The 60948-nt window shown below is 44.3% G+C and overlaps 1 protein-coding gene and 1 long non-coding RNA gene across 5 annotated transcripts; one reads left to right on the forward strand and one right to left on the reverse strand.

Annotated features, from left to right (window-relative positions):
• Positions 1-10454: 10454 nt before the first annotated feature.
• On the reverse strand, positions 10455-59145 carry Rabgef1 (RAB guanine nucleotide exchange factor 1). Of its 4 annotated transcripts, none has more exons than XM_028870148.1 (9): positions 59070-59139; positions 38728-38913; positions 36356-36522; positions 27297-27463; positions 17942-18023; positions 16289-16421; positions 14263-14354; positions 12381-12637; positions 10455-11423 (listed from the first exon to the last, which is right to left on the reverse strand). In XM_028870148.1, the coding sequence occupies exons 2-9, from the start codon at positions 38904-38906 to the stop codon at positions 11025-11027; spliced, it is 1476 nt and encodes a 491-aa protein (XP_028725981.1). In that variant the 5' UTR covers positions 38907-38913; positions 59070-59139; the 3' UTR covers positions 10455-11024. The 4 variants fall into 4 exon arrangements, with proteins under 4 accessions (XP_028725981.1, XP_028725979.1, XP_028725980.1 ...); XM_028870146.1 differs by having other exon boundaries at positions 27297-27466; positions 59070-59138; XM_028870147.2 differs by lacking the exon at positions 59070-59139 and adding an exon at positions 58764-58848 and having other exon boundaries at positions 27297-27466.
• On the forward strand, positions 32927-54079 carry LOC119086517. Its single transcript, XR_005089814.1, has 3 exons — positions 32927-33145; positions 33808-33954; positions 54039-54079. It is a non-coding gene; the product is annotated as an uncharacterized LOC119086517 (long non-coding RNA).
• Positions 59146-60948: the final 1803 nt, after the last annotated feature.

Consider the following 60948-nt stretch of genomic DNA (forward strand, 5'->3'; position numbering starts at 1 on the left):
AAAGCCAAACTTGAGAATGATAGAAGGAGGGCAGAATCAGACAGTCAGCCAAACACCGAGAAAGCAAGATGAGAATGTTGTACTGAGAAAAGGTACCAAGCCACATGGCTAAACATAAATAAGAATTATGGGTTAATTTAAGTGTAAGAGTTAGTAATAATCCTGGACTAATGACTGAGCCTTTGTAATTGATATGAGCCTCTGTGTGGTAATTTGGGGAGCGGCTGCTGGGTATTTGGGAGTTTCTGGCAGGACAGAAACTTCTGCCTTCACACCAGGCCCGGTATCATCTCTCTCTACCTGCTGCCTGTAGATCAGGCTGTAAAGCTCTTAGCTACTGTTCCAGTGCCATGCCTGTCTGCTTCCCACCATGGTGATCATGGACTAACCCTCTGAAACTGGCCTGTAAGCAAGCTCCCAGTTAAAATTCTTCCTTTAATAAGAGTTGCCCCAGTCACGATGTCTCTTCACAGCAATAGAACAGTAACTTAGACAAATATAGAAAGCAAAAAACAGCTTTTAAAGAAATGGGATGAGATGACACCAGCCTGTTCTTTTTCTGTCGCCTGTCTATGTCACTGTAACTGGAAACTAGAAACAAAAGCAAGTGTACTCAGGGTACAGGGAAACCAGGAGTGGGGCACTGGGGCCAGATAACAAGCATAGAACAAAAGGAGTCTGAAGAGGAAAGAAGCCAGGGGTGGTGGCGCACGCCTTTAATCCCAGCACTTGGGAGGCAGAGCCAAGTGGATCTCTGTGAGTTCGAGACCAGCCTGGTCTACAGAGTGAGATCCAGGAAAGGCACCAAAACTACACAGAGAAATCCTGTCTCGAAAAACAAACAAAAAAAAGAAAGAAAAGAAAAGAAACAAGAAGAAGGAAGAAGAAGAAAGAAGGAATATTCTATCTAAAAGAAAAACTAGTTTGGAGACTGTGGGCTGAAGGAACAGAATTAGGACCCAGCCAAGCCAAGCATGGTGGCTCATGGGAGACTCTCTAGGGACCCACACTGTCTCCAGTGCTGTGCTTTTATTAGAGGCAATTGCATACAAAGACACTGTAGTCATTGAGCCATGTTTAGAAGGAAATCAAATGTTTTACTTGATTATTATCAGGAAGAACAAAGACGAGGAAGTACAGGAAGAAAAGCCTATGGGAACAGAACAAGCCGGTACATCTTAAGAAATAGATCTTCAAGTTGGTGCTATCTGTTGTAAAGATCATTTCCTTCTGTCCTTCGAGTGTCAAAGGTCAGCGCACTCTCGGACACTGGGTGAGTTTCCTTCACAGATGAGGCTACAAAACATAGAAACAAAGCCTTAAGATCTAGCACGCTCCATCTTCCTTGAGCTGGAAAGCCTGCTGCAGGGCTGTTTCCTCCTGTCCTGAGCATGCTCTTAAATGCAGAATGTGTTTCTATCTCAGCCAGGGCTGTCAGCCACACCTAAGGAAGGGGTTTCATGAATCTAATAGGTTCGACTCCCCCTTGGGGAGGTTCTTTACACTCTGCATTCAAATGCTTCATCCATTTCTGACTGATTCCCTCTCAGGGTAGTGTCCTATGTCAAGTACTTTTAGAAACAGGCAGGTTAGTACAATTCCCCAATCAGAACTGCCAGAAAGCTTATGACGTCACCAGGGACACCCGTGGAACTATGGGTCAATACCTTCCACCCTCATCCAACCTGCAGAAAAACCCAACCACCATAGAGTACTTTGCCATTCGGCATTTTTTTTTTTTAAAACCTGGATCTGTACATGGGATATTCTTGGATACCTTGGTATTTTCTGCTTTGTGGAAAAACTTCCTATCCTAGGTTCACTGCCAATTCAAAAGAGTGTCATTCCCCTGAGCCCCTGTGGGCCAATGCAACAGGGCCGTGGGACACATCTCTCCTAAGGGAGAGGATCTGAGCACTCCCCGGATGGACTTGAAATCTAAGATAAGCCCCCATCTTGTTGGAGGAACTGATCTCAGTGTCACACAAAGAACACAAAGTGAAAGTAACCCCGCAAGGAAACTTGTTTTTGTAAAAAGGGTATATCCCATGACCTTAAACCAGACTAGCAAGCACACCAGGGCGGAAGGTTCGCTTCCTTCTGATTCTATTGCAGGCCATGCTGTTATGTCCAGATTGTGACCCCCCAAAGAGACCACCGAAGACCTTGGATGTCCAGAATGCAACAGCAAGGTTTATTCTGCAGATACAAGTCTAGACAGGGACTCATTCCTACACCCAATACAGTGAGGCAGGGAGGAGTCCCTCTTTCTTGGGGAAGTTAGTTTTTATAGGCAAAACCCATAAAATTTCTTAGAGGGGAGGGGGTTAGTACGGGTCCATCCTTGATTGGTCCAGTTTTTCCCGGGCCTGGACTTTATCTTATTTTATCTTATCTGTTTGCCCTGTCAGGAGTTTTACAACTCATCTCCGGGGTCTGGTCATGTTATCTCTGGAGAGGGGCATCTCGCGGTTAATTGGTTACCATCAGACATCCTGACTCGGTTAATTGGTTACCATCAGACATCCTGACTCTGTTCTTTTGTTCCTGGGGCTGGCGCCATCATTTCTGGGGACTTGAAACTGGCCTGGGTCTATCTATATTGAGATATCTTTGTCTAAGGCCCCCTTTTTGAGACAATAGAGTGAGGGTCTTGTTGTGCCTAGATCCCAGTCCCCAAAGCCGCCACTGGAGACTTTAGGTACAGAATGCAAAAGTAAGGTGTTGTCTAAGTTTACAAGCCTCCAGGGAGGCTCTTCCAAATCTCTCACTCACAGCAGGGAGGTTGGAAGGAGCACTCCCCTTTCTTTGTGAGGCTAGTTCTTAAAGGCACAGACCATATAATTTATTTTAACCTGCCTCCCTTTTTAGTCTTTTGGTCGAATATCCTGACTGTGTTTTTCAAAGTCCCTGTAGCAGATACAGCCGCCTGGGGAAAAGGGGTCTAAGTTCTTATTTACACTTACGAATCCTGGTTTAAGCTTCTCTTTGTCTGTAGGGGATAGAGTGGGGGTTTTACTGAGGTATCACAATGCAGCTTCCTTGCACAGCTCCGTGGACTTATCTGACCTGGGGGCAGCTTAGAGGATAGTGATGTTTGCAACCCCGAGACATTCCTGAATGTTACTTTTGACAAACAGATAGACACAGGGACAGAAAGCTGGGCCACGTAGTGGAGAAACTGCGGTACTCAGGAAGTGCCATGTGTTTATGATATAGTCAAAGGGAGGCGGGGTTATTACATACAGCTGATGAGGGAGGCAGGGTTATTACATACAGCTGATGAGGGAGGCAGGGTTATTGCATACAGCTGATGGGGGAGGCGGGGTTATTGCATACAGCTGATGGGGGAGGCGGGGTTATTGCATACAGCTGATGGGGGAGGCGGGGTTATTGCATACAGCTGATGGGGGAGGCGGGGTTATTGCATACAGCTGATGGGGGAGGCGGGGTTATTGCATACAGCTGATGGGGGAGGCGGGGTTATTGCATACAGCTGATGGGGGAGGCGGGGTTATTACATACAGCTGATGGGGGAGGTGGGGTTATTGCATACAGCTGATGGGGGAGGTGGGGTTATTGCATACAGCTGATCGGGGAGGCGGGGTTATTGCATACAGCTGATCAGGGAGGCGGGGTTATTACACGCAGATAAACAAGGAGGTAGGATTTATGGGATGCAGCTGGACAGAGGAGACAGGTTTAGCTGATCTCAGTACGAAAAGCCTGTAGGCAGAGCAGTCTTCAGGCTGTAATATAGGGCAGGGCAGGTTATGATGAACATTTTCTGCATGTCTATCAACACATGTGGACAAGAAGGAAGGTTCCCCTGGGGTCTGGGGCTAGGGTTGTTGGCATGGTTGTGCCTGTATCAACAACACACATTCACTGAGGGTTTCCTCTGTTCCCCATAAGGCAGTTACTGTGTCTCATCTCATCAGTGGGAGCTTGCTTGACCTCACAGTCTGACATATTGGAAGGTGGGCATGAAGGAGGAGGGTGTGATAGTCAAGTCTCAGGATCGTCTAGGGGCAGGGCAAATAGGCCTGTCCCAAAATGGCTTATGAGTTGGGCATGATAGCACAAGTCTTTAAATCCCAGCAGTCAGGAGGCAAAGGCAGGTGGATCTCTGTGAGTTCAAGGCCAGGCTGGTCTCACTATATAGTGAGTGTCAGGACAGCCAAGGCTATGTAGAAAGACCCTGTCTCAAAAACACAAAACAAACCAACAAAACCCAGGAAGGTTTATGGAATATGGCCTTAAGCAAGCTAACTAACTTTTGATAGGGAAAAAACAAAACAACAAAAACCTCACAATTCCCCCATTATACATTTTTTCCTTTAACCTGGCCAGGATATGCAGTCTTTTTAAGGTTTATAAACAGTAAATTATTATTATGATAAGTGGTTGGGGTCATTTGGTGAGAGTGATTTTATTGAGCCTCTAGAAGAAGGCCCTAAGACAAGGAATTAATTATTCTCTCTCTCTCTGTCTCTCTCTGTCTCTCTCTGTCTCTCTCTGTCTCTTTCTCTCTCTCTCGTTTTGTTTTGAAAAAAAAAAAAAAAAAAAAAAAAAAAAAAAGGGTTTCTTTGTGTAGTCCTGGCTGTCCTGGAACTTACTCTGTAGACCAGGCTAGCTGCTTCTGCCTGCTGGGATTAAAGGCATGTGCCACCATCACCTGGCTCCCCCTCTCTCTTTAGCATGGTATAAGGTAAGCCTGCCTTCTGAGGGGTCCCTGGTCCCTTGGGGTCCCTGGTCCCTTGGCCAGGCAACTGACTGAGCCCAGCTGGAATGTTAGGGCTCCACACAGGCTGGAGACTCAGTTCCTTAGACCAGAAAGAGTTTTCTCTTAACAAGCCTTACCTACCTACGATTTTAACATCCTCCTTTGAAGAGCTCACCTGTTGTGAGTGACTAGCCTCTGAGCCAAGCAACTGTCATCTTTGAGAATTCAGCATGCCCCCTTGCAAAATAGCACCCCAGATGGCTTGTGAGAGTTTACAGCTCACTCCTAAGTATCCGACTGCTCCCTACCAACTGGCAACTCTGCATAGGCCTGGGGGAAGGGCTGGAGTGTACACGTGTACACACACACACACACACACACACACACACACACACACACAACCCGGGAAGAACAGAGTGCAGCATCCAGCTCAGCTAGGACTTGACCTGACTAGGAGCAACCAGGGAAGGGGAAGGCTAGACACATACACTGGGCACTCTGTGAAGTGGCACTAGCTACAGAAACAACCCAGAACCTCAGTGCATGTGTTACGACACACAGAACAGGAGGAGGCATTAGCGAATCTCCGGTATCTGTAGCGGAACAGTCTCAGGCTGTAAAACATCTGGGGCAGGAAGCTGCAGTTGCCATGAGCATTTTGCACACACTAATCAGTCCTTCCTCAGTATTCATATTTGCACACACTGTCCACAGTCACACTCCAGAGGAAGGCTTTGCCATCATCCCTCTGAGCCTCACCCCAGGGAAGGCTTTGCCAAATCCCCATGGGCCTGAGGCTCTGATCCTTGATACAGTCATGCCCACATACACATTCACTCAGGACTTTATCTGCTATTTATACATCCACTCAGGGCTTTCTCAGGTCCCCACTAGAGGCGCTGAGTGGAGTTGGGGAGGAGTCAGCATTATTTATTTGGTTATGGAAGCCCTTGTCCCTACTGGGTAAGGCTTTCCAGGTGTGGCTCATAAGATGAGGAGTGCCCACACCTTGTAAGTAACCCCTCACCAATGCTCTCTGTAAGGAAGCCCTATACATTCCATGACAATACTGAACTTGGGGGGAATCGTGCTTTGGTTAGTCAGAAACCTTGGCAGTTAGTCGGAGACCTTAGAGGTAGACACAGCTAACCTCATTCTCCCAAGGAATGTTAACAACATAACCCTAGAAACATTTAAGAGCCAGATCAGAGGGGCTGGCGAGATGGTTTGGCATTTAAGAGCACTGGCTAGTCTTCCAGAGGACCTGGGTTCAATCCCAGCACCCACATGGCAGCTTACAAACGGCCTGTAACTCTACCTCCAGGCATCAGACACCCTCACACAGACATACATGCAGGCAAAGCACCAATGCACCCAAAGTAAAACACAAATAAATCATTTTTAAAAAGAACCAGGCCGGGTGGTGGTGGTGCACACCTTTAATTCCAGCACTTGGGGAGGCAGAAGCAGCGGATCTCAGTGAGTTCCAGGCCAGCCTGGTCTACAGAGCGAGTACCAGGACAGCTAGTACTATTACACAGAGAAACTGTCTTGAAAAACCAAATAAATAATGAACCAGATAAGAAACCAGACTCTCCAAACCTTTGGCATTTCTGGCTCCTGGTAAGGATGCTGATGCCAAGGGCATCTGGCTTTTACTCAGAGAGAAACTGGTTGCTTTGGGATTTTTTTGCCATAAATTGTCTAGTCAAATCTTACCTCCTGTTTTCTTCACATCCCCCTTTCTGAAGAGGTAACCCTAATTGCTATTATGGAGTTGGTATACTGTTGTGGGATAGAATATTTGTTTAAGTAAAGATGTGTTACATTTGTTTGTGTTGCAGAGTAATTGTTTTAACTATGTAGATGTGTTGCTTTTGTTTATGCTGCATTTAACTATGTAAAGATGTGTTGCTGTTTCACCTTGCCTGCCTAAGGCACCTGATTGGTCTACTAAAAAGCTGAACAGCCAGTAGCTAGGCAGTAGAGGGATAGGCAGGGCTGGCAGGCAGAGAGAGTAAGTAGGAGCAGAAATCTAGGCTTCAGCGAGAATGAGGAAGAAAGAGACAGATGCCTGGGGCCAGCTAGCCAGTCAGCCAGCCACGGAGGAAGCAGAAAAGTAGGACAAACAGAATGAAAGGTAAAAAGCCCTGAGGCAAAATGTAGATGAAGAGAAACAGGTTAATATAAGTTGTAAGAGCTAGTGGGACAAGCCTAAACTAAGGCCAAGCATTCATAACTAATAAGAAGTCTCCATGTCATGATTTGGGGGCTGGTGGTCCAAGAAAGCCTGCTATGTGCGGTGTACCTCTCCAGGATGCCTATCTAGACCCCCCAAAGTGCTCTAGTAGTTCTAGTCGTATAGCAGCCGGGTGTAGAGAGGAAAGGAAGTCTTTGGTTCCTGCAGGTGTGAAGTGGAAATAAGAGCAGTGTGAAATGTCCGCACAGGCTGAGATATGGCCACTTGCTCCCCGGCTCATGCTGATGGTTTAAGAGACCGTGGAGCCTCTCGGTGATGGGGGTTCCCCTTGCAGAAGTGGGTCAGTAAGGGGCAGCTTTGGATGATCGGGCAGCACCGAGCATTCCAGCTGCTGCTTCCTGGTCTGCCAGCATGTAAGGAGTCTCACTGTGTGCTCCAGTTACCGCGATAGACTGAGACTGCCTGAAACCAGGATCAACTTCCTCTCCCCATGAGATGTCACAGTGCGTCTTCTGTCACAGCAACACAACACTAATACAGTCGTCAATCACTTTCTTTGAACTCTCCCAAACTTTATTACAGCAACAAAAAAATAGTAATTATGTGAATTCTTCTAGTAAGGACCCAAACATCAGTCTACTTGGAAGAAGGATGGATCATGAAACTTTTATTGATATGGACATCTTTCCCAACACTTGATTCAAATCACATTGACAATACATAAATACCACACTTTCACGTTCAGAAAACAGAATCTCTGGCCACGGTCGTGATGCTGACTAAAGAGAAATGTAAGCCTCTACCTGAGGCATGAGACCATTATCTCAAGCACTGGACCAACATGACATATCCACAGAAATTTAGTGAACAACCTGCAAGAAACACAGCAGTCAGCTTTTGTGAGAGGCTGAGGGGTACTTATTTTGGTTTTTTGATACAAGGTGTTATAGCCTAGGTTGGCCATGAACTCCTAATATAGCCAAGGCTAACTCTGAACTATTTTTCTGTTTGTTTATACAGTGCCGGGGATCAAATTGACCTTGAACTCTTGATCCTTCTGTTTCTACCCCACCAGCTTTGATATGATTATTCTATTTAATAATGTACACCTAAAAGAACTGGATGTTTCCAGGAAAATTTAGACTATGTGGGCCTGGATTAGCACCTAGAAAGTAGAGAAAAAGAAAAGGAAAGTGTGCTAGCCACTGAAATCACCTGGGCCCACGTTACTGTGAGTGAAGATCCCAACTGGTTATGTGTGTGTGTAAGTCAGAGATCAACCTTGAATTTAGTTCCTCTGAATGCTACCCACCTTGTTTTTTGAAGACAGACAGTATCTCTCATTGGCCTGGAACTCCCCCCAGGAGACTAGGTTGGCTGGCCCATGAGTTCAGGGATCTTCCTGTCTCCACTTCCTCAGAGCTGGGATTACAAGGATATGCCACTAAGCCAGGCTTTTAACACGGGTTCTCAGAATTAAACTCAGGGCCTCATGCTTGCATCAGGCCATCTCCTCAGTCCCTTCACTGCATCTAAGTGTAATTCACTGCCTTCTGGCTGAAATTGGGGACAGCTGATTCAGCTGTCTTATGACTTTAGTAAGAGTCAAATGTGTCAAATTTGGTATATTTAATACCAGCTTAAATAAAGCATTGAAGTTTTATATTTCACTCTGGTGAGATGGCTTAATGGTTAACAGCACATACTGTTCTTGCAGAGAACCTGAGTTTGATTCTCAGCAACTCTATTAGGTGGCTTACTACTAACTGCCTGTAACTCTAGGTCTAGGGGATCTGATGCCCTCTTCTGTCCCCCATAGGTACCTGTACTCACACACACATGCACACAGAGACATACACATAATTAAAAATAAACTAAATATTTTTTAAGTTATATATTTGCCCTAGTTTTATTCCAAAATTATTATACTACATTTTTGTAGTAAACATTTAGGAAAATATGTTGAGAAAGGAAGAAAGCCTTTCTCAGGTGCTCGAATGCCATGACACTGTTCAAGAATGGTGTCCTGAGGAATTCCTAATTTCACAAGGGTGCTGATAACCATGTAGAAGAGTCATCCATCCATGATATAATCATGGTATAAAAAGTTTCACAAGGATTAGAGAAGGGTCCCCACTGCAGGGCCTCTCTGAGGGAGACATCAAGAAGTAGCATTAGACTATATAATCAACGCAGTATTCTTTGGTTATAGCATATTAACTAGCAGGAACACAAACCCCTTGCTTGCAAGAGACCGGTGATTCTAAGCAAGAGCTAGCTAGCTCTGTCCCCCAGGAGACATTTAATAATGTCCAGAGACAAGTTTAATTTTTCTTTCTTTCTTTGAGACAGGATAGCCACAGCCCACCCAGGCTTGCCTCAAACTCACTATGTGTATAAGGATGACCTGAACTCCTGATCCTTCTGCCTCTACCTCCTGAGTACCAGGATTGTAAGTCTGTGTCACCCCAGGAATGGAGACCATTATCTCACAAACACAGGGGGCTGCTGGCATCTACTGGGTACAGAAAGCAGGAATGCTACTCAACTATCCCACAATATACACAGCAACAGGATTCTCAGGCCACTAATGTCAGTTCTGAAAGGTTTACTTAACCTGTTGACTGTTACCTGTTGATAAAGGAGACTGGAGGCTGCAAGGCACCCTCTTGCTTGAAGTTCCCTGTCAACCCCCGTAAGCCTCATTCACTCATTCCAACTTGCATCCAAAACCAAGTCTCTGCGTCACAGAACTCAGTGATGACATGTCTGAATGAGCTGAGTGTGGTGGTACATACCCATAAGTCCCACCATTGGGAGGCTGAGGTAGGAGGATCAGAAGTTTGAGGCCAGCCTGGGTTATATAGCAACAGCCTGTCTCAAAAACAAAACAAAACAAAAACCCCTAAAAAACAAAAACAACCCAAGGGGCAAAAACAAAACAGAAAAGCAACAAGCCCCGCGACAGGTGGGGCAGTTTGTTGGATGATTAAGGGGGAAGAAGCTAGAAGCACGGTTCAGAGTCAACCATACTAACCAGCAACTCTGTGACGTGTTCATGTGTGTGTGGTACACATGCGTACACAGGTATGCAGGCACATATGTAGGCATGTGGAGGCCAGAGGTCAGTCTTGGGTGCCATTTCTCAGGAGCCGTCTGTCCAGATTTAGGGTTTGGCCAGGGTCTCTCCCTGGTGAGGTGAGGCAAAGCTTGCTAGTCACGGACCAGGCCCCTGCCTGCCACTGCCTCCCAGCAGTGCCATTACAAGTGCGTGTCACCACGCTGAGCTTCTGACACAGTGCTGGACACCGAGTGCAGATCCTCACCCCAGTGTGGAAAGCACTTACAAACTGAGCCACCTTCCCAGGGGCCCAGAACACCACCTCATGTGACCTAGAAGTTGGTGTCACAACTTCATACCATGTACCTGAAAGGACCTCAGAGTTAGGGCAGTTAGTGCGAACGTAATGTTAAAGGTGAAAGCCCAAAATTTTTGATTATTTTTAGTGGGACAAAACAAAAAGGTGCTAAAGGCAAACATTCAATATATTTCATTTTCACCTAAAAAACCCCAAACAGCATGTGAAATGCCATGCACGGGGACACCATCCCTCCCCCAGCCCTATTTTTTTTTTTACATATTTACAATTTTACATATTTACTTATTAACATATCTTCTATCTTTACAATTACAAAATTACTTCACACTGGGAGAGTGTGGGAATATCGGATTCATTTCAACATAGACTTTGTAGTATCTGTTTTATCCTTTTAAAGGCATATTTGCCCCAAACCAACAACAGTGTCTACCACAGAGGAAGCCCATGGGAAAATCAGGGAGGACATAAAAGATTGAAACAGAATTCACACAACCCTACTTCACCAACTCAAATAAATAGTGCATTATTATTTACTAGCTTCCCTGCTAACAAAAAGGAAAAAAAAAAAAAAGAAAGAAAATAAACAAAACAATTCCTAAAACTGTACCTTAAAAATACTTTGATGACTTAAGCAGTTACTTCGTATTCCAGACCTGAACAGTGGAACGCAGCAGCTCCCTGAACTCAGCCCCAAGTAAATATGGCCATGAGCAAGACATCACCCTGCGTACACCTGCGGCTGCAGTGGCGGCGGGAGCTTGTCGTTCTCCACGTTTTCAGAGTCAATGGCTGCTAAGGGTTGGTTTGGGGGCTTAATCTCAAGTGGGTATTTCTCAACAATGTCTTGAACTTCCTTGGCAATTCCATCTGTCCAGTCTATTAAGTCTTTTTCAAGTTTCTTGGCTTCATTCATGATCCTTTCCTGCCGTTCATTCAACTGAGACAGGAGGTCCAAGTTCTTATACATTTGCTTCACACCTAAGCAGGCTTCGGGGGACCAACTCTCAGACTCCTGCTTCCTTGGGGAAGTCTGGCCGGACATGTATCGGTCAAAATCCTCCTGACTTAAATTCAACGACTGAGCATCCAATTTCTCAATGAAAGCCACAGCGCAGCACTACAGAAGAAAGAGAACAGTGTGGCAGTCAAGGCAGTTCAGCAGATTTTAAAATCGTTTCCCACCCCAAGTATTGGGGATTGAAGCCAGGGCCTCATGCAGGCTAGGTAAGTGCCCTGCCACAGCTCTTTCTTGATCTTTGAGACAGCTGCTAGCCCGGACTAGCCCTAAACTCACTATGTGGCCGTGAATGATCTTGAGTTCCTGATCTCCTGGATCCTCAGGATTACAGGCGTGGGCTACCAGGCCCGGGTTGTTCTCTTTTTAAGACAGGGTCTCACTATGTAACTAGAACTTATATCTATCCACCTCATCTTCTCAGCTGCTAGCATGTGCTAACATGCTCAGTTTTCTGGACACTTGATTTTTCCTCTGTTCAGGAATTTCTTTGGTCCAGTGGCTTCACAGTTCCACAGCTCAACAGATTCTGTTCTCTCTCTGTCCTCTCCCAGCTCTGTCTCCTTAGTCCCAGCTGTCCCCACCTACGAGCATTCACAGGTCTGTCTGTGCTGCCTGCCTTCAACTCACCCTGAGCTCGGGTTACTGATTACACGGAGAACATTTATTCAAAACCAAACAGCTTCCAGGTCTAGTGAGCTTTCCTTTCCCAGTCTCCCCTATTCATGTCAGTGGCAGTGCTGAACCTCCCCCAGGAAGTCAGCAGCACCAGAAGCAGGTGACTCCTTGCAGCAGATCGCACGGGGCCGCAGTGATGCGGATGCCACACAGGAGCCAGGCAGCATGCTCTCCTCAGATCTCAACTCCTCAGGAGAGGATCTGCTCTGAGTAATGGTGCACTTCTGGACAAGTGCAGGGAGAGAGAACGTGTGTAGACTGGTCACCTCCCCTCTGACAGACATGCATCCCCAGGAGCTCTAAGCTGTCACAGGACCGGGTCACATCCCTCAGGCAAATCCCCTCCTGGGTCTTCTCCCAGCTTCAGGAGTCACATCTTACCAGGTTGGTGAAGTAGTAGCCATCTTCGCCCGTCATAAGCCTGCTGGGGTTGCAGAAGCGAGTGATGTACTGGATGTTGGACTGCAGGCGAGGGGGGTTGCCCTTCAGGACGATGTAGATGAGGGTGGGCAAGAAGTCGTCGGCAGAGGCTGGCTCATTCTTGGTGATCTTGATGGCGTTGAAGATGTGTTTGCTGCACCTGGTGATGCAGGCTAGCTTGTCCCGAGGCACACGCTTTGAGTCCATCTCAATGATGTCTGTGAAGCAGAGGGACAGTGCCACCGTGAGGCAGTTACCACCCAAGAAGCAACCGACCAGGCAAGGTGGTGCACACCTGCCACCCGAGCACGAGATGCTTCAGCAGAGCTATACAGTGAGACCGTCTTTATCTTAGAGGGGAGGACAGCACTGGGATTCAGAGGTGCCTCACTGCCCAGCTCTCCAGCAGTTAACTTAGTAGAGGAGGAGCTTAGATCCCAGAGCTGTAAAGACAAACTCCTCTCCACAGAACACACAGCATGAACCAGGCACGCCACCCTTAGACCTCCATCTCAAACTGGGTCAGTGAGTGTCAGAGGAGCTGCTGGCTGTCCAAGATCATGCAGGGAGCAGAAGGCCCAGAGGGAATGACACAAGTGTGCCCAAGAAGCCCATGGGAAAGCACCCCTGAGCTCCATGGGGAAGGAAAACAAGGCTCTAAAAAAGTGTTCCGCTGTTTCTTTTTGTTTGTTTTTTTGCTTTTATTTTGCAACGGGGGCTTATATTTCCATCCCAGGCTGGCCTGGAGTTCTCTATGTAGCAAGGATAACCTCGACCTGATCCTTTTACCACTACCTCCCACATGCTGGGATGATGGGTGTGCACCACCACACCCAGTTAATGCAGTACTGGACAGAACAACGGGCTTCATCAACTGAGCCCCATCCCCAGCCTGTCCTAACATACTGAGCCCCATCCCCAGCCTCTCCTGGGTACCTTTAAACTCAGTCTAGAACGTCTTTGTTGCGCACATTGTTTTTCAGGGCTATGGCTACTAACAAGCTCTTTCTTAGACACAAAAGCCAGAAGAGTCGACTTGAGTGGAGAAGAGTAGCAGCCATTGTCACGTCTAGCTGTATTTGACTTCAGTTTAGCTCCATGATCAAATAGTGAGACTTTGGGCCAGCAGGATGGGATGGCATGTGGAAGTACTTGCTGCCACTCCTGACAGCCTGAGTTTGATCCCTGTGGTACACACTGTGGAAGGACAATTGACTCCCACAAGTTTTCCTTTGTCTTCACACTCAAGATGTAGTATGTTGCCCCCCAAAAACAAACAAACAAATAAATAAATAGATGTATGCTACTTAAAAAATATATATCAAAATCATGGGACTGAAGAGATGACTCAGAGTTAAGAGCACTGGCTGCTCTTCCAGAGGACCCAGGTTCAATTCCCAGCACCCACATGGCAGCTCACAACTGTCTGTAACTCCAGTCACACAGACATCCATGCAGGCAAAACACCAATGCATAGAAAGTAAAAATAAATAAATCATTTTTTAAAATATCAAAGCAGTTCCAGTAAAAAAGAGAATTTGGTCACAAAACAAGAAGGGGAAAGAAGGTTTCCTGCTATAGTGTGTAGTACCCCAGCACTCAGATGGCAGAGACAGGCAGATCTCTGAGTCTGAAGCCAGCCTGGTCTATCATAGTAAGTTCTGGGCTAGCCAGGGTTACATAATGAGATCCTGTCTTAAATGAATGAACAAAAGTAAGAAAGAGGGAGAGAAGGGAGGATGGAAGGGAGGATAGATTTTAAGGGCTTTTCTATGGGTTAATATTGCAGCACCGTGTTAACCTATGGAGAACATCCAGACGTACAGCTCTCAGCCCCACTGACCTGTGATCGCTTTCACCACCATGTCAGACACTTCCGGGATTTCTTCATTGACGGGGACACAGAGCATCTGAGGTGTCACCCAGTGCAGAGCCCTGCAGAGAGAGGAGTAGTCAGAAAGAGGCCCAAGAACAGAAGGTGGATTCTAACCTTGTTGTTTCCTTCAGTCAAAGGAAAATGGGTACCGCTGATGTATTAGGCAATCCCAAGTTCAAACATAATACGTTTTTTTGTTTGTTTGTTTTTTTGTTTGTTTGTTTTTTTGTTTTTTGTTTTTGTTTTTTTTCCGAGACAGGGTTTCTCTCTGTAGCTTTGGAGCCTGTTTTGGAACTCACTCTGTAGACCAGGCTGGCCTCGAACTCACAGAGATCCACTTGTCCCTGCCTCCTGAGTGCTGGGATTAAAGGCGTGCGCCACCACTGCCCAGCAAGCACACGACTCTTGACCATGTAAGAAGCTTAGCTGACATGACAAAGTAAGACCCTAAAATGCCATGCTGCTTCTGCACTGGACAGAGGACAGAGGGCAGTCTCCTGGCTCAAAGGAGATTCTGCCATGAAAGCTGAGGATCTACTGCTTACTGTCCTCACAGTCCACAGCTGGTCCTGCAGCGTTACACCCTATCTTTATGTCCAAGACACATGAGAGCCCCTGAAGAGGATGGCATATGTCTCCACAACCTGAGTCCTTTCCTGGCTCACTTGCCTTTACACTAGCATCTGCTGCTGAGTTCTCTATCAGCATGGTTAATGCTCTCAACCTACCCCTCATCTAACATCCATCTAACTTCTAGTCCCTGGCCTTGGACTCTATTTTGCATCTGCCCTGTGTCAACTCCTGGTTTCTGGTATAGCATCTCCACATACTTATCCAATTCCTGGCCATTTTATCTGAGACCTCATTTGAGGTTCCTTGGTCAAGGACACAGGGGCCTCTAGACACTCCATATGACTGAGCCTTGGAACTGTTCACACACTAGGTGCTGTGATGGTTAACCTTCCTGGTTAACTTGACTCCATTTAGAATCCTCTAGGGGACATCTCTGGACTCTCCAGTGAAGGCTTTTACAGAAGATGAACTAGGGAGAAAAGATCTACCCTAAATTTCAGTGGTGCCATCCATGGGCTGAAGAAAAGGGCATGGTGGGAATGCCTGTAATTCCTGGAACTTGGGAGGTAGCTACATGAGACTATGTCAAAAAAAAAAGGGGGGGGGGCTGAAGAGACAGCTTAGAGGTTAAGAGCACTGTCTGTTCTTGCAGAGGACCTGGGTTAGGTTCCCAGCATCCACATGGAGACTCTCAACCATCTGTAACTCCAGATCCAGGGATCCAATGCTTCTTCTGACCTCCATGGCTTCCATGGTACACATAACATATACTCAGGCACATACATGTATACATAAAGTAAGTTTTTAAAGGAGGAAGAGAGAAGAGGCATCCTGACCCATAGAGTCATAAGGAGCATCAGCTGTCTGTCCCTGTCACAGGCCTGCCTTCCCCACCATGATGGACTATACCCATCTAAACCACAAGCCAAATAATTCCTTCTCTTCAGCTGTTTCTGTCAGGTGTTACCACAACAATGGACAAGTAACTACTCCAGGTGGTGTGTTAGTAAGTGTTCCACTGCTGCTGCACTGCAGAGTCATGGGTTCCCTAAGAATGGGTCAGTAATCATCACCAGTTCAGACTGGCAAAGATGTGCCTGCAGGACTGCCTGGAGATTGCAACCCAACAGGGTAGGAAGGAGGACAGATGATATGCATTGCCTTGAGATAGTCACAGTCCCCCTCCTGATGAGAAAACAAAGAAACAAGAAAACAAGTCCTCATGGTCCTTGAAAATGTTAGAGATCTAGAACAAGCTCAAATATCCAACCCAGGTTCCACCTCCAGCCAACTGAGTCAGATGGAAAAGCAGGTTCATAGACGCCTGGCGGAGAAGCTCCCATGCTGCACCGTTCAAGGTTGGAAGCCCACATGCTATCACTCCATTCTAGATAGCAGAGAAGACAGGCAGGGCAATCACCTGATCCTCTTTTGAATGGCAAGATCTTTCTTCTCATCATCAGTAGTCTCAGGGCAGAACACAAATTTATAGAGACGGGTCATGATGTGCTTCTCAATCTGATCCATTATCTTCTCCACTTTCTCTGGAGGCACTGGAATACATAAGTGGGTATAACAGCTTAGGAGAAGGTTTCAAATCAAGACTATACTCTTATTTTCTACACAGAAAAAAATTAATTCACAGCTGGGCGGTGGTGCACTCGCCTTTAATTCCAGCACTCAGGAGGCAGAGGCAGGTGGATCTCTGTGAGTTTGAGGCCAGCCTGGTCTATAGAACAAGTTACAGGACAACCAGGACTGTTTCACAGAGAAACCCTGTCTCAAAAAAACAAAAACAACAAAAATTCCCCTTTGAAAATTGACAACTTTTGGGGCTGAGGATGTGGCCCAATTGGTGGAGTGCTTGACCAGCGAGTAGGAATCCTGAGTTCCACTCCCAGAACTGTCTACACCAGGCGTGGTGGTACATGCCTGTCTTCTCAACACGTGGGAGGCAGAGGCAGGAGGATCAAGAACACAAGGTCATCCTTGGCTACAATCTAGTTAGAGGCCAGCCTGAACTATGTGAGACTCTGTCTCAAAACAACAACAACAAAATTACAACTTAAAAAAAAGATTTATTGCCGGGCGTTGGTGGCGCACGCCTTTAATCCCAGCACTCGGGAGGCAGAGCCAGGCGGATCGCTGTGAGTTCGAGGCCAGCCTGGGCTACCAAGTGAGCTCCAGGAAAGGCGCAAAGCTACACAGAGAAACCCTGTCTCGAAAAACCAAAAAAAAAAAAAAAAAAAAGATTTATTTATTATGTATACAGTGTCCTGCCTGCATGCTGAAAGAGGGTGTCAGATCTCATTACAGATGGTTGTGAGCCACCATGTGGTTGCTGGGAATTGAACTCAGGACCTCTGCAAGAACAGCCATTACTCTTAACCTCTGAGCCATCTCTCCAGTCCCAAAATTACAACTTTTTAAACTGAGTCTTACAGAATTCCTACCTATTTGTTAAGATGTTTCACTGAGACCTAACAGGTATATGCCCTCCCAATTGGGAAGACTTTCTGTGGTCCCTCTCTATTGCTACACTTGTTAAACACTTGGAATTCTTTAGGCTGCCAAGTGCTGGCAAATCTCCGTTCTTCTGAGTTTTCCCATAAAGCTACCATGTTCTCTCTGAAGCACACACATGGACATCATGCATATGCGAAATGCATCCTAAAGTATAGTGTCAATGGAAGGTCAGTCCCAGACAATCTCTACAAACCCAAAGGTCTAAGTTGGTGAATTTCAATTTCTTTCTGCCTCAACTCCTTTAGGATTATGTCATCATAGTCAACAATGACTCACCAAAATGGCAATTCTAAGGTGGAAATTGATATAGAGAACTTCCTGAGCAGTTTTGGTCTTCCTCACTTTACCCATAATAAAGGTATTACATTACTCAAAATACTACCAACTGTCCTGGTCATACATAGGGAGGAAGACATTTAAAGGTGTCAGAGGTATGAGATGGCTGTCAATGTCTGGATGTGCACCAGCCAGGCTAATCAGAGGAGCAGAGAACAGCTAATTTAAGTTACAACCAGCTGCCCCTAATAGCTGGCTAACAACACATTACCTTTCCCACGAGTCTGCATTCTTTCGGCCACATTCTGGTAAAAGTCCTGAGTACATTCTGACTGCTCCTCAATGCTCAAATCCTGGAATCAACAGACAAAAGACTGGTGAGCAGCTGAAAAGTCTCAGAACACTAAATTTTAACAAGTTTCTAAAATACACTCCTTGCACAGACCAATCCTAAAAGGACTTACAAATTACACATATTCTGCCAGAAAAAAATCTACTACTCATGATTTTTACATTTCACTGTATGTACATATAATTTGTGCACATTCCATTTATTTCATTTCCATCCCCCTCATTATTATTATTGCTGTTGTTAATTTTTTCATGACAGGGTCTTGCTGTGTAGGCTAGACTTCTATCTAGAATTTGATAGTTGTAACATGTGAGGATTTTGTTCCTTTTGAGTTGATTTTTTAAAATATTTATTTTATGAGTATGTGTATGCGCCTGAGTGTATGTGTGTTCAGAGGTCAGAAGAGGGTGTTGGATGGATCTCCTCGAACTGGAGCCACTGTTAGTATCTCGAACTGGAGATAGTTGTGAGTCACCATGTGGGTGCTGGGAATCGAACCCAGGACTTCTGGGAGAGCAGCCATTGCTCCAGCCATTTCTTTTTAAACTGATACTGGAGATTGGTCCTAGGGTATCATGAATGCTGAGCAAGTGCTTTCCAACCTAACTATATCCCCACCTCATTTTAAGTTTTGTACATGCATAAAGAGTCCACATTTTAAAAATTGATTTTATTTTGGAGTGCTGAAGAGAGGGCTATGCTGCTCTTAAGAGGACTCAAGTTTGGTTCCCAATATCCATGGCAGGCAGTTTATCACTGCCTTCCTGTAATTCCAGCTCCAACTGATTCAATGCACTCCTCCAGACTCTGTGGGCAACACACGAATGTGCACATACCCAAACACAGACACACCTATTTACATAATTTATATATATATATATATTTGGTTTTTCAAGACAGGATTTCTCTGTGTAGTTTTGGTGCCTGTCCTGGAACTCACTCTGTAGACCAGGCTGGCCTCAAACTCACAGAGATCCACCTGTCTCTGCCTTCTGAATGCTGGGATTAAAGGCGTGCACCACCACCGCCTGGCAATAAAATCTTTTTAAGCAAAAGAACTTTTAAGTGTGTGTGTGTGTGTGTGTGTGTGTGTGTGTGTGTGTGTGTCTAGTGCCAGCAGAGGCCAGAGAGGATGTTTGACCTGTTGGACTCTATGGAGCTGGAGTTACAGATGAAGTTCCTAACCCTGACACAGGTGTTAGGAACTGAACTCAGTTCCTCCGGAAGAGCAGTACACTCTCTTAACCTCTGAGCCATCTCCCCAGTCCCACTGGAGTCTCACTTCTAATCAAATATTTTTTCTCCCTTTAAAAAACCTTCAATTGCTCTCTAGTAACTACATCTTTATGGGCACAGTGATACTTCTATCCAAGGTGCAATGAACAGAGACCAAGGCACCTAGCAAACGATCCTAGACTTGTCAGTGTGCTGTAGCAGGAACACCCCAGTTCCTTTCCACTCGTTATTTAGAGATAGACCATTAAGTATCAACAACCATAGTTTTCATACTGTGCTGAAGAACATCAGAGATGCTGGAGAAGGTGACTCAGAGGTTAAGAGCATCTGCTGCTCTTCCAGAGGACCAGAATTAAGTTCTAGCACCCCGTAAGGTGACTCACAACAGTCTGTAGCTACAGCTCCTGAATTCCCACACCCTCCGCTAACCTCTTTGGGCACCTGCATGCACGTACACATACTGACATGTGGAAACACACACACACACACACACACACACACACACACACACACACGGTTTAACCTGAGTGCATCCTTGTACCTGCCCTCCTTTCCTCACCCCTCGAGGCACTGTTCTGCACTCTACTTCTACAACGTTGACTTTTTCAGCTTCTGTGAATAAGTGAGAACACACTTTTTCTAATTTTAAAACTAAGTCTGTGCTACTTCCTCCCAACTTCAAGAATTAAAGCTTGTTTTGATGAGTCTCTTTCTTTAAACAGATCCTTCTGGGTTCTATCAGTGACCATACAGGGCAAACTACCATTTGGGTTAGAATATTGACGTGGGTCAGGCAATAGTAGCTACATAGTAGTTGCTCATATAGAAATTGGGTTTTGTTTTTAAAGGTTTATTTTTATGTGTCTTTGCCTACAAATATGTATGTGCACTACATGCATGCTTGGTGCCCTCAGAAGCCAGAAGAAGGTGTCAGATCCACTGACAGTGGTGAGCAGCCAAGCCCTGAGTGCTGAGAACTGAACCTGGGTCATCTACAAGAGCAGTAAGTGCTCCTAGGCACCAAGCCAGCTCTCCAGCCCCATGGAAATTGTGTTTTTAAAACCTGAATTAAGGGTCTAGAGAGATGGCTCAGTTGTCAAGAGCACTGGCTGCTCTTACAGAGGACCTGGGTTCAGTTCCCACTACCCGCACCTGCAATTCTAGTTCCAGGGGATCCAGCGCTCTCTTCTGACCTCCGTCAACACAGGGCAATCAAGTGATGCGTAGTCTTACGTGCAACCACAGCACCCACGCACATAAAATAAAACCTTTAAATTAAGAAAAAATAATAAAACCCGAATTGAGCAAGGAGGAGGTGAAAGCAGGATGAACACAAGTTCAAGATCGTCTCTGGCTGGAGAGCAAGTGGGAGGCTACAAGAGACCCTGCCTCGAAGAGCAGAGACAAAAACAAGCAAGCAGAGGAAAAACCTCAATCGAGAAAAAGAGTTCAACTTAAAAAGAAACTTCGGGTTTTACTGCACTATCCAACAGACTAAAGGCAATGTACCCTGGGGGTGATGAGGTTGTAGAGGATTAACCCTTTCAAAAAAAGGGCAGGCTGTTCTTCAGAAAAGGCAGAAAATGAGGACCTATTTTTTAACATTTTGTTTTGGTTTTGGTTTTCTGAGACAGGGTTTCTCTGTGTAGCCTTGGCTGTCAGGGAACTCGCTCTGTAGGACAGGCTGGCCTCGAACTCATTGAAATCCACCTGCTCTTGCCTCCCAAGCTGTTCTATACCTCACAGTACAGCTCAGGTCATCCTCTAACTCACTCCGTCTGTCTTATAAGTGCTGAGATTAGAGTCACATGACACCATACCCAGTTTATTTTTGGTTTTGAGACAGGCTCTCATTGTTTTGTCCAAACCAGTCTCAAATTTGTGGGCTCAAGTAATCCTCCCACCTCAGCCTCCCAAGTACTGAAAGTGTAGACTTACATCAAAGCACTCAACATGTTTTCATATAAACAGACTTGAAGAAAACAATTCTTTTTTTTTTTTTTCCTGTTTTTTTTCAAGATGGAGTTTCTCTGTGTAGCTTTGAAGTCTGTCCTAGATCTCACTCTGTAGCTCAGGCTGGCCTCAAACTCACAGAGTTCTGCCCACCTCTGCCTCCTGAGTGCTGGGATTAAAGGTGTGGACCACCACTGCCCATTGATTTTTTTCTTTCTTTTTGAGATGAAGTCTCACTATGTAGCTCTGGCTAGCTTGGAACTCATTATGTAGACCAGGCTGGCCTATAACTCAGAGATGCAATCCACCTGCCTCGGCCTCTTGAGTGCAGAGATTAAAGGTAATATGCCACAATGTCCAACTTTCCACCATGCTTTAAAATTACTCTTGAAGGACTGGAGAGACGACACAACAGTTACGAGCAGTTGCTGCTCTTCCAGAAGACCCAGGTTTGATTCCCAGCACCCACACGGTAGCTCACAACTGTCTCCAACCCCAGTTCCAGAGGATCCAATGCCCTCTTCTGACCTCAGTGGGCCCTGGATAAACTAGGTACACAGATATACATGCAGGCAAAATAGCCGTAAAGTAATAAAAATATGACAAAAGAAAGCTCTAGATACTGCACTACACAGGTGACCACATACACCCTTGAACCTACAGTCATTATTCTACCTAACTGAAGCTTGAGTCTTACAGTAAGATTATTTACTCAATATTTTATTTTTAATTATGTATACAAATGCGTGTGTGGAGGGTATGTGTGTGGAGGGTATGTACAGAGCTAGCAGAGGCCAGAAGAGGGCAATAGGTCCTCTGGAGCTAGAGTTACCAGAAGTTGTGAACACCCCAACAAGGGTGTTGTGACTGAACTTTCGGGTCCTTGGAAAGAGCAAGACCAGCTTACTCCTGATCAATGAGTTATCTCAAGATAGTCCTTTATAATAAGATTGTTTTATTCAAGTAATTTAAAATAAATTAATAAATTTATTAATTAAATATGAATTAATAAATTAATTAATTTATTAATTAATAATATTATTTAATTAATATTATAATATTAATTAATATTATATTATTATAATATTAATTATATATTATAGTGGGCAAGCTCTCTACCACTGAGCCATATTCCCAGACTATCTCCTTTGTTTTCTTAATTTTAAAACATTTTCATGGTTGGTTTTTGGAGACAGAGTTTCAGTCTGTGGCTCAGGCTGACTTGAAACTCACAATTTAATATTTTAATAAATTAAATTTTAATAATAATTTAAAATAAAAATAGGAAGGACAAAGAAGCCGGGCAGTGGTGGCGCAGGCAGGTGGATCTCTGAGTTCAGGACAGCCTGGTGTACAGAGTGAGTTCCAGAACAGCTAAAAAAAACCCAAGCACTGTTAAGTTCTAGCTAGTTTCTTTTGTAACTCTCCTCCATTGACTTCCCTTTTGCTTTTTTCCCTTTATTTAGGTGCTGGAGGCTGAACTTCGAACTTTGTCCACTAAGCCACACACATGGCCTCTTCTCTTCTTTCTTTCCTTCTTTTTTTCTTTTTTCTTTTTTGGTGGGGATGGGTTGGTTTTTTGCTTTGGGTTTTTTTTTTTTGTTTTTGTTTTTTTAAGACGGGGTTTCTCTGTGTAGCCCCAACTGTCCGGGAACTTACTATGCAGATCAGTGTAGCCCCAAACTCAGAGATCTGCCAGTGTCTACCTTCTGTGAGCTGGGATTAATGGCATGCACCACCATGCCTGGCATGTCTTATTCAACTTCTTTTCACAGTACTGGGATTGTGTGCTGGGCAAGCTCTCTACCACTGAGCCATATTCCCAGACTATCTCCTTTGTTTTCTTAATTTTAAAACATTTTCATGGTTGGTTTTTGGAGACAGAGTTTCAGTCTGTGGCTCAGGCTGACTTGAAACTCACAATGTATTTCAGGCTGGCTTTAAGCTTGGTGATCCTCTGCCCTAGATCTCCCAAGTGTTGAAGATTACAGAAATGATTCATGCAAGAATGCTGTGTTAATTATGGACCTGCTTTTCTCATTGCAATGGAAACATACCATTCTAAAGCTATGAAGAGGTTCAATAATATGTATTAAATCAAGTAGCTAATCACCTGAGTCAGATGTGGTGGGACACAGTTATAACCTCAGTATTTGGGGGATTACAAGTTCAAGGCCAGTGTGAACTACATAGCAAGACCCTGCCTCAAATGAAAGAGAACCCAGTAGGTAATAATACAGTTAAAAAGAAAGGGGGGGGGGGTTGCTAAAAAGATGGCTCTGAAGTTAAAAGTACTTGCTGCTCTTGCAGAGGATTTGAGTTCTGTTCCCAACACCTACACGGCAGCTCACAACTGCCTATAACTCATGCACCAGGAGATTTGATGTCCTCTTCTGGCCTTGTGCAAATATCCACATAAAGAAAAATCTTAAAGGAGAAAAAAGGAGTGATTCTCAGAAGAGCCCACACATATTCATACTCTAGGGTATGTCTTTCTTCTGGAGTGCCCCTCAACCTTTGAGCTTAAAATTTATTTCAAAATATCTTTAGTAAACTAACTCTGCTTTTAAAAATGAAGGTAAAATAAAAAAGCTTCAGAAAAATATCAAAAAAAATTTTGTTGGATGGTAAAGCATTACAATACAATCTTGTAGTGGGTCTAAAATATGTAGTTGATGAAATTTTAGTCAAAAGGAATACTATTTAGGGATTTTTTTTAAAAGCCTAAATGCAGACTAAGTATTTTGGGACCCAGATCAAATGTCTGGGAAAGATATTTAATGCAATTCTGAAAACAATTGTCTACTCTTGGCCCACATACAGAACAGGTTGTTCAACCCTGTCACAAACTAGTTCTGGAGAAAACAAAAATGATGCAGAATCAGGCATGAGCAAGAGTGGGTCATTGTTCTACACCAGCAATGTGGGGAAAGAATCTGTGCAATGCGATGGGAACACAGATCAGCGTATATCAAGGTCAGCGGGCTGTTTCTACAGATAAGGGTTAGTTTCATGCTGACTAGGCCCATGGAGCAGCATCAAGAAAGTTTAAATGGAGTAAAGGTTTGTAGGCACATCTGAAGAACTCAATACAGAATGCATCTTAATCTAGAGTATATTTCAAAATCTCCAGGAACTGTCCCTACATTGTACTTAATAAATCTATCTGATTAGTGTCTTAAAGCTAGAGTATGTGAGTTCAGGCATGAATAACAAGTGTTATAATAACTTGGAGACAAAGGCCAGTAGGGATTCCTTCAACTACCCGGTGAGGTGGCTCAGTGGATAAAGGCACTTGCTGCCAAGCCTGGAGGCCTCAGTTTGATCCCTGGGACTTCCATGGTGGAAGGAGAGAACTGTTGCCCTCTGACCTCCATACATGCACGCCTATACACAAGCATATAAACAAACACACAAACAAATATCATTTGTACATAAAAAAATGTATCAGGACACATGGGTTAAGACTGGGACACTTTAAGACCACAAAACAGTTGGTGCTGGTGTAAAATACAAAATTAGTTGCACAGTAATTTTCTTTTTTTTTTTGCTGCTGTTTTTTTGTTTTTTCGAGACAGTTTTGGTGCCTGCCCTGAATCTCACTCTGTAGACCAGGCTGGCCTCGAACTCACAGAGATCCACCTGCCTCTGCCTCTTGAGTGCTGGGATTAAAGGTGTGCGCCACGTCCGCCCGGCATGCACAGTAGTTTTTAAAACAGGAGGAATTTGAGGCTTATTGGCGTCTCCAGTATCAATTAGTGATGCCCTGAACACAGAGCATGGTGGCATCTATACCAGCTGCTTACTTTTTTTTCTATGTATTTACTTATTTGAGACAGGGTCTGGCTGGTCTGCACACGAGCCTTAAACTCACAGAAATCTGCTTGCCTTCCTTCAGAGTGCTGTTCTTAAAGGCATGCATCACCATGCCAGGCTTGCCTCTTTATTTTCACAGATTCACTAAAAAGTTAATTAAATGATTAGAGAACAAGGGTACATTTTGCTTCTCATAAGAAAAACAAACCCATGCCGGGCAGTGGTGGCGCACGCCTTTAATCCCAGCACTCGGGAGGCAGAGCCAGGCGGATCTCTGTGAGTTCGAGGCCAGCCTGGGCTACCAAGTGAGCTCCAGGAAAGGCACAAAGCTACGCAGAGAAACCCTGTCTCGAAAAAAACAAAAAGAAAAACAAACCCAAATGAACAGTGTTTCTGTAAATACAATATAAACACAGTATATATTCTGTACATACTGCAGCATAAATGCAAATTTAGGAGAGGTGTCCTCTTGACCATTCTAGCTCAAGAACAAAAAACCTCAAGCTTTACTTTTTACACATTAAAGAAGCCTGTCATTGCGTGTGAGCACACACACCGCGCACCCACACCCCAGTGGTAGTTTGTTTGAACTCTAAAAGCCACTGTTTCTTCACAGATACTTAAAGGAAAAGAGACAGTCACTTGCTAACACAGGGTCATAACATCCCCGAAGAGCAAGAAAGTTTCCCCTTCGAGAACTGGACCTTAGAACACTTGGAAACGTCAGACACAAACCCACCACTTATTAGGCTAGGGATGCCTGAGCAGGAGGGGCACAGTTAAGCAGCTCTACTTCCTGATTACCATTCCCCTTCCCTGTAAGCTCTCTTCACCTCACCGAAGACTTTAAGACTTAGTTGAGTTTGATGCTGTAGAAGGTGCAAAGACTTCATCTTTATTTACAAAATAAATTATTTCACAAATAATCTTATGAATTACGAAAACTGAAATTACAGATAAGAAATTCTGGACTAAGACACAGGTGTGAACAAGCATGGTGGCACACAACACCTATATATACATGACCGCAGCATTCCCAAGGCTGAGGAAGGGGGAATCATGAGTTCAAGGCTAGTCTCAGCCATATTGCAAGTCTGAAGTAGACCTGGACTACACATTGAGACCACACATCAAAAACCCACAAAATGGGCTGGAAAGATGGCTCAGCGGTTAAGATCGCTCGCTGCTCTTCCTGAGGTCCTGAGTTCAATTCCCAGCAACCACATGGTAGCTCACAACCATCTGTAATGAGATCTGGTGCCCTCTTCTGGCCTGCAGGCACACATGCAGGCAGAACATTGTATACTTAATAAATAAATCTAAAAAAGAAACAAAACAAAAATCTTGTTTAAAAAAAAAAAAACAAACCCACCAAACAAACCCCCTACCAGGCACGGTGGTATGTTCCTGTAACCTCAGCACTGTGAAGGCTGCGGCAGGAGGTGGGGAGCTGAAGACTATATAGTGAGATGCACGTGGAAGCCATAGCTCTAGCCTACCACTGGTGAAAACCCTAGCAAGGGACCAGACAGCTCACTTATCTTCTTTGGTTTTCAATGTCCTTCATCTACAAAACAAAGGGACTGAAACTGTAGCTGCCAAGCTGCCAATTGTAGCCTTCAGAGTCTACAGTGTATCTTTTTTTTCTCTAAATGAATATGAAGAACATTAAAAACCTAAATACACATGGTGGCTCACAATCATCTGTAATGAGATCTGGCACCCTCTTTCATATACATAATAAATAAATAAATCTTTAAAAAAACAAAAAAACAAAAAAAAACCTAAATACATGCCAGACATGGAGGTGCACTCCTTTAATCCTAGGAGGCAGAGTCAGGCAGATTTCTGTGAGTTCGAGGTCAGCCTGGTCTATACAGTGAGTTCCATCCAGGCCAGCTGGGCTATACTGTGAGACCCTGGCTCAACTGGAGAATAAAAGAGGGAAAAGGGAAAGCTCCAAATACAAACAGTAAAACAAGTAATAACCAAGTCTACTTCACGCTACCAGCCATAGAGCTGAGCTAAACGCCTATGGAGCAGGCTACTCCATTACAAGGTAACTCTCTAACTTCAGAACTTCCAGAGATGATCAGAGCACAGTGGAAAAGTACTAGCCTGGGAGTCAGGTGTTAGCTGAGCTAAAAGGCTTGTCTTAGGTAAATATCACCTTGTTCTTGTTCTCAGGTGTAAAATGACAAGATTACAGTGATCTCTAACCCTCCCTAAAACCACAGCTTTTGTTTCCAAGTGGTTAGTCTCAGCCTACCCTTTTGTAATGCATTGCTTCCAAAAACATCTTCGTCTGTTTATAGATTTCTTGGCCTGTCTTGTGGAAGGTCTTGAGAAAGTCTATGAACTCTTTAGTCACTCGATCCGTCTCAATGCTGGTTTGCCGGTTTATGGAGGGACTGGGAGCTTTGGCTTCCTGAATTTCTGCTGAGAAAATTAAACACAGTAAGTTTTGATACCCAGAAGACTGATGTATGGAATTACTCTATGTAGCTAACAAGACTACTGAAATTATATGTAATCAAAGTTAAACTGATATCACTTTATAGTTAAACATTTGGATGAGTGTCCTTAAAGTAAGGAAATGTGAGGGTATAAGTAGATAAAACTACCCAATCTAAAACATACTCAGCAGGACTGGAAACGTCGAAGTTGGTAGAGTGCTTGCCTACCATGTACAAATCTCTAGGTTCCAGTCCCAGCAATGCATAAACTAGGCATGGTGGTACTCAACAATATCCCAGCACTATAATCTTTGGGAAATGGAGGCAGGAGGATCTAGGTCAGTTCAAGTCATCCTTGAGTGAGTTTGAAGTCAGCCTGGGCTACATGAGAACCTGTCTCAAAAAGCCTAGTGACCTGAATTCAATCTCCAAGACCCACAGAATGGAAACAGAGAATGACTCCTAATTGTTCTCTGTGCTCAACAACTGAATTAGGACACAACTATTCTTAAAAATACAAATACAAGACTGGGCACAGTGGTGACATCCTTTAATCCCATCAGAGGCAGAGGCAGAGGCAGGCGCATCTCTAAGTTGAGGCCAGCCTGGTCTGCATAGTGATTTCCAGGCCAGCCAGAGCTACAAAGTGAGATCCAGAAAATAAGTGAACAAACAGAAAAAGCAAATCAAGTAATAACAAAAAACTCTCAAATTTGTGCAATGATCTTAACAACTGCGTTAAAGTGAGTTACAGTGTAGGAAGGCAGGATACTTTTATAAGATAACAAGTGAAGGGGGCCTGTGCTCCCTCAAGTCAGAAGTTCAACAAAGATGACCCGTGAGTGCAATAAAAACGTACTAGCTCACACCCTGCCCCCAACCAAATAAAATGTAGAAAAATAAAAAATAAAAAACAACTAACCATGGGCCAGTAAGAGGGCTCAAAAGGGAAAAGTGCTTGCCACAAAGGCCTGGAGATGTGTTTTTATCTCCAGAACCCACATAAAGTAGAAGGGAAAAAAACTCCACAATGTTGTAATGTTATCTCTACAGATAAACAGACATACACCCAACTGATAAATTTTTAAATGTTTTTAAACTAGCAGAAAACAAATAAAAGCTACTAAATAAAAGCTGCTCATTAGCACTCTTTTAGCCAAAACACACAATGCTTTGAGCTATATCATTAGTAACTAATACTGAAATGGTACCCTTTCTTGAACAACTTTCTTAATGATCACCTGAGTCTGTCAAAAAAAGTCAGCAACCAAAGTAACTATCAAGGGAGTACAAAGGCATCAGGTAACACACGGTATTAGCAAACCTTCCAAATGACATTTCACCTGCCAAAAAGACAAAGGCCAATTTATTTTTCCACCATTCAGTGTGCAAGTCACACTGCTCATAGTAAAAATGCATCCAAGCTGGATGTAATGGCACATGTCTGTAATTCTAGCACTCAAGAGGCTGAAGCAGGAGGATCAAGTTCTAGGTCAACCTGGACTACACAGTACATTTGAGAGCAGGTTTATAGCAAGATTCTAATGCTTTCACACACACATTCCAAAACACATACAAGGATCCTCCTGCCTCAGCTTCCTCAGTGCTAGGACTACAAGTGTGTACCCCCATGCCCGACAAGAAAAAGAAATTGAAAGGCATTAAAACCGACCAACTTCACACTATTATTTTATTGATCTGTTTTTTGAGACAGAGTCTCACGATGTAGCCCTTGCTGGCCTGGACTTCAATAAGGAGGCCAGGCTGGTCTTGGACTCACAGAGATCCATCTGCCTCTACTTCTTAAAATCTTGGACTAAAGTCATGGGACACCATGCCTAGTACCACATTATTTAGGAGAAAACCTCTGACCTCTCCACACATGAGGACATACCCCACCCCTCACAAAACTAGATAGACAAACAGACTGACAGAATTATTTATGTATTTTATGCATATGAGTACTTTGTCTGCATAACAAGGAGGCTTCAGCTTCCATTACAGGCAGTGGTGAGCCACCATGTGAATGCTGAGCCATCTCTCCAGCCCCAAGACCAATAATCTTAATAGGGAAGATGGGCACTTCAAGCATATACACAAAGTAAAAGAAATACACCAAGTAAAACCACAAGAAGATGCTATTCCAGAAGTTAACTTGCTGGGCAGTGGGCACACACCTTTAATTCCTGTACTTGGGAGGCAGAGGCAGGTGGATCTCTGTGAGTTCGAGGCCAGCATGGTCTACAGAGCTAGTTCCTGGATAGCCAGGACTACAAGCAAGAAATCCTGCCTCAAAAAAATAAATAAATAAAAAATAAACCAGAAAAAAAAGTTAACTTAGTAATTTAGTAATAATAAAAAATCATAAAAATTTGTGGTGGTTTGAATAAAAATGCCCCATGGGCTCATATATTTGCATACTTAGTTCCCAGTTGCTGAACTGTTTGAGAAGGATTAAAAGTATTAGAAGGTGTGGTCTTGTTGGAGTGTATCACTGGGGGTGGGCTTTGAGTTTCCAAAAGCCCATGCCAGGCCCAGTGGCCCTCTGCCTGCTGTCTGTGGATCAGGACATAAAGCTCTCAGCTACTGCTCCAGTACCATGCCTGCCTGTACACTGCCATGCTCCCCACCATGAGGATAATGGACTAAGCCTCTGAAACTATAAGCAAGCCCTCAATTAAATATTTTCTTTTTTTAAAAGTTGCCATGGTCATGGTGTCTCTTCACAGCAAAAGAAACCCCAACTAAGACAAAATCTGAAATTTGATCTTGACAAGAAAGCATAATACAGCCTCTTAGACTATACAGGTGGAGTGCAAGTGACAGAACTTTAAAGGGGCAGCTTAGTGATAACTGCCAGAGTTAGACCCACAGGTCCAGCTGGGCATGGAAGCTGCACAGTGACCCCAATACTCAGGAGGCGGAGGCAAGAGGAATGTGGATTCCAGGCCAGCCTGGGCTACAAAGTGAGACCCCATGTCACAACAACAGCAAAAAGGCTGAACTGGGAACTAAGAACAGAAAAAAGATACAGTCAAATAATCAAAAAGAAATTACTCCCAACCAAGACACAGCAGTCCTAAATGCATATCTAACAAGGCAAGCTGTAAAATGCAAAAAGGAAAACCAGAAATGTAAGGAATGAGAAACAAATTCACAACTGGAGAGTTGGATCCTCCACCGTGAGGGACTGACAAGGCAGGAAGTAGAGAAATCAGTAAGAACACAACACGGGTTGGCAGGACGGTCCAGCAGGTAAAGGACAAGCCTGACAGTGAGTTTGGAGCCCACACAGGAAAGGAGAAACCAACTCTCATATATTGTCCTCTGACTACCACATACTCACCAATGCCTACACACATATACACACTCATTCTGTGTATGTGTGTGTGTGTGTATGTGTGTGTGTAATAAAACACTTTCTTAAAAACCCACAATATTTGTACAATACCATGGATACATATGACCAAACTAAAATTTATAGACTGCTCTAAACAGAAACAGAACATACATCCAGGTGACAAGATAATAAAGGTAATGGCTTACAGTGAGTACAACCATATATTAAGTGCTTCTACGAGACTGCTGTGCAATCCTCACACACACCAGGTAGTATCCCTAGAATGAAGCAGCCGAGGCTTGAAGGTGTTTAGAAACTTGAATGGTCTTCAGTTGCTTCCATGGTTAAGGGCAGAACTGAACTAGAGTCTGGATGTCTGACTCCTGAGCCAGATGCCTCCCTATACTCCCTTACCCCAGAGGCAAAGAATGCCATGGGACTGAAAGCTTCAGGGTCAAGGGCAAGCAAGAAAGCCCAGGCATCCCCTTCACTGTTTTGCTTATGTACACTCCTCTCCAACAAATACTTCTGATTAAACAAAGGGGGGAAAGTCCTCAGCTGAGCAACTGTTCATACCTATAATCTCAGCACTTTCAAGGCTGAAACAAGGACTGTTGGGAGTTCAAGGACATCCTGAATTACAAAGTGAGATGTTGTCTAAAAAACCCAGCCTACCTCAAATCCCCCTTTAAAATGTAAGCAGAGGAGCTGGGGTAGAGCTCAGTGCTAGAAGACGGGATTGGCTCTATCGGTGCTCTCCAGACAACACAAAAAGCTTTCAACCAAACAAAACAAACAAGAAGAAAGGAGATGGAAAAGAACAATCCAGTCACATTACAACTGGAGTGTTTGCAGGGGCCAAGCAGCCAGAGTTTGCACATCAACTTATCTCGAGTTTCTCAAATAGAAACATAATTTACAGTTCAAGTCCATCCAGTCAAACAGGATTCTCAAGCTGTCCATCACAGCTAAACAGTTTACAAGGCTTTCCAGCTGAGCAACCCTGTACCAGAAGGAAAGTAGTGTTTCAGCTGTCATTCAAGGAGCGCTTAGTAGGTGCTCCTTAATCCCTCACTAACTCGTTACAATTTCACAAGGTGGGTGATAGTACCACCTTACATGTGAATCTTAGAGAACCTGTCACTACCTGTCCAGAGCCACGTGCTAGTAAAGGGAGAGCTGGGATTTAAAACCAGATTGGAATCCCAAGCCCAGGCAGGTTCTTTATAACTACACTGTACCACCCTGTGATTATTGCAGCATCTGTTTATGTCTACCTAAATCAGTCCCAGAGGGGCTCAAAAGATGGATTACTGGCTAAGAGCACATACTGCTCTTCCAAAAGACCCAGTCTAGTTCCCAGCACCCATGAACGGTTTACAACCAGTTCCCAGCACGCATGTTGAATGGTTCACAACCACCCATAACTACAGCTCCAGTGGACCCAATGCTCTCTTTTGGCCTCCCTGAGCATGGTACTCACACATGGACACACTCATACAATATAATAATAATAATAATAATAATAATAATAATAATAATAGTAATAGCCTGAGGAGGTGGGGAGGGTCAAGTATTTGTAACACAATCTTGGGAACCTGAGTTTGATTCCCATCACCCACTAAAAAAGCCAGGTGAACTGTCATGTCTGTAATCCCAGCAATGGGACGGCAGATACTAGATCTCACTGCCAGTCAGCCTATCCAAATTGGTGAGCTCCAGGTTCACCGAGAGACCCTACTGCAGATAGTAAGGTGGAAAATAATGAAATAAGGTACCCAATGTCGACCTATTTGACACCCACTCAACAAATGCACACACCCACAAAAACACATACATTTACCACACACACAAATTCTTCAAATCCCTTAGAAGACTATGCTTTGTTTGCAACCACACTCCCTTGGCTTAAGACCATTCTTTTGTACTACTAATATAAATAAAACTAACAGGAGCACGTATTAAGGAAGTAAAATAAAGACAGAATAATAAAGTTGACCACTGGTCTGGACTGTAAGTTGAAACTGCACCTGGTATCTGCTGAGTGTGCTCACAGAAAGGCCAAACAAGCAAGTAGGCTGAAGTGGAAAGCTCACATGGCAACTTACATAAGCAACCCGTGAACTAACAGCCAACAGCACCCTCACTGAGAAATGAAGGATTTTTAAAGACTCTGAAGCTTTCTCCCTACAAAACAGCTACAATGTTAAAAAGCTGGAGTCCAACTCCTAACATTGAAAAGCAAAAGGCAGATGTGGTGGTGCATGCGTCTTACTCCAGGAGATGAGGGCACGAAGATTCCAAGTTTGAAAAATCTTCAAGGTGAGCCTGAGCTACACGGTGAGTTCAAGGCCAATCTGAGGCTCCAAGCATGACCCTGTCTAGAAAACCCAAGGACTGGGGACATACCTGGTGCTACTAGAGCCCCTGCCTAACACTCAGGAGACCCTAAATTTAATCCCCAGTATTGGGGAAGTGGGTAACAGATAGAAACCAAAGGGAAAAGTAGAACTCCCTACTGGTGACAACGTTTTCCTAGAAGCTGGAAAGGCAACAAGGCAGCTGACCGACAAAGAGCTAGCCCATAGGAACATTAATCAGTCCCTCCTTGCCAACATTTCAGAGATTTGTGCTGGCATTGCTAGGGAAGCTACAGAATTCCTAAATGTAATAGTTACTTTCCAATACTCAGAATCTGAAGACTGGGCCAAGTATCTTGCATTTGGTTAGTGTGAGAATGTGCATGTGCGTGCTTATGTATGGGAGTACACATGTTGCAGTGCACCTATGGAGGTCCGAAGACAATTTTTGGGACTCAGTTTTTTCCTTCTACTACATAAGCTCTGGGGATCATTCAAACTCAGGTCATCAGGCTTGGAAAGAAATGCCTTTATGGACTGAGCCACTGTGCTGGCCCAGTCAAATCTCTCTTTTGAATTTAAAAAATTGCTTTTTCACATAATATACCCCCAAATATCTTATAGAAAGAATGTGGCAAGTGAATGTGACTCCTGGCCTCAGCTCCATGTCAGTCACTGGAGTCCCATCAAGCTCCCCCAGACAACAACCAAAAAGCACTTCATTGAGCAAATATGCTTCAAGGAATCTGTTCTCAGAAGAGGGATGCAAAGGTAAAAGCTATTTTGCACACGAGTTTTTACAATGCAAATCTTTTATTGTATGGGATCGTTTATCTGTACCATGCAGTGCTGCATTGGACTCAGACTGCACAAGAGGCTTTTAGAATGAGACTTCCTGAGACCAGCAACAGAGACTGGAAAAGTGCATGGGCACCAGATGCCTATGCAATAGGAATCTCATTCAATATATGGACATACTTAATACAACATTATATTTAGCATGTACTTACGTTATATACAAAATGACTACATGAGGCCTGCATATGCAGAAATCACATATGTAGGTATTAAATGTAAACAGCAATAATCATCATATCTGGAAGGGCGGAAAGGGTCTTCCGGGGGCTATCATTGCTCATTCTGCCTGTATGTAATCCATTTGCTCTGGGAAGCATGCATGGGCTCTGAGAAAGCAATCATCCTGCCAGCATCTATGTGCACCCTCAGTCTCTCTCACCATTTCACACTTACAGCATAAGGCTGCGAGGCTCAGACACAACCAGTATCTTTTCAGCCTCACTCAAACCTCTTTCCACTAGCCTGTCTGCTCACTGAGCCTTTAATTTTATTTATTTATTGTTTTAATTTTATTTCATATGGATGGATGTTTTGCCTGCATAAATGTCTGTGTACTAGTTCTATGCCCAGTGACCAAGAAGGCCAGAAGAGGGTACTGGATCCCCTGGAACTGGAGTTACAGACAGCTGTCAGCTACCATGTGGGTGCTGGATCTCAAACCTGGGTCCTCTAGAAGAGCAGCTAGTACTCCTGACTGCTGAACCATCTCACCAGTATCAAATCACTATGCCTTTAATGACAATCTTCTCTACACAGCATTTTTAATGCATTTTTATTATTTGCGATTGTGTATATGTGTGAATAAGTACAGGTGCCCACACAGGCCAAAGGCATTGGTTCCCATGAAGCTGCAGTCCTGACAGAACTGGAGTCCTCCACAAAAACAAGGGCCCTTAACTACTAAGCTATCTGTCCAGTCCTCACTGACCATTTTAGGAAGCAGTTGAGGGCCGAGAGAGCCTCAGCAGTTAAGAGCACATACTGCTTCTTCCAGAGGACCTGAGTTCAGTTCCCAGCACCCACATCAGACAACTCACAACTGCCTGTAACTCCAACTCCGGGGATCCCACTCCTCTTGTCTCTTCAAGCACTTGCACTCACATAAAAAATTAAAGCATTTTTTTTTAGGTGAGAAAAAGAAGTAGATGAAGGAGCAAGGGAGACTGTAAAGTGCTTTGCCGCACAAGCATGAAGACCTCCGTTCAGCTCTCCGAGTTCACACCAAAGCTGGCCTGCTGGCACAAGCCTATAATCCCAAGCCTGGGGGGACAGAGACGGAAGACCCCTGGGACTCAATGGCCAGCTAGTCTAGCTAAATCAGGGAGGCTTGGGTTCATTGAGAGACTCTGCCGCAGAAAACAAGGTGGAAGCCGAGTGGTGGCAGTGCACACCTTTAATCCTAGCACTCAGGAGACAGAGGCAGGCAGATCTCTTTGAGTTCAAGACTAGCCTAGTCTATAGAGAGAGTTGCAAGACAGCCAGGGCTGTTACAGTGAGAAACTCTGTCTCGAAAAACCAAGAAAGAGAGAGAGAGAGAGAGAGAGAGAGAGAGAGAGAGAGAGAGAGAACACAGATGAATGAGGAGCTGGAGAGATGGTTCAGTAGTTAAGATCACTGACTGCTCTTCCAGAAGACCCAAGTTCAATTCCCAGAACCCACATAGCACCACATAACTATCTGTAACTTCAGTTCTGAGGCATCCAACACCCATTTGTGGGCTCTGAGGGCACCAGGCACACAGTGATACACAGACATACAAGCAAACAAAACACTCATACACATAAAGATTTTTTAAATAGATGAAAGACTACAAATCTGTCTATAAGAAAATACTTACATTGAGTTACTCAAGAGCCTCAAATGAGCCTTTTTCTATCTGTATGTTTCCTAATAGCATAGTAAATAAGCTTTGGGAGAGAAACATCTCTTGGGTGACGTTCAATCCCAAAAAGAGCCACTTCTGATATCGTATGAACAGAGTGGACATTACACAAGGAAAACAAGGATCCAAAAAATAAAGGTTAAAAAAAAAATTAAGTAGCCAATGGTAAGTAGTTTGGATGAGAATGGAGAGTCTTATAAACAGAACTACACATTCAATTCCCTTTATTTCTCCTGTGGAACAAACAAACTGTCTCTGAATCAAAGGGAATTATTATTTATTTCATGTGTTGTCTGGCCATCAAACTTGATTTCTGTGTTAAAGCTGGACTAGAATTCTCTTAGGCTCACAGATGTAAAAGGCTGAGTCCACCTGCCTTCTAGATCTAGTCTGCCACTTATTCAGTCATACAAGAAGAAGAGAGAAAATTACCCTTCTTGGATCCAACCCTGGAAGAGGCACTGAAGAACTTCTTCACCGTGGTGACCTTGCGGGTCTTCTCATTGGTTTTCTTTTCCTCGAACTTGGAGAATGTGAGGGACTGAGCTCCCTGGCTGCTCTGGCTGCTAGCGAAGGCCTCTTCCTCCTCCCGCTGAAGTCTGAAATTCAGGGAGAGAACTGTAACAATCTGGATCCTCTCCAAGCTTTCCTAGGGTCTAAAAAATCTTGTTTAAATGACTGAAGAGGATCTGAAAACTTCATAAACAGGAGCTAAATATACCAAATGGGTCTGAGGGCTCTAGTACATAGCTATAAGATGAAATTCTATACCTGTTGAAGAGTTCAATGTATGGGTTTAATCCCCAGGACCTCAACAAAACAAAACAAACAAAAAACAAACAAACAGGCTTTATACTTATAATCTCAGCATTTGGAAGGCCAAGGCAAGATTGCTGAGTTTGAGGTCAGTCTGGGTTATAGACTAAGACCCTGTCTCAAATTACCATATTAAGAAATGGTGCTGGGTGATGGAGGCACATACCTTTAATCCCAGCACTCAGGAGGCAGAGGCAGGCGATCTCTGTGAGTTCCAGGCCAGTCTGGTCTACAGAGTGAGTTTCAGGGCAGCCAGGGCTACACAGAGAAACCCTGTCTCAAAAACACCAAAGAAAAAAACAGGGCTAAGGAGGGTTGGTGAGATGGCTCAGTGTGTAAAGACACTGGTCACCAGGCTGACCTCTTGAGTTTGACCCCTGAGCTCCAATGGTAGAAGGAAAGAACCGCTGTAAGTTGTCCTCCGTCCTCCAAACAAGCACTGTGACATCTGCACACTCACACACACATAATAAATCAATGGAGGAGCTGGACAGATGGCTCAGTGTGCAAAAGCAACTGCTGCTTGTGTAGAGGATCTGGATTTGGTTCCCAGCACCCACGTGGCAACTCACAACCTTCTATAACTCCAGCTCTAGAGAGTCTGACTTCTTCTGGTCTCCCCAGGCACTGAACACATGTGGTGCACTTACATACTTGCAGGCACCCACACACATAAAAAATACGTCTTAAAAAATATAGAAAGAAATGTAATTTTAAAAATGTAAGGCTTAGGATGTAGCTCAGCTGATACACTGCTTGCCTAGCACTCACAAAACCCTGAGTTCAGCCCCAGCACTGCATACACCTGTATTCCCAGTACTTGGGAGGTAAAGGCAGGAATATCAAAAGTCCGGGGTAATCCTCGATGACATAGTAAGTTTGAGGTCAGCTTGAGATATAGGATGACTAGGAGTCTAATACACGAAAGTATAGTTTCCAACGGGAACTTAGACATAAAGTGTGGCTTCTAGCCAGGCTTGGTGGCTCACACCTGTGCCTCCAGCACTTGGAAGGCAGAGACAGGAGGATCACTGATAATGAGATGGACTATATGCTGAATACACTGAAGTCTCCAAATGATGAGGAACTGACTGCAAACCAACTATCATTCTGGAACTCACTGTGTGGCAGAGAACCCAGAAAGATTACAAACCCACGAAGTTACCCTGTTTATATCTATACTTCAGTACTTACCTCCAGGAGCTATATAAAAACCTAAGAGGCTAGAGATGGCCCAGCAGTTAAGATCACAGGCCCTGGAAGTAGATCACAAGCCCTAATTCTCTGAGTTCACCAAGGATGTGAACATGAACAGCATAGTTACTCAACAAGTACCAAGTGACTAGACACGGAAGAGCAGCAAGCGCTAGCATCTGGTTTGACCCACTGAGACAGCATCACAGTCAGCAGGATGTCATGGCAAAGGATCAGCTTTACTCCTGGCATTTTCCAAGCCCCAGAACTTCTACCTTTGAATTTTTGTCATACTCATATTCAGAAATGACAACTACTTTGGAGTGATCCCATTTTAAAAGAAAAATTGAATATCCCCAATTTAAGGACCATGTACATAAACTAGCGTTGATTACTGAGTGTTTTACATGGTACTGCGTGCCTGCCATGCTGGGTATGTCAAAAGAATGAGAAGAGCAATACTTGAGCGTCACTTGTCAAACCCTGTGTGCAGCATGTCACATGTGTGACCTCAGTTCATCTTTACCACAAAGTATGCTTGCCTTCAAAAGAGGTAAGAACAGCACACTCAAATGTAAAATCAACAAACACAAAAAGAAGAAATCACTAAAAGTGATTTAATGAGTATTGACCAGAAAGAAGAAAGAATCCTCTCTTGATGACAAATTGACCTGCTGATAGATAGTTCTTAGTAAGAGAGAGTACGGCTGGGCAATGGCAGGACTTTGTGCCTGGTTATGTCACTGGTAGCCCCCCCCACACACACACACACCTAGCCAGTGAGGTCCTTTTACCTTTCTGCCAGTTCCCAGTCCTCTTGGATCTGTTTCTGCCGGGCCTTGTGGTACTCCTCCCTCCAGCACTTGGAGCAGAAACCCTGCCAGGCAGGGTTGCCGTAGTAACCGCATCCTTTCTTGCACAGGAGCTCAGATTGATCCACATGAATTCCCCGGCGTTCGGACTTCAGGCTCATCTTCTTCCTGATAACCAAGGAGTGAGAAAGCATTGAAAACTAATTTAGTACCATACTACTAAAATACAACACTCATGAAGAAAAATTCAAGTGAGTCCAAGATCTTCAAGCCGTAAGGGGAAAAAGGAAGAGAGGGAGGAAAGACAGAACAAAACCCAAAGTTAAACCTGGCAAGTTCAAGCAGAGTCACACTAAAGAAAGACTTCAATCTGATGGCCCAAAATACACAGTGCACCTTAACAGACTAATACTGGATTAGAGACCTAAGCATAAAGCTTTAAACTCCTAGAAGAAAAGCCTCCTGACACTGGCAAGGACTTCTTCACTACACCAAAGAAACAAAAACAGACAAATGGGACAAGAGCAAACTTGAAAACCTCTGCACAGCAAAGCAATCAGCAGAGTAAAGGGGCAGCCTATGGACTGAGAGAGGACATTTCCAACATCTACAGAAAAGGCAAAACCCAAATCATAAAAAGCACACTGACAATCCAACAAGACAAAGAACTAGAGTAGACAACTCCAAAGAAGAAATAAAAATGGCCAGCAGATAGCAAGACCCTGTCTCAAACACACACACACACACACACACACACACACACACACACACACACACACACACACACACGGCTCAGCAGCTAAAGATTCTGCCCGGCAGAAGCAGATCCAAGAGGACTGGAAACTGGCAGAAAGGTAAAAGGACCTCACTGGCTAGGTGGGGGTGGGGGGTGGCTACCAGTGACGTAACCAGTTGATGACCTGAGTTTGAGCCCTCCGACTTGCATGGGAGATGGAGAGACAACTCCTAAAAGCTGTCCACTGGCCTCCTCACACGTGCTGTGGCACATGCTTACACACAAACAAAATTAATAAAATATACTCTGTATAATGGCCAACAAGCTGAGATGGTGGTGCACGCCTTTAATCCTAGCACTCGGAAAACAGAGGCAAGTGGATCTCTGTGAGTTCTGGGCCAGCCAGGAATACACAGTAAGACCCTGCCTCTCACAAACAAACAAAAATGACTAACAAAAACTGGGCATGTTGGCATATGCCTATAATTCCAGAAATCCGAAGCAGGAGGACTGCAGGTTCTGGGCCTACCTAGCTTACAGAAACTTTATCTCAAAATAAATATTTAATAGTCAGCAAATGCTTGAGAGAAACTATTGGAATAAATCAAAACCACAATGAGACATCACTTCACATTGGTAGGAAATTCACCTTAAACACACACACACACACACACACACACTCACAAATTGAAGGTGTTGTTAAGAATGTGAAGAAATCAGAACCTTTTTGTACTGTTGAGTAGGAATGTAAAGAGGTGCAGCCACCACAGACACAACCTGTCCATTATATAGAAGCTGTTTTTCCATCCAGAAGACTGGGAATTGGAGGTAATTAATAGCCTGGTGATCTGTGTTATCTGTAGGGCCAGGCCATATCAAGCTCCCACAACCAGGACCAGAGGTGGCTAATAGTCGAAATGATCCTTACATTATCTGTATAGCCAGGAGCTCCCCCAAGCTCCCACAATCAGGACTGGAGATGGCTAATAGCCCAAATGACCTGTTCACTATCTGTATGAACAAGACCAGATCCTTCCCTAGGCCCTTAAGCTAGTACAGGTAGCCTATCTCTAGAACCCATCTTCTAGGAAGTAGTGACATGCACTTTGAATTGAATTTATATAATTATACCTCCTTGTACACCAGGGATTATATGACATCAGGAACTTTTCCCCAAATTGTACTGTGTTTAAATATGCTGCCAATAAACCACTTGGCATCAGACTCCCAAAGATCTAGCATGGCTGGCTAATTTGGGCTGAACTGAGTTTTCATTTTCATATTTTTGAGGTGTGTTTCTCTACCTGCCATGACACTTGCAGGGACCGCAAAAGACCCTATCTCAAAACAAACAAACAAACAAAAAAAAAAAAAACAATTAAAAACAAAGCCAGGTGTAGTCCCACAGGCCTTTAATCCCAGGCAGGCGAATCTCTGTTGAGTTTGAGGCCAGCCTGGTCTACATAGAGTTCCAGGACAGCCACGGCTACAGAGAGACCTGTCTCAACATTAAAAACAAAAAACAGTAAAACATTTTAGTTCATGGGCTGGCAGGATGACTCGGTGGGTAAGTGACTCACATGGTGGAAGAAGACACAACTCTTTAAAGTTGTCTTCTGACCTCCATACACAGTGGCGTGTGCACAAACCCAACCCTACACATGCACAAATAACTAAAAATTTTAAAATGTTAAAAAAAATTACATAAAGAGAGGGCTGAGGATCTACCTCAGTGGTAGGGTATTTGCCCAGCATGTGGGAGGCCCTGTGTTCAATCCACAGTACTAAAAGGAAAATAGAAGTATATAAACTGTACTAAAAACAAGTAACAGAGAAGAGGTTCACACGCAGGTAAGATTACAATTTTTTTTCTATTACACTATCTGCAACTGCTTGTCCAAACTCACACACATGCACAAAAATTTCAGTGGGATCACTGTTTCCCATACAAATAACGCTCATGCCTCAGCTGACAACTTTCTTTTTTAGTTGTTTGAGCAGAGTAAAGGTAAATTTATTAAGAACAAGTGAAGGAAAATGCTGAGTGGGAAGGACTTCAAGGGAGGAATACCCTAGAATCATTAGCTACACTTTTGCTTTTTCAAAGAAAGATATATCTATTCTAAGGATCCTTTGTTTCAGACATTGTTGCTACAGCTCCTTTTTCATGGTGAATAAGCTTTTCTTTAAGATCTGACAGAGCTGAGGGCTTCCAAAAGACAGAAAGGTACTTGTGTGTGGTTGGAGAGATGGCTCATCAGTTAAGAGCACTGGCTGCTCTTCCAGAGGACCTGGGTTCCACTCTCAGCACCCATAAGGCAACTCTCCATGGGTGCCAGTTACACACATGGTGCACACACATACATTCTAGCAAAACACCCATACACATAAGAACTTCTTAAAGATATTTGTCTAAAAAAGAAAAAAAAAATTGGCTAAACATATTGACAGCCACCTAACACCAGAGCCACCCCCAGCTCATCAAGCTCCACCCTAAGGAGAAGCCATGTAAGCAGGAGACCATGATGGGACCAGCACATAGCTAGCTGGCTGCCAGCAGACCCATTAAAGCACCTGCTCACAAGAGTACACCCTCTCTGGAGGGGTGAGGAAGCCTCATCGTGCAGCCCTGCTACTGCGGCTCTATGAGACAAGTCCACTGATCCGATTCTCAAACTTTCCTCACAAATTCAGAACTGTGCTTCCAGAAGGCAGCTGTTGGTGACCTGATTGGCACATTTTTAAAGAACACAATCTATGTGCTAACCTCCCTAAACATGTGACCATTATGCCAAAAGATATCCAGATAGCACACTGGGCACATGGAGAATGTGCGTATGAGTCCACGATGGGTGGGCATGATGGTTTGGCAGAAGCCTGATAACCTGAGTTCGATATTAGGAAACCAAATAAAGGTGGGAGGAATTAATCAGTTCCACCAGTTGTTTTCTGACTTCCACAAGCATGGTGGGGTCTCTTTATTCACACATACATGCACACACTAATAATAATAACACTTCAAGCCACTGATAGGGAATGTGTCATTCCATCACTGTAACAAAAGAGATGACATAAACAACTTATAAGAAGGAATGGTAGGTTGTTTGTTCATTCATTCATTCAGACAGGGTCTTGCTATGTAGCCCAGGCTGGCATCATACCTGCAATGCTGTCAAGGACGACCTTTAACTCCTGAGGAACAAAAGTACATAAACTCCACTAAAAACTAGCAACAGAGAAGGGGTTCACACACAGGTAAAATTACAGTTTTCTACTATGCTATCTGTAACTGCTTGTCCAAACTCACAAATCTGCACCCATTGTTTTTCAGCAGAGGAACTGGCTGCTCAGTCGTTAAGAATGCTTACTGCTCTTGCAGAGGACCAGTTAGGTTCCCAGCATTCACGCTGGACAGTTCACAACTGCCCATAACTCGAGCTCCAGGGGATCTGACACCCTATTTTAGCTTCAGTGGGAATCTACACTCATATGCACATACTTACACAGACACACACCCACAGTGCCCCTATCAGGTACGTACAACTGCCTAGAACCCTGAACCCAGGGTTTAAAGAATGTAGTGTATGTGGGCACCTTCACTAGTGTGTACCTACACACTGACACACAAACATGCACAGGATAAAAATAACAAAATAATAATTTTAAAAGTTTTTTTCTTTTACTGTTATCAGTAATTCTGAATGTTAGCTATTTTTCCCCAATGGTTCAAAAGGTAGCTAAGCACAAGATTAGGAAGAAAATACACCAGGGACAGAAATCAGGTCCTAGAAGTTTTTCCATATTCATGTATGTAAATTCTTAAGATAAATTCAGAAATATAAACCATTTAAACAAGTCAGAATGTTTCAGGGAACCAGTTTCAGTAGTTCAACTCTGAAGTCATCTTAACTATGACCTCAGCAACTGGGAGGTAGAAACAGTGGCATCAAGAGCTCACGGTCATCCCTGAACATAACAGGTATGATGTCAGCCTAGGCTGCACAGCAAGACCCTGTCTGAATGAATGAACGAACCAATCTACCGTTCCTAGCTATGTAGACCAGGCTGACCTCCAATTCAGAGATCTGCCTGTCCCTGCCTCCCAAGTGCTGGAAGTAAAGGTGTGTGCCAGCACATATGGCAAATAAAAACATTAAAAATAAATAAATAAATAAATAAATAAATAAATAAATAAATAAATAAATAAATAAATAAGAACAGCAACTGAAGAAGTTAGTCTACCCAACTTCAACCTCTGGCTTCCACACACATACACACATGTGTACCTATCTACACACTCATATGGACACATACATATACCATGCACAAACCAAATAGATGAAATTCCACCTACTAGTGGATCTATGTATGTGCCAAAGTATGTGCTCAGACTTCAGACTCTCATATGTTTTCTGGAGCCACCAAGTTGCCTCTGTATACACAGGTTCTGCCCCTCAGAACCAAAGCCCTACTGGCCAGAGAGGTTTGAGCACAATCTCACCCTTTGGCTGAATATTTAGGCATGCAGATACAAGGTGAACCCCAGAAGGAAGTCAGGCATAACCTGAAGGTATGCAGACACAAGGTGAAACCCAGAAGGAAGTCAGGCATAACCTGAAACCAAAAGCAGATCACCGAGATGAGTGGATGCAGAGAAAAAGACCTGACAGTGAGCTGTAGAGACAGAAAGGGCACACTGAACACTCTTCTTAGGATGCTCAAAAGTAAGGGGGGGAGAGGTGGGGAGGAGGGAATATGTGAATTAGGGAGAAGATCAGAACCCAGTATCAGTGTCACCAAACCCTCAGTGAGATCGCCATTTCCCTCCAGCATCAGACACTGGGCCTGCAACACAGGGAAAGCTCAAGTTCTGGCCAAAGCAGGAGAAAGGCACAGGGAGATCCTTCTAGTCTACTGTGTCTAGTGGTGGGTATGTGTGTGGGTGGGTGGGTGCGAGCGCAGGTACTCACATGGAGGCAAGAGGTCACCCTCAAGTGTCATTCCTCAGGACCGTCCCCCCGCCCCCAAGGCAGGGTCTCCCACTCACCAATTAGGCTAGGCTGACTGGCCAGTGAGCCCCAGGGACAGACACTCAGTCTCTGCTTCCTCAGTGCTGGGATTACAAGTCTGCCGCCCCCCCCCACCACCACCAGGTACTTTCCTGACAGAGCTCTCTCCCCAGCCCCTACTTGACTGCCATCCCTTCTCTTAACCACAGGGACAGACAACCCTGTACCCCTGCCGCAGTGGCTGGAGTAGGAGCCAAACTCTGTAGGGCTCTGCTGGCTCTGTGCTGCTCCTGGGTGCTGCCGAATGTGGAAGCAGCAGAGCAGAGCAACAGAAGAAGTGGAAGACAAGCCCCCAGAGAACAAAAATACAGGAAAAATTTCTCAGGCACAATTCCCAAGAAAGAACTTCCTAAGCTGGACGATGGTGGCGCACGCCTTTAATCCCAGCAATCAGGCAGCAGAGGCAGGCAGATCTCTGTGAATTTGAGGACAGCCAGGTTTACAAATCAAGGTCCAGGACAGCAAGAGCTGTTATACAGAGAAAAACCAAAAAAAGAAGAAAGAAAGAAAGGAAGGAAGGAAGGAAGGAAGGAAGGAAGGAAGGAAGGAAGGAAGGAAGGAAGGAAGGAAAGAAGGAAAGAGAAGAAAGAAAGAACTTTCTGGCCAGATGTTGGGGTAATCCAAGTACTGGTCAGACTGAGGCAGGAGGATCATGAACTCAAGGCCAGCCTGGGCTACCTAGTGAGACTCTTTATGGGCTAGGGCTGGCAAGAAACTCGGCAGTCAGAGCTTGCTGCCCAGCCAGACAATCTGAGTTCAACCTTTGGGTCTGAAATGGTGGGAGGAGAGAAGGAACTCCAGCAAGCTGTCCTCTGACCTCCGCACACACAGCATGATGTGTGGGCATCTACAAACATACACAAAACATAACTGAAAATGTAAAAAGAAAAGAGATACAAGGGTTCTTTTCCAGAACAAAGGGAGAGTCTGTTTACTGTGCAGTCCAGTGAGTGCACCACGTCCCTCCCCGTGAAAGTCAATAGACTAATAAAGTCATGAAATCTGGGTTCCTTAATCTTGAACTCCTCAGCTGTGACTGCCTACATGGGACTTGTGGGGCAAAGGTACTCCCTGTGACGTAAAGCCTGTTCTGCTGATATCCTGAATAGCGGGTCCCTTTGTTCCTGTCTTCTGCCTGTAGCTATCAACTTTGACAGGCTCACTTGCTAGCTGTAAGCAGGGCAAAAGTTCCAGTCCTTTACTGTCCTTAACAATTCCAGCAAGGAGTACATGGGAAACTATTACCACCCTTGGCCATGAGAACATTACAAGGAGAAGCCATCAGACGGGGCTGGGGGTGTAGTTCAGTGGTAGAGCACTTGCCTAATTTGCTCAAGGCCCTGGGTTCGATCCCCTGCACTGCCAAAAACAAAATTAACAACTGAAAAGTCCCCCAGCGTGAGGCATCACTCACACCTATCATTTGACACAAACATTGGTACTACCCGAGGCATTCCTGTACTGAGGGGAATGTAAAATAGCACTGCTGACAGGGGATAGCTTCTTTTTCGTTATTTTGCTTTTCTGACATAGGGTCACACTCTGAGATCCATACTGATGTCAAACTCATAGCAATTCTCCTGCCTCAGGCTCCTGAGTGCTGGCATTATCTCCTGAGTGCTGGCATTATAGGTGTGAACCACCACACCAACCTACATATTCTATAGTGTTTACTCAATAACTCAACAAATATTTTTACATACTGACAGACACCGGGGCCACTACCATAAGTAAAAAGCTCTGTGGGTCTTACTGTTTAACATGGGCAGTATATAGTTTAGAGCCTGAATAAAGAAATACTATTAACATTGAATAATTATTCTTTTCTTATTTTTCTTTTTTTCTTTTTTTTTTTTTTTTTTTTTTTTTTTTTTGGTTTTTCTAGACAGGGTTTCTTTATATAGCACTGGCTGTCCTGAAACTTGCTCTATAGACTAACTCAGAGATCCACCTGCCTCTGCCTCCAGAGTGTTGGGACTAAAAGTGTGCACCACCACTGAGTAATTAATCTTAGAACAACTAAATTTCATAAACTTATAACAAGCCAGTTATGACGTGTATATGAAATCTATGGAACTCTAACAATTGCTGAATAACAAGATATATAATGAGGTACAAAATATCTCACCCACAGTAACATCAACATGTAAAAACACCTAGGAGAAATATTTTAATAAAAAAGTCATGTGGCTGATGTAAAAATATTGACATAAAAGGCATGGTCACAGACACGAATACTCCTAGCTCTTGGGAGGTTGAGGTAGGAGGAGTCCATGTTCAAGATCAACCTGGACTCAAAGGAAAAAAATGGAAATGAAGAAAGCTAATGGTAAGGCTATAACTAGTCAGACGTACAGTGATACTGAATAAAATACATATAAAACATTAGTAAAATGACACAGGTTCCAAGATCTATAAATTTACTACAAATGACAAATAAAATTCTCAAGACTTTTTGGAACTTGGCAAAATGATTCCATATCTTACCAGCAACAGTAAACAGTACAGTTTTGCTGGGCAATGGTGGCACACACCTTTAACCTCAGCACTGGCGAGGCAGAGGCAGGTGGATCTCTGAGTTTGAGTCTAGTCTACAGAACAAGTTCCAGGACAGTCAGGACTACACAGAGAAACCATGCCTTAAAAAACCAAAACCAAAATCAAACAACAAAACCCTCCACAGGACAGCTTTTAATTTTCTTTTTTTTTCTTTTTTTCAGTTTTTAATTTTCTAAATTAATCTTCTGAATTATTCCCTGCATACTAATTAAAACAGTATGAACTAAAAAAAAAACACTAAAAAATACAAATACAAAACCTCCAAATGAATTCTAATATGCCATAACACAAATAATATTAAAGGAAGGAAGGAAAAGGAATGTTTCAAATAAATAGTTGTGAATAACTGGCCAGCAATCTGATATCCCTCAAAATAACTGGAAAGATGTGTTAAAGAGGCTGGAGAGACAGCTAGGTGGTTAAGAGCACTGGCTGCTCTTGCTAGAGGACCTGGGTTCTATTCCCAGCACTCACAGCAGCTCACAACTGTAACTCCAGTTTCAGGGGTTTGATGCCCTCTTCTGGCCTCCACAGGTACTGCATGCAAGCTATGACAGACAAGTCAGCAAAACACCCACACACATAAAACTCAGTGATAGCAAGGTCTGGGATGGACTAGGTTACATGAAAACCTGTCTCAAAAAATAAAAACAAGAGGCTGCAGAGAGGGCTCAGTGGTTCTGTTCTTGCTGCTCCTGCAGAAAGTCTGAGTTTGATTCCCTAATCCACAATATGTGGCTCAAAACTTCCTGTAACTCCAGCTCCAGGGGATCTGATGCCCTCTTCTGGACTCCATGAGCACCTGCACATGGGCACAGACAAATATACATAATTAATGAATTTATAGGGATCCACCTGCCTCTGCTGGGATTAAAGATGTGCACCATCACATCCGACATTTTTTTTAAAGAGGGAAGAGATGACCAAGTTTCCAATTTGTCACACTATGTAACCCAAGCTGGCCTGCAGTCCTCCTAACTCAGACTCCCATGTGATGATTACAAGTGTCCACCATCACACCACCACAACTTAAAATCTTTGAAGAGAGACAGAAAGATGAAAGACCTAACATTACACGTTTATGAAACTTCTATACCTAGAAGCTACAGGAAAATCAAGAAGGAAGTGAATCTGAATACACAAATTTAAACGTCCATCTAGTTTTAAAAAGGCCTCACCTGTGACCAAAATAGAGCGGCAAAAAGAGAGTGGAAAATAACACTGACATATGCCAATGAGGCAGTCTCTTATACAGAGAGATAATAAAAGCCTGAGATTGGTTGGCAGCTGGCAGGACAAGGGCATGGGCGGGTTCTTTGCAAACTGAGCAGCCTCCTCGAAACCCAAGTGGAAAGTCCTAGTGCATGCATTTGACATTTTGATATACGCCTCCAAACAGGCCTCAGAAAAAGGCAATGCCTGTCCTGCCTGCCATTACACTCCCAGGATAAGGGAACCTACTTCCCACAGCCTCAGAAGCAGCATCAGAAAACTTTCATTTTTGCCAATCAACAGTTATCCAATGTTATTGCTGTTTGCCTTTAAAGATTTATTTTTAAGCCGGGCAGTGGTGGCTCACGTCTTTAATCCCAGCACTGGGAGGCAGAGGCAGGCAGACCTCTGTGAGTTCGAGGCCAGCCTGGGCTACAGAGTGAGTTCCAGAACAGGCTCCAAAGCTACACAGAGATAGATACCCTGTCTCGAAAACCAAAAAAAAAAATTATTTTTAACTATGTGATGTATGTGCGGGGGCAGAGGGTGTCCTGTGTACATGTGAGTGCAGGTGCTCAAGGAGGCCAGAAAAGGGTGTTGGGTCCTAGGGAGCTGGAGCTACAGGTAGTTGTGTGCCTCCAACATGGGTGCTACAGGTTCTCTGTAATGGCAGTATGTACTCTTAACCTGAGCCCTTTCTTCAGCACCTGATTAACAACTTTTATTGATATTTGTTACCACACGTAAATTTTTTCAAATAAATTAACTACTGATAGTCTCTGCTCCCATGTTGGTATCTCTAATTTTCCATTTGATTCCCAAATGCTTTTTTTGAATGATCTTTTTTTTTTTTTTTTTGCCTTCTTTTATGTTATAAAGGCACTATCACACAAAGACATGGCATTTCAGATCTGTATACAGGTTTCATCAACTTCCCTGCTTGATACACATTCCTTGTAAAAGCAATATTTCATGTATACAACTGACGTCAGGCTTCCGTGTTAACTGCTACAAAACAAAGTATGTAAACACTACTCTGTCCAAGTCATCCCAAAGATAATCAATCCATGAGACACAATTTAGAGAGTGAGCTGAGCCAGTGGAGGGGCATTCTTCAGGACTTCCAGGCAACTACCCTTCGCTGTGCTCAGTCACATCCTCTTCACTTGAGCACGTTAGAGCTCTAATCTGAGCACACCATCCCCAAGGCTCAATAATCCAGCTGTGCTAGCCTACCATCCTCCCCTCTCAATACTCTTCTGGAGAAGCAGTCAGCACTGAGATGGACAACCACTAAGTACCTAAGCAAACAGTCTTGGCTCCACCCGAGGAACAGCACTTTGATACATAAAGCATCTATCTCCACCACAGGAGGGTTGTTTTCAGTTCTATCTGACTTAGTTCTGCTTTAGCCATTTCACCTTTTCTCATACACTTTTGAGTCACAAGGTCTGAGAATCTGAGTTTATCCAGGTCCTAACAATGCTACTGGGAACCACCTTGGAAATTACAGCTAGAAAGAAAGCACCACAGGTGTGAAGCGACTCATCTCTCCTCCTGACCCCAGGAGGGGATGCCCTTTTCTTTTTCAATTATTTTTATTTTATTCATATTGGTGTTTTGTCTGTATGTATGTCTACGTACCACATATGTGCCTGGTGCCCACAGAGTCCAGAAGAAGACAGGCTCTCTAGAACTAGAGTTATAGGTGGTTGTGAGCCACCATGTGGGTGCTGGGAATTGAACCCAAGTCCTTGAAGATCAACAAGCGCTCAAAACGACTGAGCCATCCCTCCAGCCTAAGATGCCCTTTTCTGAGTATGACAGAAGCCTGTGCCAACCTCCTGCTAAGAACTAGAAAGCTCCAAACAACGTGAAATATCAGTGTTTAAAGGCACTATCACAAATGCACTAAGGAGCTTCTGAAGTACTTCACACTAGGAGGGTCCAGGTCCTGGAAAATGGGCAACAGTTTTATAAGGAGGTGACTCCAGTAAACGGCAGAGAACCCAGGATGTGCTGCTAGAGAGAATAGAGGAAAATTTGGGAAGAGATAAAAATCAAAGCTTGGTGCTAGGAAGGCACCAGCTGATGAGTGCTTGCCTAGCATGGAGGAGCCTAATGTTCCTTCTCCAGCACCACATAAACTATATATAGTGACATATGCCTATGATACTAGCAGCCAGGATCGGGAGTTCAAGGTCATCCTCAGCTACACAGCGAATAGGAGATCAACCTGGGATACTTAAGATCCTGTCTCACAAAAAGAAAAGGAAAGGGAAGAAAGAAAGCCATACAAGTCAAAGCCCAACACCTAGGAGGCTAAGACAGGAGGACTGCAAGTTTAAGGGCAGTTTGAATTAGCTAGCAAAACTCTATGTCAAAAGAAAAAAAAAAACAAAGGCTGGTGGTAGTGTCAAAACACCTTTAATCCCAGCACACCAGAAACAGAGGCAGGCAGATCTCTGTGAGTTCGAGGTCAGTCTGGTCTACTGAGTGAGTTCCAGAATGGTCAAGGCTACACGGAGAAACCCTGCCCCCCTCCCAAAAAAATATAAGAAGTTATTAGAGGCTAGTGAGATGGCTCAGCAGGTAAAGGCCTTTGCTGCACAAGCCTGATGACTTCAGTTCAATTCCTGGAACCCACATAAAGGTGGAAGGAGAGAACTAACTCCAGAAAGTTGTCCTCTGATCTCCATACGCATGTCATGGTATTTGCAGTATGCATGCAGGCACGCACATACACATAAACACACACACACACACACACACACTCACAAATACACATGTGCAAGTAATAAAATTTTTAAGGAAGTTATTAGAGGGGACTGAGTGATGGCTTAGTGATTAAGAGCACTAACTGATCTTGGAGAAGACCTGGGTTCTGTTCCCAGCATTCACATGGTGGCTAACAACTGCTATAACTCCAGGTCCAGAGGATCTTCTGACTTCCTCAGGCACTGCATGCACATACATGCAGGAAAGACACCCAAATACACACAAAAAAATTATTTTTAAAAAAGAAATTAGAGAGAAAATGGAATAAATGTGACTCTAATGTGTGTGTGGCTGGGGTGTAGTGCAGAGCACTTGCCTAAAAAGTATGAGGTACTGGGATTGATTCCCAGCACCACAAAATATTATATATATATCTATATATATAGATATATATATAGATATATATATGGCTGAAATATGCTATTTTAATGTTGTCCCTGTCATAAAACATTCTATTTTGCGGGGCAGGTAACAATATAATAAAGTTTTGCAGAAGAGTCAGTAGTTATTAATAAAGTGGGGAGGGGCTTGGTCCTGCCTCAACTAAATGTACCAGGCTTAGCTATCCCCCCATGGGAGAACTCACCCTGCTGGAGGAAGGAAGGAGGGGTGGAGGGGGGAAGGTGAGGAGGAGTGGGAGGAGGGGAGAGCAGGAGGAGGGATGAGGAGGAATCTGTGGTTGGTATGTAAAATGAATTAAAAAAATAAAGTTAAATAAAGAGTCAGTGGTTAGCATATGGGTATGAAGGCAACTTTGCCACCTGAATCTCATCAATAGTATTAAAAGTGATATATTTGTGGCTGGACAGAATCTGAAACCTTCCACAAACTACACAATTACCACATTAGGTTCCAACTATAGTAGCTAACAAATTTTTGAAGACTGAAACATAATTTGCTACATAGACACCAAGCATATTATCCCAAGACACTAATTATAGAAAACTTTGGTTTTTTTTTTTTTTTTTTTTTGGTCTTTTTCTTTCATGTACTTCTGAAGATGAAGGCCAGAGGTCTGTGCACACTATGAACATACTGCATCACTGCACTGCACACCAAACCCTGTGATATATGTTAGTCAATTTATCTCATTGGCTGTTAATTCTGTTTCTGTTTCTAGAATTCTCATTTGCATTATCCTTATTATAGTCAAAGCTTTGGTCACTGGTCCAACTCATTCTTCAGGGCACATTAAAAAAACAATGTCTAAAGTTGATGGAAATGTAATTAAGGAGCCACAACATTGCACAACTGTATTTAGGCAAGGATGGTCCCACCTACTGTTTACTAAGGGTAAATAAGAACAGTCTCCTGGCCACACCAACCATGCCGGCACTCTAGAAAAACTAACTATTATTACTGAAAGAGTTACTTTTCAGTACCTAAGTGGCTATGTTCCCATCTTAAACTAAGTCCTATGTGTGGGCTTTTCAAGCTAAAGATCTCTGTGCTGAAGCTAGTATCTCAAAACCTACTTCTAGAAATAAATCCTCACTCTGGTTTTGTTATCCTTTCAGCCCATCTAACACACACACACACACACACACACACACACACACACACACACACACACACACACACGGTTCTGACTGCCCAACAACACAAAACAGATGTACTCAAGGTACTTTCCAGACAGCACAAAATCAAAACAAAAGCTGAAAAACAAACTACTTCTGAAGGTAGTAGTCTGAAGACTGTACAGTCTTATCTGGATCACGTGAAACAGACAGACCCTGATTGAATAGTAAGATTGAAACACCTGGATCACATGAGGCCAGGGGTGATTCAGCTAAGACGGAACAGAGCACACAGCCCTTCCAAAGCAACTAAACAACCGAGCTGAGGCGTTTCTGATTATCTTTCAAGGTCACTAAGCCATTATATCCCTTTCTCAGCAGGCTGCTAAGAGCACAGCCACCTCTTTACCCTCAACCAGAAACTCCATACTTTAGCCCAAGCATTTGGTACAGAGCTGGTCCTTGTTCCCACCTTAACTCTCTGTCTACTCCAAATCACTCATCCACTCACTCATCTCGATTGGTATGTTAACGCAGCAGGTTGGGCAAGTCTTCACATGTCATTAAGAATCCTTTCTGGAACAAGATGTGATACAAGAGATACGCTCTACTTAAGAAAATTATGGTACAATACAAGGAGATTTCCATCTATTAATAAGCATTTTGAGTTCATTCTCTAAAAGCATCTTTTAAATGTGCTCCAAAGTCCCATCTAAAGGGGGGAAAAACTGCTCTAGCAAACAGCATGCCTAAAATTAGAAAATTCTATAGAACCTGTTATAGAGGAACTACAAAAATAAAATAATGTCATTGTGTATTTTTAACTTGAAAACACAGAAAATTATAAATATATCCTATGTAAAAATTCCCCAAATTGTGAGACATGTATAAGGTCACATGAAATACATTATTTTTACACTTACAAAAAAAAAAAAAAAAAAAAGCCAGGCAAGGTGGCACATACCTTTAATCCCAGGGAGGCTGTGAGTTTGAGACCAGCCTGTTCTACACAATGAGTTGCAGGCCTCAAACAAACTAACAAAAAGAATAAAAATGTAGACCAGTACAATTTTTATATAGAGAACCAATGGTACTTTTAGGTTACTAAAGTAAGTGTAGGTTAATACAAATAAATACTTTTGTCAGAGAAAAACACATAGTGGTACTTCCATACTAAAATCACAAAATACAAAGATAACCAATACTGCACGTGCGCCTATCTGAAGACATTGTATTTCCTAATTCTGATGAACAGCAGTGGCAGGAGAAGTATAAAAATCAGAAATAGATAAGGGACATTTAGTATTCTGCTCTTGAAAAGTTAAAAGCTCGTGTAAAACTTTTTTATTTTTTTTAAATCAGAGCTTATTTTTATTTTCTAAAATAATAATAATAATAATAATAACCCCATTTTTCTTTCAGGGCCGGGGAGATGGCTCAGTGAGTAAAGGTGCCTGCTGCCAAGTCTAATGACCTGAATCTGATCACCAGGACCCACAGGGCTGAAGGAGAAAACCAACTCCCACAGATCGTTCTCTGACCTCTAAACATACCCTGAGCATGCACTCACCTGTGGGCATGCTCGCACACGTACAAACTAATTAAATACAAAAATGATTTTAATCCTGCTTTTCACTTTTAAAGATTTATTTTTATATGTATGAGTGTTTGCCTTTATGTGTGCATGTGCACCGTCTATGTGCCTGGTGCCTACCAAGGCCAGAAGAGAACATCAGAGTCCCTGAGACCAGTTACAGATGGTTGGGAGCCACCATGTGGGCGCTAGGATTCAAACCCAGGTCCCCTCCAAGAGCAGCCAGTGCTCTTAACCACTGAGCCATCTTTCCAGCCTCACCCCATTTAAAAATTTTAATCCCCACAATTTAATTTTAAAATGCTACAAACTCAATTATAATGGCTACGGTGAATGGCAACTCAGTAGATTAGCTTGAAAAGTGGTCCATGGGTTTTACTCAAGAACCAGGTGTGGTGGCACAGTCTACACAGTGGTCTACACAGTGGTCTACACAGTGAGGTCCAGGACTGCCAGAGCTACAGAGAGAGCCCCTGTCTCAAAAAACAAAGCAAGCAAACAAAACAGATTTTACTCGGTTCCCTCACAGCACCACTCCCTAAGGTTAGAGCCTGCAAGGCTCTGGCTACTTTCCTGCTTCAGATCCTTTAACAATCTCTTCCACATCATTTGGGAAAAAATAAAAAGCTTATGACTCAGGACAGGGAAGGTAAATCAGTGGTACAGTACTCACAGGACATGTGTTCCAGGTGCCCCCAGTACTCCTATCCCCAAGAAAGCCAGCTATGAACCCCCACCTCAACATGTAATGTTCTATGCTTCCTAGTCAGCATGAACAATGTTTGTCTCTCTGATCATAACTTAGGACTCCTGTTACATCTAATTAACTGATCATAATCACAATTATTGGCTGTCCTAATGATCACAAGCCTGTAAAGAATGCTACCAGAAACAAGGAAAAAGTATGCTCCTATCCCATCGAAGTTACACTTCCTACCCCAGTGGGAAGAGCTTCAGTAAAAACAGAAGCCTCTGATGACAGGCATGATGCTGGAGAGACAGCTCAGGAGTGAAGAGCATGTACTGCTCTTGCAGAGGACCCAGGTTTAATTCCCAGCACTATATCGGGGGACCTAACAACCTCCTCTGGTCTCCACGGGCACATCGTGTACACAGACTCACACCCCCACACAAATACACACATACGCATAACTGAAAAAATAAGTGCAGCCATCAGAGTCTCCAGCATGTTAGGCACGTGCCTTACCATAGAGTGACAACCCAGGTCTTCTTTTGCTATTCTGACAGTCTCACTAAGCTGCCCAGGCTGGCCTGCTCTGGCAATCCTCTCACAGCCTCTTCTTAAAACATTTTAGAGGGGTTGGGGATTTAGCTCAGTGGTAGAGCACTTGCCTAGCAAGCACAAGGCCCTAGATTCGATCCTCAGCTCCCCCCGCAAAAAAAAAAAAAATTTAGGAACTTTATTCAAGCATTAAAAATACCAGTTAAGCTGGGCATGATGGCACATGCCTTTAATCTCAGCACTTGGAAGGCAGAGGCAGGCAGATCTCTGTGAACTCAAGGCCAGCAGCCTGATCTACAGAGTGAATTTCAGGACAGCCAGAACTACACAGAGAAACCCTGTCTCAAAAAACAAAAACAATAAAAAAAAAAAAATCAGTTAAATAATAATTAGTGTAACAGAAGTCAATTGTTTCCTCTGTACATACTACTTCTTACAGTGTTGTCTGCTAAAGGTGAACACTGGGTAAGATTTGCAAAATGTTCTATTTCCATGAAACTCTCATTTTTAGCAGGGTAACTTTATTATTAGGCTAAGAAAGCCACTTAGCAGCATTTCTACTGACACATGGGTGTTGATTGTACAGATAACCTCAGCTAGAGATGTTTATCTCACAGCCAATAAAAATGAGTGCCAGAATTTAATTGCACACAGTCAAGATTTAAAAGTCTATAGTACCTAGCCAAAAACTGGGAGAAGTCCATAGAGTGTTCTCATGCAGTCAGCAAATACTCATGAAACCAATAAATGTCCAATATAAATTGAGTGGAGAGATAAAAGTAGATTTCCTGTTACTGGAAATTTATAATGGAGCCGGTCTTAGTAAATGAGTACACAATTCAACCCAAACACTTAATGACCAGAAAAGAGAGCCAAGCAAGACAGTACCTAACCCTGCACTACATGGGACACAATCATCTCCAACCACACAGCAGCAGCCTGTGTGTGGGAGCTGCTGCTTAAAGTTTATCTGAACCAGGATGACCTTGCTTCATGCCCTCCCCTGGCCCTGTCACAGCACAGAAAAGCCCCAACTGACATCTCTGCCCTACATATCCCTTCAACATCTGCTTCATGTAGTTGAGTGGCCTCTTCTCCTGGTCCCTGCTCCCCCAACAGACACACTAACCTGCCTCCAAAATTCCTACTCCAGCTTGTTGGTCTGAAGTGTTACACATTCTTCAAGACACTTTAGGAAGGTATTCCCTGATCCTTTCTTCCACCTTCCACACTTGACAAGGTTGGCCTGTGTTCTAGTCCTCAGAGCTCTACGCCAGCACACACCATGTTAGAATTATTGAAATATTTGTGTTATTTCTGTTTCTTTGTAGTGCTGGGAATAGAATCCAGGGCCTTGGTGCAAACTAGGCAAGCACTCTACACCTTAAAGCATTATTACTGTGTTCACCTCTGTGATTAAAAAAAAAAAAGATTTATTAATCTTTATGTATGAGTATTTGCTTGCATGCATGCATATGCACCATGTGTGTGTCAGGTGCCCTTGGAGGCCAGAGAAGGACATAAAATCCCAGGATCTGGACTTGCAGACAGTTATGAGCCACCATGTGGGTGCTGGGAACCAAACCAGGGTCCCTTGCAAGAGCAGCCAGATCCCTTAAACACTGAGCCAAGTCTCTAGCCCAATTTTTGTTTTAAGCAAGTAAAAATCCAAATCCTGAATGCGTCTTAACTCCCTGATTAAGAATCAGTAAATCAACAGGTGGTGGAGTACAGAGGCAGGCAGATCTCTGAGTTCAAGGCCAGCCTGATCTACAAAGCAAGTTCAGGACAAGCTACAGAGAAACCCTGTTTTGAAAACCAAAACAAACCAATAAATCTTGGAGACTCTCTTGAGACGTCCACGCCCGTGTCTTGAAGGTGTACTCTCCTTTTAAGTGTCTCTCCCTCTCCCTTAACACCTGTGCCTAAACCTGTAAGAAAACTGTTTCTTAACCAATTCCAACTTCATTTCATCAAAAACAAAAAGCAGGGCTGGGAAGATGGCTAGATCTGCAAAGTACTTGCCACACAAGCATGAGAGCCTGAGTTCAGATCCCCGTGTACACACACACACAAAGTACTTCGTCTGTAACCCCAGCACGTGGAGGCAGAGACTGGGAGATCTCTGTAGCTTGCTGGCCTGCTATGGGGTTCTAGCCAAACACAGCTCCAGGTTCACTGAAAGATCCCGGTCTCAAAAACCAAGGTTAGTAAAAACCTGAAGAAGATATCCAACCTCAGCTAGCCTCTGGCCTCTATAGTCACACACTGTGAACACACACACCAAAAGAAAAAGACAGAAAGCAGTGGCCCACACCGGCCATCCCAGTACTTGAGAGGCACAGGCAGGAAGAGCGCTCCAAGTTCAGAGTCCTGTCTGGTCTACATATGGAATTCCAGGCCAGCCAGGGCTACATGAGACCCCGCTCCCCTCCAAAAAAACAAATATAAATACACAACCAAAATAAATAATCCCCCCAACAGTAATCCGTAAAGGATGAATGGGAGCCGGGGATGTAGCTCAGTTAAACAGCCCCTATCAGCACATGCAAACCTTAAAGTCAGTCATACTAAGTAACAAGTTGCTTGACAAGACAATTTTATTTGGGACTCTCCTTTTAACTGCGACTGGGGGCGGGGTGTGTGTGTAAAATTTCACTCTATAGCCAAGGCTGGTCTCAAACTCACTAGGCAGCCCTTGTTGATGTTCACATCGAACTCCCAAGTCCATTCCTGCCTCGATTCCCAAACACTGAGATGACCGAAGCGGGTGACTAATCGGGTCTTCCTTTTAAAAGTAATTTTAAGTTTGTAGGTTAAAAGGCCCAACTGTTAACTTCCAAGGGGGGGGGGAGAGAAAAACTCTTTTCACACAAAACCAGGTGACCCTGTAAACTTCTCCTGCCAAAATGTCACATCTAAACTCCACAGGCTGACAGAGCCTACCGCATCCAGCCACACATTTCCCAACCACAGGGATTGGTCACCAGCTCTGAGACACAGCCCGTGACCTAGTCTCCAAGGCGCTTCCCCCTTCGGAGTCAACTTCCGCGAGGGGATGGATGGAGGGACATCCCCCCAGCTCTTCTCCTAGACATCTCGGCCTCAGGGGCTACCTTTACTCCCAGCGCCCCCATAAAAGGGTCTTGCTATGTGGCGGAGGCTGGCCTCAAACTCGCGGCCATCCTCCTGCCTCAGCTTCAGGACATCTCATTCAGAGACACCCCATAACCTTGGCCACTACCGCCCGGCAGAAGTATTTCAAAACCCCGCGCCACAGCCGCCCGCACCAGCCCTCCCCGAGACCCACCGCGGGGTCCGAATGTGACCCTCCCGGCCGCGACCACAACTCGGGACTCGGACGGGACCGGAGCGGCAGCGGGCGAGCGGGCATCGCGTCCTCCCGGGAGCCCGAGTCCCGCCGAGCTGTGGAGAACTCGGCCGGGGCGGAGAGGGAGGCCGAGCGCGGAGCTCTGGCGGCCTGGCCCTCCGCGCCCGCCCGCCTCCGTGGCGGAACGGAGCGGCCCGGGGTCAGCGCGCGCGGCCGGACGCCGCCGCCGCCACCCTGCTCCGAGTGGGGAACGCGCCTCCGTGGGGGCCCCCCGTCCCTCCGAACCTGGTCCGCGGCTCCGCCGGCGTCCGACAGCCGCTCCCAGCGCCGCTCCAGTCAGTCGGCTCCCTGCCCCGCCCCTGCCCCCGCACGCCCCGCCCCCGGCCCCACCAGCGCGCGCGCGTTGGCGTGCGTGTCGCGTCACTTCCGTGACGCTTCGGATTTCCGGGGTTTCGAGGCTGCCGGCCGGAAAAGGTGACCTAACGCTGGGGAGGTTGAGCACGGGAAAGGCTGGAAGGGTCCGGGGCTTGGGAGGTTGGCACACACCGAGTGACTCTGAGGCCATCGCTGGCGTGTCCGCGGCTCGCGAGAAAGCCGCTGTGTCCCCCTGTCCTTCCTCACGCCATGCTTTCAGCTTCTGCTTGCACTAGCCTGAGGGCAACCAGAAGCCCCGAGGATTAGCAGGAATAGGTCGTCAGAAAAGAGGTCGGAGGGAGAGATAACGCACGGCTGCCGGACGGTAAAGAGAGATAACAATCCCACTTGACAGTTGAGAAGCCACCTCACGGCCTTTGTTATCTCCCCGGGCCAAGAACCATCCGGATGGAGGAGATAAAGAGGAAGAATGAATAGAGAAAGAAAAAAAGAGAGCTCATGAGCCCTGCAAATGATCAACCCTGAACTATTAGACAGTCTCCCAGCTCTGGAAAAACCACCCTTCCTGAATGCTTTTTTCTGTCTCAATTAATGCCTGTCTTCACCTTTTCGAGAATAACCTTTTTTTTTTTCCCTCGAGACAGGGTTTCTCTGTGTAGCTTTGCGCCTTTCCTGGAACTCACTTGGTAGCCCAGGCTGGCCTCGAACTCACAGAGATCCGCCTGGCTCTGCCTCCCCTATCTTCACCTTTTCTGAGCCTTTACTTTTTTTTTTTTTTCAAGGCAGGGTTTCTCTATGTCGTTTTGATTCCTGTCCTGGATCTCACTTTGTAGACCAGGCTAGCCAAGAATTCACAGAGATCCGCCTGGCTCTGCCTCCCGAGTGCTAGGATTAAAGGTGTGTGCCACCACCGCCCAGTAAAAAGTCTTTACTTTTTTGTCCCTGGGCATTCAAATTTTGTTCACCTCTAGGAAGAACCTGGTCACCTGGGCAGGTGGCCCACAGAACTGACACTCCGGTTTGCCTTCACAGATCTCAGAACTTTAAAAGGATTCAAGTTTGAACCTGAAGGGAATTATTCCAAAAAGCAACCAGGCTGTAATCCCAGTACTGGGGAAGTGGAGACAGGAGGACCAAGAGTTCTCATCCCTGGTGTTTCTTGGCCTGGGTGATGTCGACCCTGTATGAAAATTTAAAAGGTGAAAAAGGCCAGGTGTGGTGGCATATTACTCTAACCTCAACACTTGGAGGCTGAGGCAGGAGGATGACAGCATGGAGCTACAGTGTAACCTTGTCTCAAAAAAAAAAAAAAGTGAAATGAAAGCTGTTGGTGTACCTTCCTCGACAGAACACATGTGGATGATGCGGGAGTTTTGAGCCCAAGGGGTCCTGATGGTCTAGTAGTATTTGACACAGGGACCTAGGACAGTGGACATGGTCAGATTGGCCTGGAAAATGGCTCCACACTGGATGTTTAAGGCCTATGAAGATTAAAGATAGGGGCACTTGTAGGAGTGAAGTGAAGGCAAGTTTTACTCAAGAGGATTACAAGTGAAACAGAGGGCCAAAGAGCTGGCTCGGTGAGTAAAGGCTTGCCATTCAAGCTTTGAAACCTGAATGCAAGTCCTGGAACTGGCATAAGGGTGTAAGGAGAGAACCAACTCACAGAGTTGTCCTCTGACCTCCGTACAAGTGTGGCACATGCATCCACACACAATAGCCGTAATTTTTAAAAGTTTAAAAAAGGAAAACTGAGGGAGACTCCCTATTTACTCCAGAAGAAAAGTAA

This window comes from Peromyscus leucopus, chromosome 23 (assembly GCF_004664715.2).
Source record: "Peromyscus leucopus breed LL Stock chromosome 23, UCI_PerLeu_2.1, whole genome shotgun sequence".
Lineage (NCBI taxonomy): Eukaryota > Metazoa > Chordata > Mammalia > Rodentia > Cricetidae > Peromyscus > Peromyscus leucopus.

Coding starts and splice junctions, on each gene's coding strand:
- Rabgef1 (XM_028870146.1), bottom strand. CDS start 38,906: ATGAGCCTGAAGTCCGAACGCCGGGGAATTCATGTGGATCAATCTGAG. Junction 36,523..38,727: donor GACTGGGAACTGGCAGAAAG/GTAAAAGGACCT, acceptor CCTGAATTTCAG/ACTTCAGCGGGAGGAGGAAG. Junction 16,422..17,941: donor AATGCAGACTCGTGGGAAAG/GTAATGTGTTGT, acceptor TATGTATTCCAG/TGCCTCCAGAGAAAGTGGAG.